At 39.4% G+C, this 72,089-nt stretch overlaps 3 protein-coding genes and 1 long non-coding RNA gene across 12 annotated transcripts; 1 reads left to right on the forward strand and 3 right to left on the reverse strand.

Moving 5' to 3' along the window:
- Positions 1–265: 265 nt before the first annotated feature.
- LOC104111914 (oxoglutarate-dependent flavonoid 7-O-demethylase 1-like) lies at positions 266–16,531 on the reverse strand. Of its 2 annotated transcripts, none has more exons than XM_009621738.4 (4): positions 16,248–16,529; positions 15,852–16,099; positions 12,864–13,191; positions 266–750 (listed from the first exon to the last, which is right to left on the reverse strand). In XM_009621738.4, the coding sequence occupies exons 1-4, from the start codon at positions 16,455–16,457 to the stop codon at positions 478–480; spliced, it is 1,059 nt and encodes a 352-aa protein (XP_009620033.1). In that variant the 5' UTR covers positions 16,458–16,529; the 3' UTR covers positions 266–477. The 2 variants fall into 2 exon arrangements, with proteins under 2 accessions (XP_009620033.1, XP_070053052.1); XM_070196951.1 differs by lacking the exon at positions 266–750 and adding an exon at positions 800–1,239 and having other exon boundaries at positions 16,248–16,531.
- On the reverse strand, positions 1,246–12,361 carry LOC117280479 (uncharacterized). The gene is made up of 3 exons (XR_004511014.2): positions 10,401–12,361; positions 10,194–10,289; positions 1,246–10,114 (listed from the first exon to the last, which is right to left on the reverse strand). It is a non-coding gene; the product is annotated as an uncharacterized lncRNA (long non-coding RNA).
- A 6,758-nt stretch (positions 16,532–23,289) lies between the features above and the next one.
- LOC104111912 (pentatricopeptide repeat-containing protein At1g52640, mitochondrial-like) lies at positions 23,290–29,448 on the reverse strand. Of its 8 annotated transcripts, XM_009621728.4 has the most exons (6): positions 28,992–29,448; positions 26,278–27,749; positions 25,998–26,113; positions 25,532–25,648; positions 24,844–25,016; positions 23,290–23,834 (listed from the first exon to the last, which is right to left on the reverse strand). In XM_009621728.4, exons 1-2 carry the CDS (start codon positions 29,323–29,325, stop codon positions 26,506–26,508), a joined length of 1,578 nt encoding a protein of 525 aa, XP_009620023.1. In that variant the 5' UTR covers positions 29,326–29,448; the 3' UTR covers positions 23,290–23,834; positions 24,844–25,016; positions 25,532–25,648; positions 25,998–26,113; positions 26,278–26,505. The 8 variants fall into 8 exon arrangements, with proteins under 8 accessions (XP_009620023.1, XP_009620032.1, XP_018631739.1 ...); XM_009621737.4 differs by lacking the exon at positions 23,290–23,834 and having other exon boundaries at positions 24,644–25,016; positions 26,019–26,113; XM_018776223.3 differs by lacking the exon at positions 23,290–23,834 and having other exon boundaries at positions 24,644–25,016; positions 26,014–26,113.
- A 17,831-nt stretch (positions 29,449–47,279) lies between these two features.
- LOC138907808 (uncharacterized) lies at positions 47,280–47,972 on the forward strand. The gene has a single exon (XM_070198424.1). It carries the CDS (start codon positions 47,280–47,282, stop codon positions 47,970–47,972), a length of 693 nt encoding a protein of 230 aa, XP_070054525.1.
- Positions 47,973–72,089: the final 24,117 nt, after the last annotated feature.

The following is a 72,089-nucleotide window of genomic DNA, read 5'->3' on the forward strand; positions in this document are numbered from 1 at the left end:
TCTAATAATTAAAATAATTCTTTAAATTACAATCTTTATCCGTTGATTTATTTCTTTCCACCTTGGTTTTAATTTTCTTTATAATATCTTCAAGCTGCAGAAATGCAGATGCGATTTCGTAAAGTGGTTTCTGCAAATCATGATTTCCTTTTTTTTAATTATATGAGGTTATTGTGGATCTTTTATTCTCTTTGAAATACCAGTATATTCAACACTTGCTTAGAATATTTACAACGATTAGTGCCAAAAGCTTAAACTTGCTTCCTATTAGGAATGGTGATCCTTCTTTTCATTTCGATTTTATTTTCAATCACGAAACAACAAACTAGAGGATTTACAAGACTGATATAGATATACAGCAAACCCTGTCTGCAATCACATGTTTACATTCAACGTTTGATATCACACGCTTATATTCAATTGTCTTGTAAATAATTTTACAATGTCAGTGTATATAAATCCTTGTTGAAAATATGATTATCGATTGTTCTCTTGGTCCTCAGTTACTATTCTCATAGTATCCAGATATGATCCCTGACCAAGTTGTCGACTGAAAAATCCCTTGGCGTAATCAGCAACAGTACCAATGTGCTTGAATTTTGCTGGATTTTGAGGAGTGATGAGGCTTTCTGCTGGACATAAATTACCGTCGCTTCTCGGTTCGAAAAATGTTGCAACAGAGAGTCTCTCATTATTTGGATTGAAAACTGGTCGATGTTTAACACTTTTGTAAATTCCATTCGTCACAATCTGTATTTACAACAGCACTGAGAAAATTAGTATACTTGACATGAATCAATTAAAAAGAACTTAACTTCTATGCACCGAAAGCGTACAACTATTTTACACGTCTATCAAGTTAAGTAACTTAAAATAGCAAGTATTATTTATAGTAAGTCTAATATGATAACCTGCTACAACAATAGATTAGAACACACATATAGTCTAAAGGTCTTGAACTATCTGTCTGTATACGGGTAAAACCGAGTCCACTAAGCATCCCGATTTTTCGGTGAGGCAGACCGAGCAGGAACATGACACTAAGAAATTGGAGTCAGAGCGAGGAGCCCCTCATATCGGGGCTCGAGCAAAACACCTGCCCTTGGGAGCATCGGAACCACGTCCTCCAGGTCCGGTATGAGCCTCAAGACTTCGAAGAGCGTTACCAAACCGCTGCACACGACTAACAAAGGGCCGTGATTTCCGTACCCAACCGATTATCACGGCGTGAATCTCGGCCTGTATCGGTAAAAAATCAGTGATTAGCTAAACGGAAGATTTTTACCTTTCTTAGAATTGTACTTAGGGTAAAACTCCCCTACTATATAAAGGGGAAGCTTATTATTCATAGAATATATTTGTAACACGCATATCAATGCAATTTACTTCTATTCTCTCTGTTATTCAAAGTTCTTATTTTTGTTCATAATTGCAAGCTCGGAATCGATGGCAGGTTCCTCATCGAGCTATTAACCGAGACCGGGATCACTCTTATCATTGGTTTGGCTATTTATTACGTTTTTTATTTGCTTAATTTAACATCATTATTTATTTGTATTGAATTAATCCATATATCCTTAAAATCGCGTATAAATTCAATTGTTATTCATTTTTAAGGGTAAACAGTTTAGCGCCCACCGTGGGGCTAGGGATAATAGTGGTAATTTGATACAAATTTCCTTCACGCACTCTGTTTTACGCTTCTTCTTTGAGATTATAATTTCAGGTCAAATTAAAAATATCGAACTTTCAATCTGCTCACTTGAACGTTGATGCTGAGTCTGGCAACCATGGCGAGAACAATAATGTAGTGCCCAGCAACGAGGTCCCCCTGTTGATCCCAACGGAGTTCCGATAGCGGACCCAATCGATGCCAACTCATATGTGGCCATCAATGCAAACTTGCCTACCGATCCCGAAAATAGAGTTTCTGGGGGAGCCCGATCGATAGCCCGGGGTACACACGATGGCGAAGGTGATGGGATAAATTTATGGGTGATCTTCGAAATGTTACAAGCTCAACAGTCGGCGATAGCCCAGTTGCAGAACCAAAGTCGCGCCCCCAGCAGAATTGAGCCCGAACCATCCCGTAAAAACACCTGCAGAAATGAACCAACCATAGAAAGGCCGGGTAAAGTTGAACCCGAGACCAACCCCCGAAATAATAAAGATGCTTGAGGAACTGACAAAATGGGTGGAATCGGGAGAAAAGATAATCGAAGCCAATGACAAAAAAGTAGAGACCTATAACTCCAGGGTTGATCAAATCCCAGGAGCACCCTCAATATTAAAAGGCCTAGATTCCAAGAAATTTGTCCAAAAGCCTTTCCCTCCAAGCGCAGATCCGAAACCAATCCCAAAGAAGTTCTGTATACCCGAAATTTCAAAGTATAACGGGAACACGAATCCAAATGAACACGTGTGCCATCAAGGAAAATGACTTAGAAGATGACGAAATCGATCAGGTTCTGCTGAAAAAGTTCGGAGAAACCCTGTCTAAAGGAGCAATGATATGGTATCACAAACTGCCCCCTAATTCTATTGATTCGTTTGTTATGCTTGCAGATGCCTTCGTAAAAGCTCATGCCAGGTCCATCAAAGTCGAGACTAGAAAATTGGACCTCTTTAAATTGAAACAAAGAGATAACGAAATGCTCAAGGAATTCGTATCGAGGTTTCAAATGGAAAAAATAGACCTACCTCCGGTTGCGGACAATTAGGCCGTTCAAGAATTCACTTAAAGACTCAACCCCCAAAGCTCATTGGCTTCACAGCAGCTGAAACAGAATTTGATAGAGTACCACGACCGTAACTTGGGCCGACATCCATAACAGGTACCAATCAAAAATCAGAGTCGAGGATGATCAGCTCGGGGGCCCCTCTAGGTCCGTGTATCCCATCAGAACTAATGACAGGTCAAAAAGAGTCATCGATCATGAACCAAGACTAAACAGAGATCGGTATCAACCGTATAGAGGAGATCGATAGGGCAGCGGATCCGGGCGTTACCCTGTGAGGAATGAAAAACTAAGCGATCGAGGTCATAATAAATGGGGACTCATGAGCAAAAACGGTTTAGATAGGCCACTCGGCGCCACGGAGGCGCTGAGGTTATCAGAATACAACTTCAGTGTCGATGTTGCCGGCATCGTATCTCCCCTTGGATGCATCAAAGATACCAAGTGTCCTCGGCCATTGCTGTCTGATCCTGTCCAAAGAGACCCCAACTTGATGTGTAAGTATCATGGCATTCACAGCCACAGGACCGAAGACTGCCAACAGCTAAGAGAAGAAATAGCCCGGCTATTCAATAACGGGCACCTTCGGAAATTTCTGAGTGATCAAGCCAAAAATCATTTCAGGAATAGGGACTCCAACAAATTGACCGAGCAAGAGGAACCTCAGCACATCATCAACATGATCATTGGTGGAGTCGACGTCCCCCAGGGACAATGCTGAAGCGCACTAAGGTGTCCATTACAAGGGAAAAGTGAACCCGAGATTACATGCCAGATGGGACCATCTCCTTCAACGATGAAGACGCTGAAGGCATCGTGCAACTGCATAACGATGCACTGGTAATTTCGGAACTCATAAATAAATCTCGAGTTAAGCGTGTGTTAATTGATCTAGGTAGCTCCGCCAATACCATCAGATTGAGGGTCGTAGAAAGGCTGGGTCTACAAGACCAAATAGTGCCTGCAGTTCGGGTCTTAAACGGATTCAACATGACATGTGAAACTACTAAATGGGAGATAACCCTGTCAGTAAACACCGCTAGAACCATTAAGGAAATGAAGTTCTACGTGATTGAAGGGGATATGATGTATAATGCTCTATTTGGGAGTCCGTGGATTCACAACATGAGGGCAATACCCTCGACACTACACCAGGCATTGAAGTTCCCCACACCGGGAGGGATCAAGACAGTTTACGGAGAGCACCCAACTGTAAAAGAAACATTCGCGGTCGATAAGGTGGTCCCGATGTCCGCACTCTCGACATCAAAGAACCTAGAGTCAGTTAGGAAGGAAGAAACTAAATAGCAATCACCGACACTGGCTCCGACCGAACCGGAGAAGCAAGAGGAAGGCGAGGATGATGATTACGGAGTTCCTAGGTCGTTCATCGCCCTTGACTATTCTGATGCCACCAAGTCGACGGTCGAGGAGCTGGTGCAAGTTATATTGATCGAACACTTGTCGATCGAAAGGAATACCTGGGCACGGGGTTGGCTCCCGAGCTCAGAAAAAAACTCATTAAATTACTTATAGCTAACGTGGATTGTTTTTCTTGGTCCCATCTAGACATGACAGGGATCCTGCCAGAAGTAACCACTCATAAGCTAAGCTTGGATCCGAAGTTCCACCCGGTTAAATAGAAAAGGAGGCCTCAGTCCGAAGTCAAGCATGCGTTCATCAAAGACAAGGTATCCAAACTCCTTAGAATAGGTTCCATTCGGGAAGTTAAGTACCCGGATTGGTTGGCTAACGTAGTAGTAGTGCCTAAAAAGGGAAATAAATTAAGAATGTGCGTAGATTACAAAGACTTGAACAAGGCGTGCCCCAAGGATTCTTTTCCTTTGCTTAACATCGATCGCATGATCGATGCAACGGCCGGGCACGAGATACTCAACTTTCTCAATGCATACTCCGGGTACGACCAAATTCGGATGGACCCGGGCGATCAAGAAAAAACTTCCTTCATCACTAAATTCGGCACCTATTGTTATAACGTAATGCCATTGAGACTAAAAAATGCCAGTGCCACTTATCAACGCCTAGTAAACTGGATGTTCGACGAACAAATAGGAAAATCAATGGAGGTTTACATTGACGACGTGTTAGTTAAGTCTTTGCGAGCAGAGGACCATTTGGAACATCTACAGGAAACGTTCAACATATTGAACAAATACAATATGAAGCTGAACCCGCATAAATGCGCATTCGATGTCGGGTCCGAGAAGTTCTTTGGATTCATGGTGTCCAACTGAGGGATCGAGATCAATCCCCACAAAATCAAAGCTATAGAAGACATCACTGTGGTGGACAATGTCAAGGCCATTTAGAGGCTAACTGGGTGCATAGCCGCCTTCGGCCGGTTCATATCAAGGTCTTCCGATAAGAGCCATCAGTTCTTCTCATTATTGAAGAAGAAGAAGAATTTTTCGTGGACCCTGGAGTGCCAGCAAGCTTTGGAAGAACTCAAACGGTACCTTTCGAGTCCACCCTTGCTTCATACTCTAAAGGCAGACGAGCAGTTGTACTTGTACTTAGCGGTATCCGAGATAGCGTTAAGTGGAGTCTTAGTCCGGGAAGAGGAAGGTACGCAATTTCCTATCTATTATGTTAGTAGGGCTCTAGGCGAGGCCGAAACAAGGTACCCTCACCTAGAAAAATTGGTACTCGCTTTGCTAAGCGCCTCCAGAAAGTTAAAGCCATATTTTCAATGCCATCCCATATGTGTCGTAACTTCTTACCCACTAAGGAACATAATGCACAAACCCGAGATCTCAGGCCGGTTAGCCAAATGGGCCATAGAAATTAGCGGGTACGATATCGAATATCGACCCCGGACTGCCATCAAATCTTAAATTTTGGCAAACTTCGTGGTCGACTTCACACCGACCTTAATACCCGAAGTCTAAAGGGAATTATTGTTAACCTCGGGGACTTCCTCGGGAATCTAGACCCTTTTTACGAACGGTGCCTCGAACGCAAAGGGATCCAGACTCGACATCGTGTTGAAGCCGCCTACGGGTAACGTAGTTAGGCAATCTATTAGAACTATGAAATTGACTAACAATGAGGCCGAGTATGAGGCCATGATTGCAGGTCTCGAATTGGCTAAAAGCGTGGGGGCTGAAGTGGTCGAAGCTAAGTGCGACTCCCTCCTTGTGGTAAATCAAGTCAACTGGACATTCGAAATAAAAGAGGAATGAATACGAAGATACTTGGACAAATTACATGTAACACTGCATCGATTCAAGGAATGGACCTTATAACTCGTACCCCGAGATCAAAATAGCGAAGCCGATGCTCTGACTAACTTGGGGTCATCGGTTGATGACGATGAATTCAGCTCGAGAACGGTGTCGTACAACTCATGAAATCAGTAGTGGAAGAAGACCATGCCGAGATAAACTTAACGAGTTTAACTTGGGACTGGAGAAACAAGTATATAGACTACTTGAAGACTGGGAAGTTTTCCTCGGATCCTAAAGAATCGAGAGCTCTGTGCACGAAGGCAACCAGGTTTAGCCTGTCCGAAGGTACTATGTTCAGAAGAACATTCGATGGACCACTCGCCATATGCTTAGGGCCGGGGGACACCGAATATGTTTTAAGGGAAGTTCACAAAGGCACCTGCGGAAACCATTCGAGGGCAGAATCTTTGGTTCGTAAGATAATCAGAGCCGGCTGTTACTAGATCGACATGGAGAAAGATGCGAAGGATTTTGTACAGAGATGTGACGGCTATCAGAGGCATGCATCAATGATCCATCAACTCGGGGAGCTACTACATTCGGTCCTGTCACCTTGGCCGTTCATGAAATGGGGAATGGACATTGTCGGTCCCCTTCCATGGGCACCCGGTAAGGCTCAATTTATACTATTTATGACTGACTATTTTTCTAAGTGGGTCAAAGCTCAAGCGTTCGAGAAGGTCCGGGAAAAATAAGTCATCGACATCATCTAGGACCACATAATATGTCGATTCAGTATACCAGCCAAGATAGTGTGTGATAACGGGAAGCAGTTCATCAGAAGCAAGGTAAGCAAATTTTTCGAGGACCATAAGATCAAAAAGATCTTGTCAACACCCTATCACCCTAGTGGGAATGGACAGGCGGAGTCTACGAACAAGACCATACTCCAAAACCTTAGGAAAAGGTTGACCGATGCCAAAGGGAAATGGAAGGAAATTTTGCCCGATGTCTTATGGGCATATCGTACGACCTCAAAATCTAGTACCGGGGCCACTCTGTTTTCGTTGGTCTACGGTGCCGAAGCGCTAATACCAGTCGAGGTGGGAGAATCGAGCCTCAGGTTCCGATATGCGACCGAAGAATCAAACAGTGAGGCCATGAGCACGAGCCTGGAACTATTGGATGAGAGGCGTGAGGCCGTCCTAGTCTGGTTGGCCGCCCAAAAACAGCCGATAGAAAGATACTACAACGAAGGGCCAACCTCCGACACTTCAATATCGGGGACTTGGTGTTAAGAAAAGTAATACTGCACACCCAGAACCCGAACGAAGTGAAGCTGGGACAGAATTAGGAAGGACCATATCGAGTCATCGGTATTACCGGTAAAGTTTCATACAAACTCGAAGCAGAAAATGGTGCACAACTACCGAACAACTGGAACGTGACGCACCTAAAATGGTACTACTGCTAAGGTACGATTTCATTCACCTTTTTTATGAATTGGACTAATACTTGCAGGTAACAACCAAAGGAGAATGTGGCTGTTAGGTCTGAAAGCACGTGTTGCACTCTTTTTCCTTTGAACCGATTTTGTCCCAAATGGGTTTTCCAGCAAGGTTTTTAACGAGGCAACGGTAAAATATGCTACCTTAGAATCGAAGACCGATTTTAAGTCGGAGTCAATGGTTTCATCAATAGTATCTAATCCCTCTCAAGATCTACCTCGAATACTGGGGGCCATCACCCTCGGGTCAAGCTTCTTAGCAAGGAAGGAAGGATACTTTGTGCTTGAACAGTCTAGGCTCGGTGGTTTGGATTTTTTGTAAGGGTCAAACGCTCAAGTGAACCGTGCCCACGTAGGCCACCTTAACCATAATACGAGCTTTTGCATGCTTACAATCTTGTACGTTACGCATAGGAATGAAAAAAAGTTTCTATCTTGCTAATATATATTTTTGCTTCTTAAAAGTATCGAGCCTAAGGGCTATTCCTACCCGGGGACTATCGAGCCCAAGAGCCACCCCTATCCGAGCCCAAGGGCTACCCCAACTCGAGGACTGTCGTCCGAAATAAGTCTGGGCGACTCGAGTTATCGAAACTCGGAGGCACAAAATCTATAAGGCAGTGCCTAAAAGACTACGGCCACCCTAAAAACGGTTCAGAAACATCCGAAGTCCGTAATCAAAACATAAGTCCTTCAACAAAATTCTAAACCTATTCAAAAGTTACCCTCGGCAAAGATATAGTCTAAAAACATTTAAGCAATCGTCTTTGAGAAATTTCCGGTCACTCTCCGAGTTTCCACAAGTTTCGAGCAAAAATTGCATCGAAGATAGGTTTTGTTCGGACCTCCGAAAAACAACTTATTACTTCGTTTGATTCTGTGCTAAGGCATTAGAAATGTTTGTGATTGTAAAAAGATACTAAGATAATAGACTTGAAAATTGCCAAAAGGGAAAAATTTTATACATTCCGGAATATCTTTACAAAGGCCTCAACAAAATATATGTACAGGATACAAAAACAAAAACATCCCAAGGCATCTATACATGGTCTTTATCGGAACCCGACTCGTCACCAGAACCGTCGGGGCCTTCGAATTCTTTAGAGCCCTCGGAGCCCTCTTCACCTCGGGGTTCGGTAAGTCTTTTTGCCTCCTCGATCTCGACAGATAGGTCGAAGCCTCGGGCATGAATTTCTTTGAGAGTCTCCATTCAGGATAGCCGCCTCACGTACTCGGTAGTGGTCTTCAGGCGGGCCTTGACTGCTTCAACATCGGCCTTGTATTGGGCCACCATCTCGTCAGCATCATCCAAGGTTATCTACAACCTGGACCTCGTTATTTAAAGCTCCTTACCAAGGGTGTCCCGTTCAGCGATGGCCGAGCCCAGTTGTACTTGGAGGTCCTCAATTTGCTGAGCCTGTGCATCAGCCTTCTCCTTCGCCACCCGAAGCTGAACTTTCACCGAAGACAACTTATTTTGGGCGGTCTCCTTCTCTGAGGCCAGCAGGTCCATCTTGTTTTTCTACCCGTCGACCATTATTTGGATCTCATCCATCTCATTGCGCAGTTGGTCGATATGGTCGATCTTCTGTTGGACCTTCGAAGTATTGTTGTTAGCCTCTGCGACCGGACCCTCATTTCTAACTTCAAAAACCTTTACCTTTTCTACCAAGACGGTGTACTCCTGCCTTAAGGCCAATGCTTCTTTCTGAGTTGCATCCAGCTCGGCCTGGAGGTTCTTGGCGACCCCTCTTGCTGCTCGCTAAGAAGCTTGTACATGTCCCTTTTTTAGGCAAGCTCCTTGATCTCGATCTCAAGTTGATTAACCTCAACCCGATACCGAAGGAAACTCTCGTGGTGAAGTACCGAGGCTTGCAAAAGGGCAAAAAACGTGAGAAACATCAAACACAGATAACCACAGATCGATGGAAAGGAACGATGCCTTACCCGGTTCAGCGCCTTTTGCACCTCATTGAAAAGGCATGGCATGTTCACCTCATTCATTTTCGCCTGATCCTCCTCGATCGCCAGGCATCGGAGGTAGCTAGCTATCAATTTCGGGCTCGAGCTTGGCCTGCCAACTTCTGAGGGTGTCCCTCTTCGAAACTTCCAGGTCGCCCATCCCGGAGAAGTCTTCCAAAGCAGACGAGTCCATACCGTCGAAAAAGGAGTGAATGAGATCTTTCGCACCATGGACCCCCTCGTTGGACTTCTCCTTTCTCGCTTGATCCTCCTCGAGCATGGACTCAGTGTAGAAAGGCGTCCCTGAGATCTCAATTACACCGGGTGCTTCCTTTGGAGCAGAGCCGACATCCTGGGGAGTTTCACCCTGGTATCCCCATCGGTCTTTTGAGTTTGAGGGGGGTCGATCTCACGAGTCACCCCCTCGAATGCATCCGAGTCCTCGGGATAAGTCGTCCCGTGGGTAACAAAGATAGATTCATCCTCCGGCTCGTCCCTAAGCCGGAGGAGGGAGTCGGAGTCCAGCACCCGGGAACTGGAGCCCCTCCTGGGCTTGCGGAGCACCCGTTTATTTGGTTTCTTCACCTTGGAGGCCGGGGAGATCGAGGGTTTTTTCTTCCTCTTCTTTTTTCCCTCTGTGGCAGCAACGGAGGGATCAACGGATGGAGGCACATCCTCATTCCCTTACGAAGGTCTAAGTTCGATGGTCATAGGCAAACCTGCAATAACAAAAGGGAAGAGGAGTTAGTATAATAAAAGGTAGAAACGTAATATTGGCTACCTATAAAGAGGCCTTACCATGAGAACGGCCTCCCATCGGCCCTTCGAGAGTCCGCGTCATGTGCGCTCGAAGTACGACATCTGAGTACATATGTCCTCGATCCATTCCTTTAACTGGCAAACCGCAGTCGGAACCCGGACGACATTTGTACAACCATAAGCATGAATGAGAAGATAGAAATTGAAGAAAAAGAATTTTGATGTTTAAAGAGAGGTTGCACTTACGAGACGCATTCCACTTCTCGGGGAATAGCATGTATTCAGGGGGATCAAATCCTCGATTTTCACTCGAACAAAGCATCTCTGCCAGCCATGGTCTCGGTCTTCGTCGATACTCGAAAAGGGGGCCTTGCTGGCCCGGTGAGTAAGCTTGATTAGTCCCCCTGGAAACATACGAGGACTGTATAATCAGAGCAGGTGGTCGATCATGAACCGACAAGATTCGGTCTTATTCACAAAGTAGCGGAGGAGGGTCACGATCCTCCACAACGATGGATGGATTTGCCCGAGGCACACCTCGTACCTCTTGCAAAAGTCTAGAACGATCGATTCCATCGGGCCCAGTATGAAGGGATAAGTGTAAATACTTAAGTACCCCTCCACGTGGGTAGTAACGGCATCCTCGGGCCCGAGGACTTTTACGTTCTTGCCTTCCCAATTGCAGTCCTTACGAACTATGGGAAGAACATCTTCAGTCACAGAACATATGTACCTCGAGAATCCTTCGCCTCCTGTTTGTGCGAAGGATTCTCGACTTTAGAGTCATCTGCAATTGAGCAGCCCCCGGGAATGAACGTTGTCAAGGGAGGCTCGGCGGCTGGTTCGTTAGAAACCACAACGGGGGAAGCCATTTCGAGGGTGACCACTTTATGGGAAACCGCTTCAGTACTAGCGGCCGGTTGAGAAGATGAAGAGGCAACTTATTGAGGAACGGTTTTCGATGTTTTGTCCATTGTCATCTAGGGAAGTGTTTGAAATTTTGAGGAAAGAATGCAAAGTTTTAGAAAAACAGGTTTTGAAGATGAAGAACAGAGTATGAAGATTTGAAAAAAATTTGGGCAATAGTCTGGAGATTACTACGGAAATTGAAGAAGGATGAAGATACGAAAATATGAAGATTTGAAGAGGGTTTGATGATGGTTGGAAAGCTCGAAGGTAGTAATTTAGTCAAAAAAGTAGAAAAAGAACAAAGGGAGGAAGCTTTTATAGGGAAACAGCCGACGCTTCACATTCGGTGTCGATTAGCGACACGTGTCCGAAGTCAGAACGATGCGACTTATGGGACATGTTAGCTCCCTCGTCGTAACGTACGAAGGAAGGAATCGGAGTCATCTGTCGTTTCTCATCGTTTCGGTAAGCCTACTCTCTGAGAAACGAGGGGACTATCTGTATACGGGTAAAACCGACCTCACTAAGCATCCTGATTTCCCGATGAGGCAGACGGAGCAGGAACGTGACCGTAAGGAATCAGAGTCAGAGCGATGAGCCCCTCATATCGGGGCTCGAGCAAAACACCCGCCCTTGGGAGCATCGGGACCACGTCCTCCGGGTCCAGTTCGAGCCTCAAGACTTTGGAGAGCGTTACCAAACGGCTGCACATGATTAACAAAGGACCGTGATTTTCGTGCCCAACCGGATATCACGGCATGAATCTCAGCCCATATCGGCATAAAATCAGTGATTAACGAAATGAAAGATTTTTACCTTTTTTTAGGATTGTACTTAGGGTAAAACTCCCCTACTATATAAAGGGGGAAGTTTATTATTCATAGAATACATTTGTAACACGCATACCAAAGCAATTTACTTCTATTCTCTCTGTTATTCAAAGTTCTTATTTTTGTTCATAAGTTCTTCATAGGTGCAAGCTCGGAATCGAGGGCAGGTTCCTCATCGAGCCATTAACCGAGACCGGGATTACTCTTATCATTGGTTTGGCTATTTATTACGTCTTTCATTTGCTTAATCAAACGTCATTATTCATTTGTATTGAATTAATCCACGTACTCTTAAAACTGTGTATAAATTCAATTGTTATCCGTTTTTAAGGGTAAACACTGTCTATAAAAGTTAAATCCAATTAAAAGGAGTTTTGACTTATCACTGACAGTGTACAGTTGTTGTACACTGTTAGGTTACTAAGTTAATAACAATAATGGGTTAAAATAATAAATAGCATTGTCACTCTAATATGATAATATATTAAATGGTTATAATATGTTAGAATACACTAATAATGTAAAAAATAATTGCATTGTCAACGTGTAAATACTAAATCCAATTGGAAAGTGTTTAGCTTTTGTGCACTAACACTGTACAATTAATTTACACTATCAAATTAAGTTACTTGTAACACATGTAATGTAAGTAATTATAGTAAAATCTTATATGATAATCTAGAAAATACATTGGTCATACAAAAAAATTCTGCTACTCTCAATGTATAAACGTTAAATCCAATTGAAAATAATGCTAAATTTTTCAAAAAGAATTAAACTAATTAAATAGTTGTCCACCCAACCGCTTAAACTAAAAATAGCCGATGAATGTATAATATATAGATAAATCATATATAATATATGTATAATTAATGTATAATCTATGTATACCTGTTAAAAAAAATAAACAATAACTTCGGACGGTTGTTTGCATAATGATCCCCATGTTAATATACTTTTGTAAAATTACCTCTAACATGTCTGCAATGTTGACAACAAAGGCATTAGGGAGAGGTGTAATTGGAATCCAAGCACCATCTTTCTTAATGTGGAGACCTTCCACTTCATTGAGTTGAAGAAGTATGGTCAAGCCAGCACCATCACTGTGGGGGTTTAGTCCCATAACAACACCTGGTTGGGGACATTTTGGATAGTAATTCATTCTCATTGATTGCTTTCCTCCATCAAAAAGAGCACTCAGATCTTCTTCTGCCTTCATTCCTAATGCTTTGCCCATTATGTTGAACATTTTCATGGCAAGTTCCTTCAGGTGTGTTGAATATTCTTCTAGGGCATCCCTTCATGAAATTAGAAGAGAATGAATAATGTCAATGGCACAGAAATTTTAGAAATATGGAGGATGTATGAACTTTCTTTGAACTAATTAAGAGGGTGTTGGTATTATTTATACTTGACTGAAAATATTGATATTGATGTTTTGAGTGATGAATTAGTGTCAATCTATTTAATAGAACAAGACCCTAAGACTTATAATGAAGCAATGAGATCAATAGATGCTAGTTTTTGGAAAAAGGCCACTAAAAGTGAATTAGACTCTATAGTTTCTAATTACACTTGGGACTTGTCTGATTTGCCTAAAGGTTGTAAACCCATAAATAGCAAGTGGATATTTAAGAAGAAATTGAGACCTGAGTACAATTGAGAAATATAAGGCTAGACTTATTATTAGGGGTTTTAACCAAAAGAAAGGCATTGATTACTTTAACACTTAATCTCTTGTGACTAAGATAGTGACTATTAGAACTCTTTTTGCTTTAGCCGCTATTCATAATTTAATGATATATCAAATGGATGTTAAAATGGCTTTCTTAAATGGTGATTTAGAGGAAGAGATATATATGTCTCAACCTGAGGGATTTGTGATCCAAGGACATGAGAATAAAGCATTCAAATTGAGAAAGTCTTTGTATGGTCTAAAGTAGGCACTAGGCAATGGTATGAAAAGTTTAATAGCACATTAGTGGGCAATAGTTTTGTTGTTAATGTATCTGATACTTGTGTTTATTTCAAGATGATAGGATCAGATTGTGTGATTATAAGTGTGTATGTGGATGACAAGTTAATCTTTTAGCCTAATGTGAATGTTGTTAATAAGACTAAGATTTTTTTGTTTTCTAAATTTGAAATGAAAAATCTTGGAGTAGCAGATGTGATTATAGGGATTAAAATCAAAAGAACTTCTAATGGTTTTTCATTTGAAAGGTTTAATTGTTTTGATGTAGCACCTGTGAGAACTCCTTATGATCCTAGCATACACTTGAGAAAGAATAAGGAATCCAGTATTTCTCAAACTGAATATGTTAAGATAATTGGTAGTGTAATATTTCTCACGAATTACACACGACCTGATATTTCTTATGTTGTTAGTAGATTGAGTAGATATACTCACAACCCCAATAGTGAATATTGGAATGCTCTTCATCGTTTGTTAAGGTATTTGAGAGGTACTATGGATTGGTGTTTGCATTTTAATGAATTTCCTACTGTTTTAGAAGGATTTTGTGATGCAAACTAGTTACTGACAATGATGAAGTTAGCTCCACTAGTGGCTATGTATTTACTTTGGATGCAGGTGTTATTTCATGGAAGTCTTCAAAACAAACTTGTATAGCACGATCTACTATAGAGTCTGAATTCATTGCTCTTGAGTTGGCAGGGAAAGAAGCCTAGTGGTTGAGAAACTTATTGGCAGACGTGCCTTTGTGGGGAAGACAAGCTTCACCAGTTTCTCTACATTGTGACTCACAGGCGGCAATTGGAATTGTCAAAAATAGTGTGTACAATGAAAAAAGAAGACATATCCGCATTAGACATGGTGCGGTAAAATAATTATTGAAATATGGTGTTATTTTCTTGGAATATGTAAGATCCGAAAGAAATTTGGCGGATCCTTTAACCAAGGGTTTGGATTGAGGAAGTACGGTGGATACCCGTTTATGGTCAAACGGAGCCATATGAGACCTCAATATACATTATATTTCATATCTCTATGGCGTGTGGTAGTGCTTTATAAGGTTGAACTTATTTTGCTCTTAATGATTCCATATCCTTAAGGTGGTCTATGTGTAGATAGACTTGATGGAAAGACTTGGGATGTCTTTCTAGAGCACTCATGAGACTCAGTAACAAATTCTATATTTTGTGCTACGAAAACTTTACCACAATTTAATTTTCAACGCAGTGGCTTGCCACGACACAATATTTTTCCTTATTGTTCTTGGTCAATATTATCTACTCATTTTTCTTACAGATGGCAAGGGTTAGTAGAAATATCATACTTCATATGTTTCATTCTAAAAAACGTGTTTGACTAGACATGATGTTTAAAAAGGAAAGAAAGATTGACTTTTGACAAATAAGCTAAATATGTATAACATGCTAAAAATGCTCCTAAAATTTTGTGGTTATAAGCATGTCATATATAACATCTACACATTAAGATGCTAGATTTATATAGTTTCAAAAATGTAGAAAGGTTCATACAATGAAATAAATGGAATATAACTCATAAGAGATATTTTCTAAGTTGGACATAATAAATAGAGAGAAGGGACTATTTTTGCAAAAACTTAGAGGTCCGATGTCAAAGTTCTCTAGAGAAAAAAAGGAAAAAGGGTAATTACACTAAACACCACCATAATTTATCTGAAACTAAGTTATAATATTGGGGTGTAATTAACCCCGAAAAAAAAAGAGGGAACCCCATGATTATAAAAGCTAACGTAAGATTGCAATCAGACAAGGACATTTTAGAAAAAAACCCAAGAAGCTTGGCCACATGGGTACATTATTAATCACAATTTCCAATAAACAAAGTTGTCACTGTTCAGACGTGATGAATTTGGATAATGAAGGGAGTATATGATTTAAAGATTGAAACATTGCATTGTCAAGTGTATATATAAAAGTAAAGAGAGAGATATGTGATATACTATACCTTAATGAGAGGGGAAACTTGGGAAGCAAATGAGGTTGTCTCAAATGGGTAGGATGAGTAATGAGGTAAAACATGCCAACCAAACTCTCTATTTTTTGCTCATATGAGACTAACATCTCCCCATATCCTTCCAGATTCCCTACTTGTCTCTCAAATTGCTTCTTCTCTTCAATCGATAGATTAAAAAATCCTTGAATTTCTGACCTCACTTTCTCCAATAGTGAACTACTCACTCCATGATTTATCATCTGAAAATAATATAATTAAGTAATTAAAAAATATATTTTCTGCTAGTGTGCTACAATTTTTGAAAGTTTAGCTAAATGCAAAGGGTACAAATATATAATAACATATGCTATAGACTTGGATGCACACTTTCTGATAATTATTGAATACCTGAAAGAATCCCCAATCTTTGCAAGCAAGATGCAGCTTCTTAAGCTCTGTATCATCATCTCCATAATTAGAAAGCAACTTTTCCATATCAATAACTGGGACTTGAGACAACAAGGATACATTGGAAACTATTGGTTTCTCTAGATCATTGCATACATATGATGCCACTACTACCTTCTCCTTTTCCTGCTCTTCAGCGTGTGGAGGCATTGTTTTCCTTTTTGTTTTAGAGAGCAAATTAAATGAGGTTAAGTTTTGATCTTGTTTTGAAGTAGTACGTGTTTTATTGGCTATACATACTTCTATATATGTATGTTAAAAGGTCAAAGAATCTTTTATTTATTGGAAAGTCATCATCATCATTCTGGTTACACCTAACATAATAATTACACAAACTTTTGCGTTTAGAATAGTTGCGCACAATAATTATATTGCTCGCACGCCATCGCGTGTAAATTAAAAGAAACTTAAAGAAGCACGAAAAAACAAAAAAAACAAAAAGATTAATTAGGAATCCTGTTTGGCCAAGATGGAGAAATCAGCTTATTTTGAAAAGTGCTTTTGAAAAAAGTATTTTTTTGGAGATAAGCAGTTTGTATTTGGCTAATCACTCTGAAAAGCATTTTTGAGCAATAATTTATGTTTGGCCAAGCTTTTCAGAAAGTGCTTTTAAATATCAAATTACGAATAAGGACATGAATAGATTTACTTAATAGTTAATATTATAAGTAAATAAATAATCTTAAAAATTTATTATTACAGACAATAATTAAATATTTTTATTTTATTTAAGTAAAACTTGAAAATAAAATTTAAAAGTACTTAATTCTTTTAATATAAGTTAAATATATTAAAAATCATTCAACAAATATAAAAGCATTCACCCCTAAAGTCACTATATATTAGAAAGATATCCTAAAAATAATAAGAAATATTTATACATTAATATCCTAAGTATTAGGTTTAACGTTTATTTTGGTATATACTATATTTTGTTAAGGGTATTTTTGGTAAGGAAAAAAGTCAAAACTGCTTCTGTTTCTGCTTTTGGGAAGAAGCTACTTTTTTCTGCTTCTGAAAAACTGCTTCTACTTCTTCCCAAAAGCAATTTTTCCCCCAAAAAAAACTTGGTCAAACATCTCAAGTTAGGAAAAAAAGTGCTTTTGAGAAGAAAAAAAAAACACTTTTGGCCTCTTGAGAAGCTTGGCCAAACAGGCTATTAATGTAGTATAATTTACTGTAACGATTCGGCCGGTGTTTTATGTATTTGAGCCACGTTCTTCTATTTGATACTTTTTGTATGTGTATTTGTGGTTTTGTAACTTGCGGGGTGGTTGGTTTGGCTTCGGGAATGTTTGAGAGTGACTAGGAACACTTAGTGTCATTTTTATAAGTTTAAGTTACAAGAGTTCACTAAAGTTTGACTATTGTGTAAACGACCTCAAATTGGTGTTTAGATGGTTAAAGTAGGTTTGTATAGTGATTTTGGACTTAGGCGTATATTTGGAACTGGATTTGGAGGTTCCTAGGATATTTTGGTGTTATTTGCCAAAAGTTGGCAAAGGGGCTTCTTCCCGATCGCAGAGAGAGGCTCGCGATCGCGGAATGGAGGATTTGGCAAGCGAAGATTTACCCATCGCGGGAGAAGGGTCGCGTTCGCGGAGGGCTAGGATCTGCTTCTTCGCGTTCGTGGAGGGCTGGGGTTTGATGTTTCGCATTCGCGTTCAGGAGACACGTTCGTGGTGGCTTGTGGTTGGGCAAGAGGTTTGCCTTCACGATCGCGGGTGTGGTGCCACGTTGGCGTAGGCTTAGCCGGTGCAGTGGTCGCATTCGCGGGGTGCCTTCGCGATCGCGGGTGTGGTGCCACGTTCTGTAGGCGTAGCCGGTGCAGTGGTCGCGTTCGCGAAGGAGAGTCTTTAGCTGGGCAACTTTTGGCCTTCGTGATCGCGATGCATAGGCCTCGGCAGACTACTTAAATGGAAATTTCGGGACTTTTACCCACTTTATCATACTTTGAGCCCTAGACTTCGAGATTGGGAGATTTTGAAAAGCAAATTCACTACATCTTTGGAGGTAAGCAATTTACATTTGGATTTGACTTTATATTATGATATTCCATGGATTTTTACACTTAAAAGCTTGGATTTTAAAGAAATTTGTTGGTTTTTGGCAAAACTTTTGCAAAGTGAATAATTGAGATTTGAACCCCGATTTGGGATCGATTTTAGATGAAACTTGTATATTTGAATTTCATGTATCAGAATGAGCGTTTGGAATTTATGAGTTTTGTCGGAATTTCGGAAGGCGAGCTCGTATTGACTTTGTCTATTTGATTAAAGATTTAAAATGTATTATTTGGGTTCGATTTATATGCCTTTCTTTGATGTTATTGGGTTGTATTTGACTATATTTGAGTCATTTGGAGTTGGATTTTTGAGGATTTGGCATTTTTGGTGATATTTAGGCTACCGGGTGGAGGTAAATCTCTTGGCTAATCTTTTTAAGAGGGATACCCCTAGAATTTGACTTGTTTTCTGTGTGTTTAAGCTATTGGGGTGGTGTATATATGTGGTAGCGAGCGTATATGCATTTACCGAGTTTATAACATGACCGAGGTAAAATTGAAATATTGTATGCCTCGTTTTGCATATGTACTCATTTGATTCATGATTTATTTGATTTATGTGACTACGTTTGCTTTCCTATTCATGTTAAAAATCATGCATAGGTTTATGATCAATTACGAAGGCATGATAAATTATCCTTGATATGTTGAATTGCTTATATTGTCCTTAGTCCCATAAAGATTTCATGAGCACATATCTGTATGGTTTTTATTAAGTCCTTGTGTACCTTTTATCTTTAATTCTTTAGCATATGCATACATGTTGAATAAGGATACTTGATTTGGACTGAGAATTTTTTCATGAAAGATAAACCGTGCGGATGAGATACCGTTATGGCACACAGGAAATGATGATTGGATATTGATTTACGAGTGTTGCTATTATGTTCCTCTTTGCGCTTGGATGTGGATCTATCTCTCCGGAGTCATGTGATTACCCATGTTACCTTGGGTCATGTGTGCATGGTCGGTACATGAATTTTTGTCACGACCCAAATTTTCCTCCGTAGGATGTCATGACGGCACCTAGTCTCTAAGACTAGGTGAGCCTAATACTTACTGAATTAATGGAAGAATGTGACCAACAACTAAAAAATTTAAAATAGCACCTTATTACACAACTTACAATTCCTAAAACCGGTAGTACAAGTCATAAGCTCTACTGAGTTTGCTACAAAAAACTCTAAATACAACTGTTTCGAAATAGAGATAAAACAGTGCAAGTACAATAACAGAAAGTGACTCTGAGGCCTGTGAACGCAGCAGTAGGTTTACCTTGAGTCTCCACAGCAAGATCCGTATAGCTAGCTAGTGATCGACTGACTCCGAATTACCTGGATATGCACAAAAATATGCAGAAGTGTAGTATGAGTGCACCACAACGGTACCCAGTAAGTATCAAGACTAACCTCAGTGAAGTAGTAATGAGGGACAGTCAAGACACCTACTGGACTAGATACCTGAACAAGTATAGGTATAGAACTAACAGAGTATGATATCTCTACAGAACTACGCATAATGACAAAAATGATACGGTGCTTGCAATAGGAAATAGAAGCAACAATTTACAGCGGGACACCGCCAATAATAACACAGTAGAGTAAGTTGGTCACAGTTTAGATCAGGTGAAAAACAAATAAAAGAAAGACAAGTAGCAACTTGATAAGAATAACCGCTTTCGCACCAGGTTTATTCAATAATCCCCACGAGGTACCAAACCTCAAAACTCACACAATTCACGGGTCCCAAATCATGAACCCTAATCACTTGACATCTTTTTCCCTCATTATAACGGATAACTGCACGGACGACTCACATGCCAATAAATCCAATCTCACATATAAGACAAGTAGACGGAGTTCGTACAAATGATCGGTAGTATCAGTGTTCATCTTCTTAAACCGATAGGGTGACAAAGTACGTGTATGTTTGTGCAAGTGTTCTATCACAGTTCGGACCAACGAATAAGAGTAGAGAAATATGAATGGAACATAAGGAACGATCCCCACAATTTGCACAAAGTAAAACTCACACAAGTTAGGCACGCCACTACACAAATATCAACAACAACAACAACAACAACAACAACAACAACAACAACAACAACAACAACAACAACAACAACAACAACAACAACAACAACAACAACAATGCCCCCAGGCCATATCAAGTCATCACAAATCAATCCCCGATATAACCCACTTTGTCTCGCCACATGCGCAATAATAAAGTAAATACCTGCCTTGTCTCGTCGCACGCACATAATAATATTCCCACCTTGTCTCGCCACATGCGCATACCCACATATATAGCCCGCCTTGTCATATCGCATATGCATATATCAATAGTAATGACTGCACGCCAGAAATCTCGTGCAAACACCCGAACAAAACCTTCCAACAATATCATGTGCCAAACACACAACATCACAATAGAATGACTTTCACAACATGTGCCCATATTCCACAATATTTCATCTAAATAGTGTCAATACCACAACCGCGCATAGCCCTCGGCTCAACAAACTGAGTACAAAAGCAACAACAACAACAATAGCACGAGAATACAACAAGTAAATCAACTCAAGAGCTTTGGATCACAAAGAAGCGGTAGAACGAGCTCACAAAGAATAAACACGATAGGCAATACTAGCTCATAATAATGGCTCAACAGGGGAGAAATAATATGTGATAAATTATTCTAAATAAGGATGAGGCAACTACGACAAATAATAACTAAACTTCATTTAGGGTTAATCATTTATGAAAAGATGCAACAAATTCAATTAAGGATAAGCAACGGAAAGGATAGCATGGCAATCGAAGAGGCAACAACTTTAGTTAAGGGACACAATAGTTAAATAGGCAATAAAGGTTGAACATGAAGCAATTAATTTCAAATAATACACGTAGAGTGAAACTAGTAAATGGGGAACTTAACATAATAAAACAACTTCATATCTAATGAACATAAGGACCTAAGAGCCCTAAAAGATCAACTTTCCACAAATAAGCCCGAGCACGTACTCGTCACCTCGCATACACAAACTTCACATGACACAATTAGCATCAAAGACTCAATACCTAAGGGGTAATTCTCCCATACAAAGTTAGGCAAGATACTTACCTCAAACCACACTCAATCAATCAATTAGTAGGCCTTTTCCCTCAATTTCCAACTCCGAACGACTTGAATCTAGCCAAAACAATTGCATACTATAATTATAGCTATAGGAAACTAATTTAAATAATGAAATAATGATCTTAGCTAAGAATTAAAAAATCGCTCCAAAAAGTCGACCAGACCCGCATCTCAAAACCCGACTAAAATTATAAAAACTGAATACTCATTCGACATTGATTTCAACCATACCAAAATTATCAATTTTCGACCTCAATTAGTCCTTCAAATTACCCTCCTAACCTCCAAATCCAAATTTGGACGCACGCCTAAGTCTGAAATCACCATACGAGACTATTGGAACTATAAAAATTCCATTCTGGAGTCATCTACCCAAAAGTCAAATTCCGGTCAACTTTTATCGCTTAAGCTTCTAAAACACGAATCCTTCTTCTACATCAATCCCGAATCATCCGAAGTCCGAACTCGACTACACACGCATGTCATAACACATAATACGGAGTTGCTCGAGACCTTAAGCCACTTAACGGAATGCTAATACTCAAAACGACCGGTCGGGTCGTTACAATTTTGTACCGGATTGATACATGAATTTTGTATCAGGTGATTACCCATGTTACCTTGGGCCATCTGTGCATGGTCGGTACATGAATTTTGTACCGGATTGATACATGAATTTTGTATTAGGTTATGTTGATACATGAATTGTGTATCGGGGTACATGGATCTTGTACTGGTTTGAGCATACATTCAAATTATTGACTTATTTAGAAGTATTCATTTAATTGTTAATTGTTACTTGACATCCTTATATGCTAGTTAGGAGTCCCGGCTCCATTAATTGAGCATGTTATCTTTAATTTCTATATCTGAGCAGCGTTAAGTTATTTTTATACTAGAAAAGAATGTTTATTAAACATATTGTATTTTTAAAATTATGCATTCATATTTATAATTTAGTGCAATTTTAATAAATTTTTATATATAAATTTATACTCCGCGTCAAAAATACTTATTCAAACGAACCCGTATCCGAGTTGCATCTACTTTGGTCTCAAGGACATTTAAGGAAAATTAAAAATGCATACATTGGTAATATGCTAACCTGCTACCTGAGCGTAGTAGGTTAGCGAAACTCTTTACTTAACTTTATGTTTAGTCATAGTTGTTGCATTGCATAGAGCAGTTAGTGGAATTTTAGAAGTGTTCAAGTAAATTAAAAAACAAAATATCTTAATTTAACACAGAACGTGTTAATTAGCGACCTCGACGTCCTAATTTCAGGGGATCCTAGAAAAGAACCTCAAAATTTGAAAATTAAGGAAATAAAAGAGAAAACACTCAAACTCAACCCCTAAATTTATAATAATGGCTCCTCCTACAAGGCAGACGGTGTAAACTTTGAATGTAATAGTGAAAGCCCTGCAATTTTTTAATGCATGAGCCTGAAATGCTGAATATTTTATGTTGCATATTAAACACTAAATGCAAAAGTCTTTAATTTCAAACAATAAACACCTACGCCCCAAATATAAACTTGGTTTCCCAAAGATTTAGGAGAAAAATGTAACAATCAAGATTTTAACCTTGACCTCACGAATATGGGGCATTTTGAGGCATTGTTTTTCTAGTTGTTCTGTAGTTTGTATGTTACTTTTTACTTTTCTATTTGGTAAGGAGCTAGACTTAAATTGAGGATTTTAAAAACTAAAAGGATTAAACAAATCTTGACATCTTATGTTTGGATCGAATGTCGTTTATTTTTAGGAAATTGAATAAAACAGAACACTCGAGAGATTGTATTATACTCCCATTATACACCAAAAAGCCAAAAGATAAAGACACCTATATTTCAGTCCATGTATATTGCTATTTTGCGCTTAAAAAAAAGAAAAAAAACTTGCTTCTTTTCTTTCCACAAAAAAAATCACCAAATGCCGGTCCTTAATTGTCTTGGGCAAAGTCCACCTCATATTAAAGATGAGGAAAACACAGTAATATCTGTGAGGCCAAAACACAAAGAAAGGAGAGGTGATAACAACATCTTGTGCACGTGACATCTCCTTTTATGTAAATCAATGTTAAGTGACAACTACTGAGCACTCTCCTACAGAAACATGCTACCTTATAAAAGAGGTTTCCTTTTCCAGATTTTCTTCCATGGCTTGAGACTAGCCATCCTTGCTTATGGCCAGAGTTCACAGGTAATTTCCCTTTTTTCAGCCGTGTCCAGATAGATTTAGCGAGTCTATCATTTAGTAGACTTCGAAAGCTTCCCAGATAATGTCACCAAGCATTATAACTACGTTCTGTAGTTAAGTCTGTGCGAAGTGAATAAACTTTTACTTGCAAAGCTCTTAATAAATAATGTCACAGCAAACATTTCAGCATGTTAATACTGGATACAATTCACCTCCATGGAAACAAACGGTTAAGACAACACAAAAGATCAGAATTCATAAGAATCGGCTGGAGAAGGACCCGCAGTAACCATTGACGCATAGGATGGGAAATCTGAAATTATATCTCAGCATAGACAATCTAAACACGTATTTTCCTTGCAAAAACATGCAATAAGCTAATTTTATAATCATGAACTTGAACTATGTTAGTACAAGTCCAAGCATGCCAAAATAATAAACCACAAATCACAATTCAAGTGCAGAATGATGACAACTTTTGCAAATACTACCCCATAAAAGGAACAGTATCATCACAGTTTGATCTACATATATTTATACCTTTCAGCTTCATTTCCAAAAAAGTAGAGGAAATGAGGTGATAACAGCTGAGAGATACAAGGGAAATATCCCACACACAGATCGCCTGGTATAGAAAAGGAATAAGGTAAAAGGATTCAATAAGACACGCCGGTGTAATTAATTGAGGGAGCCATAAAGATTATGAACATGGGTTTCAGTAGTGCACCAAAGAAAAGAAAGGAGAGACCTACTCATTCAATCAATACTACTAGTAATGAACATATATAATTCAACACAACGGTTAGATTCCATAGAGGTATTGATTATCTCAACATATTATACAATTACACCATACAGTTTTCTAGGCCATCAAATAAAATTATGCTAGTAAATAAAGTACAACTAGAAATGCATGAAAGTTGAAACACTCAAGAGAATGATTTAACTCTTATAATGAGAGCATTGGAGAATCAATGTTGCCTATTTTAATTTGATTATTCATCCACTTAACAATTTACAACAGCAGACGCTACTTGCAAGAAGACAAAGCCACAATATGAACAAGGATTTGAATTATATATCCTTACATAGAGTTAGAGGAATAAGCCTACAACAGGACTGTCTTTACCTTTTGCTTTCCAGAAATAACAGTGTGGCACAGGGAGGCGAACAGAATCTTCAGGTGAACCTCCATTTTCTGTGGAGGTGCAACCTCTACTTCTTGAATTAACCATGGGTTCCTGGCTCCCATGCAACCACAGCTGCAGCATGTAATTCAAGTTCACCCAAGATTTACTCAACCTAGTAAATGAAAATGGAAAACAATGAAACCAAGTGTCAATGTAAAACTGATTCAGAAAAAGAGAGTCAAACCCATGTGCTCAAAATCATTTTCCAAAAGCCAAGCATGCAAATATCATAGATTTCTACCATGTAGAATGACAATGACCAACTCCCTCCATTCAAAAAAGAGTTATGATTTGGTCAACAACATACTCAATGTAGTCCCATAAGTGGGGTCTGGATAGGGTAGTGTGTATGCAAACCTTACCCCTACCTTGTGAAGGTAGAGAGGCTATTTCCGATAGATCCTCGCCTCAAGAAAAGCATAATCATAGCAGTTTAGAAAAGGAAATATAGCAGAGAAGAATCCATGTAAAGAGAAGCAGTAACCATAGCCAGAAAATAAGACAACCAAAGCAAAAAAATAGCACGTAGTATTAGAAATCTAAGAATAGGAAATCTGAGAATACACTAGTACTTCAAGTATAGAAAAGCAATACAAGTATGAAAAGGAATTACGCACGACTGCTTACTTCCTCACTACCCTAATCATCGACCTCCACCCCCTCCTATCAAGGGTCACGTCCTCGGCAAGCTGAAGATATGCCATACCCTGCCTAATCACCTCTCCCCAATAACTAATCCACCTTCTGAGAATGAAAATTAAAGAAAAGACATTAAAGAGTTAAGTATTTCTTTTAATAAGCTACATTAAAGAATTATAAAAATTACACCTCTTAATATAAGTTATAAACCGCACAATTTAAGAATCAAGCTTGCCAAAAACAATAAAGAAATCGAGATAAGAGAAAAGTATTCCATGTCGGAAATAGTTGCAAATGACCAGTCAAACTTAACCAATTTCTTACATACGATCATGATCAGGATAATTTAAGAAAATACAGAAAAATGAGAATAAAGAATTCGTATAATAATAAGCTAACCAAGAAGAGGCAGAACATAGATCAATTTTACAAAAGTCTAGGACAAAGAATTCACTTTTGCAAGAAATGACCTGACCAGCAGTATTGCTAAACATGAGGCATTCCTCTTTCCTCTGTATTTGTATGTGATTGATTGGCTTTTTGGCTTTAGATGATCATCGATGCACGTATCTGCATATACCCAGTGAGTAAGAGAGTGGAATGTGGAAACCACACAGCCATGAAGGTGAAGAAAAATACTTTAGTAACACAGATTGCACAATGTAGATAGTAAAGTGAAAATAACAAAAATAAAGACCAGGGACCTGAAGCAGAGGATAAACAGAAAATCAAACCTTGGGAGGTGTAACATAGGTGCCGTTTGTGGAGGCTGAGGAGAGGCGAGGCAATGTCAGCAGCAACTGCAATGGAAGTTGAAGGTGACAGCAAACTGGAAGGCTGAGAGGATCTAAGTTGAAAGCTGAGACAACTGAAAATTTTCTTTGACAGTTTTTTTTGGTTAAAACCGTATAATGCACACTCCTACCCTTTCTTCCATAGACAAAACAGCTAGAGAGATGCATTCAACCTTGGCATGGGACAAAAGAATTAGATAAAGAATTGCTAGCTTTTTGTATGTCACTACAATAGAAAACTAAGTATTTGGTCCTAAGATCTCGAGATAAAGATTTCCTGTCCGTCTTCTGGAGCTGCTTTACAACTTCAATGAAAACTCCAAAGTCCGGCTTGAGACCCTTGTCAATCATTTCATTAAGAATGTTTTGAGCAGTCATAAGGTCTCCTTTCTTCTGATGAAGCCTCACCAGCAAGCTGTATAGTACATTGCCACAGTGGTTATATTTGGCGCTCATGCCAATCACATACTTATATGCTTTCTCACGCTCACCCGCCTCAAGCAAAACCTTAAGATAGGCAGCATGAGTAGTAGAACGAGGTTCCACATTCTCATTTACCATCAACTTCAAAAATTCGGAGGCAATGTCAACCTGACCACGGCTAGATGAATGATATACTAGAGTTTCATAAGTTATTGCATCTGGATTGAGACCCTTATTTCTCATTTCTTCGAGCACAATAGACACATCTTCCATCTTATCATTCTTACACAATGTGCCAAGCAGGTAGTTATATGAATTGGTGTTAGGAGAACAACCAAGTTCAAACATCTCGTTGATAATAGCTCGCGCTTCTTCAATGTGGCCTGCCTTACACCTTTTACGGATCAAAATATTGTAGTGAGAAGCTGTTCTTTCAGTGATCTCTATTACAAATGTTGCCATTTCGAACATGTCCAAGCAACAGAACATCTCGATTAATCCATAAACACCAGAACCACGACAGGATCCTCCAACCTCATTTAGCATATCAACCACTTTCCTTGTAGAATTCATCAATGAATCCTTACTCGATCCACATAGAGTTAAGAACCCAAAAGCCTTGTCAGTTAAACAAATTTCTTCTGTCTTAAACTCTACCAACAAAGAGAACATTGTTTTATAGTCATCTAACCATCCACAATTACATATAATCAGACTATTGACATAAGCACTGCGATAAAATTCAGGATACGAGTCTCGAAGCCAATTAAAGAACTTTAATCCAGATATTCTTTGTTCTTTCAAAAGCTCAAAAATCTCAATGATGAGCTTTAATGATAGTTTTGGAGCCACCAATCTTAACCTGTGCATCAAGTCTTCCCTACCACCCTTGAGAATCTCAATTATTTCCAAAGTTTCTTCTGAATACACACTTACCGAAGGCTTACTAAGTCTACTCTTTTCAATTGTCAATTCATCAGTACAAGAACCTGCCACATTCTCAAACTTTTCATTATCACGAAAAACATAGTTGAGTCGGAAGGTTGTACACGAACACCTCTAATGAGGGATCCACAATTATGGCCTAAACAAATGAAAAAACAACAAGAAGCTAAGCACCTTCATCTCGAATACTGCATACATATGTGCACTGATCTCAAAGATTCATTTCTACAAATTGGGTATTAATTAACTTGGCAACTTGGATAATATCCATGTGGGATACTATAAAAGAAGGTTTTTTGAATAAGGGCTGGATCAAGATTCCATTTAGAAGGAGATCCAGTGGAATTAGAAAAAGAAAACCGTTAGGTGGTTCTAAAAGAAACAGCACTCTTCTACTACTAAACAAAATTGGAAGCGACTGAGAAGGGATAATGAGAATTGAATGTGACTGGAGAATACACCTTGAACGAAAGAGGTTATGAGAAGAGTTTAGACTTATAGCTAATGAGAAGCTGAGGCAGAAAAGTTTGGGACTTGAGTAATCTCAGGAAGGTTAGAACCTTTTACTCAAAAATCTTTCTTTTATTCCTTCATCCTACTGCTGCTAGGAGAAGCTTGAATAGCCACAGTGGAGATAAACACGGGGTTAGTCACACAAAAACTGCAGAACGTATTATTTTCAGTTAGACAATAAGGTTTGAGCCAATAGCATTACTCTTTGAAATTTAGCCCTCTTTGCAGCTACAATTTGACTTCACATGTACTGTTGTTTCGACTATGAAAGGCCAGATCATGCAGAATGATATCTTTTTTTCTGTTTTGTTTTAGCTAATGGTTTAGAAGATCATGCCGAATGATATCGAGTTTAACTTACCCATAAATATGCTTTCTCAAACTCTTTAACTTAGGGACAAGAAATCTTCTTGGTTAAGCTAAACAGAATACATAATAATAGCGTGTTAAGAACGTAATAGGCCAGCAGCCTACTTTGGTAACACTTTCCAGCCTTCTCTTTTTTTTTATCAAGAACACATTTAAGCATTCAAAATAACCAGACAGCAAATTTGCAGCTACAGATAACAGTGTTTATTTCCCCACTATCTTTACACTCCGAACTTATTTTCAGAAAGCATGACAATGTAGTTCTAATAATACGCTACTCAATAGATAAGAAGAGTGTAAGACCTTAAGCAAAATAAACATAAGCCCTACAAACAACACATAAAGCATGCATTTTTACAGTGTTTTGAGATGAAATCTAGAGTTCTCACTGAAAAAGTCTGTACCTTTTCCCTCTTGACCGCCACCAAGTTTTATAGACCAAAACCCACCATCAAGAAACTGTCTTTCTGTTCCCTCAACACTTGCTGAATCTTCATTGAACACTGATTCATCCGTTTCAGAAGAGAGCTTCCAAGTATATAAAGGGTCTGAAACTTTGCCATTGTTGTTGTTGTTACCTGTGGAGAAGAAAAAGGAGTTCCTAGGAAAGAAATTAGGCTTGGGAATGGAAAATGAGGATTTAGGGGGAAAGGGTTTAGGGTTTAAGAAGTGGGTTTTGGAGGAAACTAGGGTTAGCAATAGGAGGTGTGAAGATTTTGAGATGAAGCGATAGAGCATTGCAGACTACAGAGGAAAGAGAAAGAGGAATAGAGGGAGGGGTAAAAGTGGATTAAGAAGAACAAGCTCTCCCCTTTTTTTCCCAGGTCACGAAAAGATCACTTGTCTCAACGATTTTAGGAACATTCGCTAAGCACAAGTGATAGTTTAATATCATGAAGATTGAAGAGCTTAGAATTACACGGTTTGACATATTTATCTGGTCAAATAATTATTTGGTCAGTATAAAATTGGGTGTAATTTAATGGTGCTTATTGGACGGATCGAACGAATAATTACGCTTAACGGTTCGGCTTATCGGTTATCGGATTATAAATGTAGTAATCCGCTAGCCATCCAATAACAACGATGCGGATTGGTATCGGATTAACGACTATCGGGCGGTTTATCGGCTAAATCAAATAAAAAAAATTTTGAAGAATCATAAATCAATGCTAAACAGTTTCAAATCAATACCAAATTTTTAATATCATATAAGATATAACAGTATTTTTAAATTTTGAAGAGTCTTCTTCCAAGTTCCAATCTAGTTCATATACTCATACATGTATGAAATCAAACTTTGAGTAACATTCGTTCTTCACAAGAAATTCAGATGGTAAAACCAAAAATCCAGAAAATCACACTTTAATTTGTTAGATGCATGCAAAAAAGACATAAAACCAGACACTCCAGCTATTACGGATAACGGACAATTCAACAAATTACTTTCAATAGTACTTTATATACATAGGGGTAAAAGTGTAGATATAAAAATTCTTAACGGGTTAACGATTTACCCGATAAGAAAATTATGTAATCCGCCCCCAAACCGTTAAGCCGTTAATTATAAAATCTCAATCCGTTCACCATCTATTACCCCGATAATCCGATATCAATAAGCCAATAAGCCATCGATTCGGTTCGGTTAACAGTTTCGGTTCGGTTTTGAATAGTCCTAGTCTCAAGGGGAGGTAAGAATTTGTGATAATTGCACTGTGTAATTACAATGTTGCTTTTAAATTACTTTCCTTTTTGTTTTTATTTTAATTTATTTTCTTTATAACTTTTTATTTTTATTATTATAATTTTTTTACTTTTTAATTTCTTTTGAAATTTTAAAATATTTTTTTTGTACATTATTTATCTTTTATTTCTCTACCTTTACTTCTTGTGATTCCATGTCATTGATTATATTTTATTTCTTATTTATTTTATTATTCTAGTTTTTGAAACTACACCTACTAATATTAGAAATAATGAGTCATTAATAAACTTGGCACATAATGAGTTATGCAATTAAAGTAGAATTTCACTGTTGAATGTGGTTATAAACTTATTATATTTCCTAATCTTAAGTTATGTTGGAATTTGTCATATTTAAACTTTTGGGGGGGGGGGGAGTGGAATTGTATTATATTATATTCTTGGTTCCAATTTACTTGTTTTAGTTGCATTGGCTCACATTGCATGTTGTTCATTTTTAGTTAGAATTGATAGATTAGTTTTGTCACATATTTAAATAATGTTATGACATTATATTTAGCTTTTATAAGTAACTAAACCAACTATTATTAATTTGATATATACATACATATATATATATATATATATATATATATATATATATATATATATATATATATATATATATATATATATGATTACTAATTAATGTATATTCACGAAAAAATATACATCGTAAATACCAAATCTAATATCATTTATACTTACAAAAAATTATTTATATGCATATATTTATTATATTAACTTTTAAGTTTTGATAATTACCTCATTTAAAATTTAATTTAACTGTGTAATTACACTTGTGCAATCAAACAGTAAACTTGTAATTACACTATGACAAACAAACAGGTCATCGTAATTATAATATTATGTAATTACTAGGCTGTATAATTTCTACCCTAGTGATTACACCAATTCCAATTACCTGGTGGCTTTTCAAACAGACTCGAATTCCTAATCAATAAATTAGGTTGTAGAAAGAAAAAAAGCGTACTCCATACGGTAGTCAATATTTTAAAAAAAGTATCGAATATCAATACTCAATGATTATAGGCCAAATACCTAAGCGACCCCTTAAAGTTGGCTCCAGTTTCTATTTTGATACTTTAACTAAGCTCAATACATATTGAACACTTTAGCTTCAATAAAAATGTACCTATTGAGCGCATATGCTGACATGACATAGTGTCTATAATTACACGCTCTTTTGAGAGCGTGGAAAAAAAAAGTAAAGGAAATACTCCTTAATTTTAATTTTTTTTTTCTCTTCTCTCCTTAATCTTATTTTTTTTGCCACCATCATCTCTAGCACAACTCCACCATAGCCATGGCCTTTGACACAAAATTTCATCCCTACCGGTCCATCACTGCCAAACCGCCTAAACTCAGAAGCCTCTCCATTTTTGAAAAATCTTACTCCAATGTAGTAATATTCCAATCTAAGTTTAATCACAGTTTTGAACTCTAACTTCGTGGGGTCAACCATAGACTATTACTGTCTATCTCAATTTTGAGATTTAGGGAATAAATTTGGAGTTCTAATTTCATTTGAGTTAGAATTTGTTGGTTGAGACCGTTTGCTGCATGAGAATTAATTTGAGGAGAAAATTTGACCTCCATGAAAGGAGTTTCAAGCTTGAATTAAAAGAAAAAGGATATGAAAACTTTGACTAAAAATCAATTGGGTGTTATAGATTCTTGTTGGAAATATTTTTGAAAATCCGAATCTAATGTTTGAGTGCATTTTAAGCTGGTTTGAATTGGGTTTTGGTTCAAATTTTTCGGAGCCTTCATTGCGAGAAAGACGACTTGGCTTCCTTGAATTCATACCTATTTTTTGAATTTAATTACTTATTTATATTCGAATTTACAAATATGCTTATTTCAATTGGTTGTTGTTTGCTCAGATTAGTGATTGTGTGTGGTTCTACTTGTTATTTGGAGAAGACGAGGAAGGGGTTCAGCGAGGAACTGCAGTAGCTAGGGAATCAGGTCGGTGAGGAATTGGGGATGATGGTAGGTAGGGGGCAACGAAGGGGTTGTGGTGGGCCTTTTTTCTTCTTTTTTTTTTCTCTCTTCAAATTTGATTTTTTTGTCTTGCTGACATGTCATTTTCTCATTGGTCTTGTTTGCCAAGTAGATATCAAGTGATATTCACACTCTAAACACAATGTAGAATTATTAAATTTGTATTTAATCGGTACATTTTTATTGAAGTTGAAGTGTTCAATAGGTATTGAGCTTGGTTGAGGTGTCAAAATAGAATTTGGAGTCAACTTTAAGGGGTCGTCTAGGTATTTGACCATGATTATATGTATATATCTATACTATATTAAAAGCACAAAGGCTTTTAGCGAAATATCGTTCGCCTTTTTTACCCTTAAAATGTTATTTTCGCACAAGACAAAATAGTCATTTAAATTATTTATCTAATATATAGGAATATGCATTTAATTATTTTTCAAATATTTATGATTTCAAAATCAATTAGGTTTTGTGTATTATATCCTTCCTTATTTGAACTACTAATATAACTTATTTAATTTGTACTATTTCTTATAGGAGACTTTAAAGAACACGGAATGTAGTGAGAAGTATTGCTTCTTCTTAAGTTTTTGTTTATTTCCTTTATTTATTTTGTTAGTAATTTAATCATTTCAGAATATATTATATTAGGAATAAATTTTGTTAGTTAAAAAATAACACAATAATGAACAACAAATATATGAATTTTACTACATACTAAATATCAATTATTGTTATTCGTCCTAAGCATTTGACTTTCAGTCTCCTTTTCCTGATATAAACATGCAAAAACAATGATAATTATACTTGAGTCACAAAAGCACATCTATAAAAGGAAGTTTCTTGTATGTATATTTACCTTTATTTACCTTTGTCTACCTTCTTCATTAATAAAAGAATAATGTTAAAAATATTCTAAGAGCTCTTAGTATTTAATTTTTACTATTAGTTTATAAGGTAAAATCTTAACTAGCTTTTATATTTGACAAAATAGTAATTTAAGTTATTTAGTTTCTTGTATGTATATTCACCTTTGTCAACTTTATTCATTAATAAAAGAATAATGTTAAAAATATTCTAAGAGCTCTTAGTATTTAAATTTTACTATTAATTTATAATTTAAATTCTTTACTAGCTTTTATATTTGATAAAATAATAATTTAAGTCATTTTTCTAAACTGTAGGAAGAGTCATTTAATTATTTTTTTAATATTTAGAAATAATCACTTAATTATTTTTCTAATACTTAAGACTTTGATCTAGAAAATTATGTTATTTAATTGGAGTCCTTCATATAAACTACATTTAGATTTACAGTATCGAATTCTAATCACTTGAGGAGTATTTTTTTTTTAATATTAGGTTTACGAGTATCCTTTTTGTTATAAAAGTTTAGTAGTATTGGTTTTAATATTAGGTTTACAAGTATCTTTTTTGTTATAAAATTTCCTTACTTTCCTTTTCATGATTTGGAGTCCTTATTTTTTTTTTCAGGTTTAAGAGTCTTTTTAAAGGTTTACGTGTATTTTTTTTAAATAATAAAATAGTCATTCAATTATTATTTTTTTATATTTAAATTTTGATATTAATTAAATTTTATGTTATTAAATCATGCTTGGGAGTAAAAATAAATATCTAGCAATCACAGACATAGTAATCTCAAAAGTTTATCATTTTTTTTTTTATAATTTGAGTATCAAGCTTAACTAAAAAAATATTTTAATTTTAAGAATATAAAAGAAAGAGAAGTGTTGGTAAGATTCAGTAACACTAATGGTTATAATAATACAAAAATCTAAAAGTGGTATGTCATAGCGATTTTTTTATTACTCTTAACATAGAGTTCTTATTGGATAAAAATTATAATTACATTTAACTATGTAAAACTTAGGATGAGCTAATATTAGGATTTGAATCAACAAAAATAAAGTATTATCTTCAATGTTAAGAAGAAATAATTAAGTCCTTAAATTAATTAACCAAAGAAAGTCTTTAAATTAACTAATTTGCAAAAACTTCAAGTCATTCTTTTCAAAATTCATCATATAAATCAGTTGTAGTATAGTATTAAGAATCAAATTGTTAAAAGTACAAACATTAAACAACAAGGATGAAATATTAGAAGATAAAATATATTCTAAGTGAGTTGTCATTATGTCACGACCCAAAATCTAACTAGTCGTGATGGCACCCAACTCAACCCGCTAGGTAAGCCAGTTAACCACTAACCAATTTCAATAACGATTAATAAAGTAATTAAGTAAAGAAATTATCTCAATCTGAATCCGATACATTCCCCAAGAATTGGTAGTACAAATCATGAGTTTCTAAGAATAGAATTTACAAAGCGAAAATGAAATAAATACATCGTCTGTTTGAAAAGTACATAAACAGAGTTTTATAGATCTAAGGCTACCACGAACAAGAGGCAACTACAACCGGGACGCAGGTACATCTTCAAATCCAGCTCCCATCGAACACAGCAATATCAACAACCAACATCTACACGTAAGGTGCAGAAGTGTAGTATGAGTACAACCGACCCCATATACTCAATAAGTAACAAACTTAACCTTAGATAAAAGTAGTGACGAGCTTGTACCAAGGTCGGGTCCACCACCAACTACCAACAACAGTTCATAACAACGTAAAGCAAATAATACAAGAAGTAACTCAGAGATAAGATGCTCAGCAAAATCATGATTTCCGAAAATAGTTTTGCCTTTCAAGTACATCAGTGAAAAACCAAATCATTTACCGAAGTTGCCAAAAATATGAATAAGTTTGAAAACAATAATTTTCCTAAAAATCCTTTCAATAATAATAAATAAGATGTTTCATTTTCTTTCCAGATAATCAGTGTAAAAGTAATGCATCACTATGCCTATCTGTCAACATGTGTGAGAAATCATGAATGATGTAATACCGTACAATATGGACAAAATACATTTTGATGCATGTATGCCATATGTGCATGTCAATGCAATATATCTCAGAGATGAACTCATGTACTCACACTCTCAGAATACTCAATCTCACTTTCTCACACATTCCACTCATCATGCTCAATCACTCGGTACTGTATATGGCCAATCCGGCCTAGGGAAGATCCATCCCGGAATATACATATCAACTGATGATTAGTCACTCAGTACCGAGTAGGGCCAATCTAGCCCGCGGAGAAGATCCATCTCCAGGTATATAATGCTTCGGATAAGATCCATGTCCAGGGAAGATCCATCCCTCAATAATAACAACCGCGCTCACTGGGGGTGTGCAGACTCCGTAGGGGCTCCTTCATCCCAAGCACTATAAATCGCACGGACAACTCACATGCTGTAATATCAACATCTGGAATCGCACGGACAACTCACGTGCTATAGTGACAACATCCTCACAAACAGGCCCCCGGCCTCACTCAATCATCAATCTCTCCAGTCTCACTTACGGGCTCACAATATCATGAAATTAGCCCGACAATAATGATATGATATATCAATAAATAACTGAGACAGAGATATGATATGAATGCATGAATATGACTGAGTACGAAATATCAATGAAATTAGTGAGATAGCAATAAGAAACGACCACTATGGGTCCAAACAATATCGGCATAATGCCTAAACATGATATTTAGCATGATTGACAGCTTAACTACTTTATCACATGGTGAAAGCACGAATATCAATAAAGTAGGACCACTATACAGTGCCATGAAATCAATAGAGTCCCAATTCACATGGTGCACGCTCACACGCTCGTCACCTAGCATGTGCGTCACCTCAATACCAATCACATAATACGTATTTCAAGGTTTTATACCCTCAGCACTAAGATTAGAAAAGTTACTTACCTCGAACAAGCCAATTCCAACACCGAGCAAGCCAAGCGATGCTCCAAAATACCATCTCACGCATTCCGACATCCGAAAGGCTCAAAAAACTAACCAAAAATAACTCAAATACATCAAACAATGCAGAAGGACCCAATCCCGATTGAAAGGATCAAATCTTAGAATCAAAAGCCCAAAATCAGCCAAAAGCCCATCCCAGGCCCGCGCCTTAAAACCCGACAAAATTTACAAAATCCAACAACCCATTCAATTACGAGCCCAACCATATTAGTTTCACTCAAATCTGACTCCAATTCGATGTTCAAAACTCAAAAATTTATATTATGAAACTTTAGGCCAAAAACCCCAATTTCCTCTATAAAATTCACAATTTAATTACCAAAAACGAAGGTAGATTTGTGATATAAGATCAAAAATGAGTAGAGAACACTTACCCCAGTCCACAAGATGAAAATTGCTCCAAGAATCGCCTCAATCCTAGCTTGGAAATGTAAAAATGAAGCCAAAATTGCGAACCCTTGTATTTATCATTCTGCCCAGCACTTTTGCACCTGCAGTACATTAGCCGCTTCTGCGGTGTCGCATTTGCGACCAAAAACACGCTTCTGCGGAGAAGCACTAGAGGACTGCCTTCGCACCTACGGTAAACCCGCATCTGCACACTCGCAGGTGCGCGCCTACTTGTCGCTTCTGCGCTTCGAATCCGCTTCTGCGCTCAACTCACCGCATTTGCGCCTTCGCAGATGCGAAGCAATCTCTGCTTCTACGGAACCCTGCTCCCAGAAATATTTCCGCTCCTGTGACCCCTTCGTCACTTCTGCGACTCTCGTACCTACGCAAACCAGCTGCAGGTGCGGTCACACCAGAACCAGCAATAGCAACATTGAAGAAAATAATCTGAAATACACCTGAACCTCTCGGGACCCCGTCTAAATATACCAACAAGTTCCATGACAATACAGACCTACTCGAGGCCTCAAAACACACATAACACTATCAAATCGATGAACCACATCTCAAATCGAAATCTATGAACTTTGAACTTTCAAATTCAATAACTCGTGCCGAAACATAGCAAATCAATCCGGAATGACTTCAAATTTTGCGCACAAGTCCCAAATAACATAACGAAGCTATTCCAATTCCCGGTATCACAACCCGAATCCGATATCAAAAAGTCCACTCCCGGCCAAACTTTTCAAAATTTTAACTTTCTCCATTTCGAGCCAAATTCAACTACGGACCTCCGAATCACAATTCGGATGCGCTTCAATGTCTGAAATCACTCAACGGAGCTAATGGAACAATCAGAACTCCGTTCCGAGTTCAAATTCACGAAAAGTCAAACTTGGTCGACTCTTTCAAATTTAAAGCTTCTAGCTGAGAATCATTCTTTTAAATCAATTCTGAATAACCTGAAAATCAAAATCGACAATTCACATAAGTCATATTACATCATACAGAGCTACTCATGACCTCAAACAACCGAGCGAAGTATAAATGCTCAAAACGACCGGTCGGGTCATTACATCCTCCCCCACTTAAACATGCGTTTGTCATCGAACGTGTCCAGAGTTGTTCTCAAAGCCATCAAACTGCCGTATAACCTTACCATGCACATACCTGGGGGTGATCCCACATCACCCTATCCCATACAGGTCCGATAACACAACATAACTGATATTTCTCAATTTAACCTAGCCCACAAGCCTTAGAATCTAACTTCTAACATCCGAAATTTCTTATAAGATATGAATCTCGCAACCTACACCCTGTATAAGTCTGAACAAGTTGTACCAAGCTGCAATTATAACCCAAGATACAATCGCATGATATATCATATAATACAGATACTCGAAGCAATGATTTCTAATCACAGTAGCTGCTCAAAATAACCCAATGTCGGTAAGAAACCTCATATCAAACAAGCTCCATTTTGAAACCTTCGTACACTACCGATGATGAAAGGAACACGCAGAAACTCATAACCATTCATCAGATCAACCAGTCATGGAACTCCCTCTCCTTCGACAAGAACTATAGCAAATTTCTAAGCCGACTTTCGATATTATCCTTCCAACCATGCTATAATCTATTCCGATAGTATCCATTCTAGGTACAATGACCTCACCTTATCAAATACCAGCTACTCTATTGACATGCCACACCAATACTATCTAAAGCCATAACCCGTGCAATCCGTGCACTAATAAGCAACATTCCAGATGTACTCAATCGCGAAAATGACTCAAACAAGAGAACCGTCCCGCAAGCTCGACGGGTACCACCCCGATGCAATGCTAAGAACCCATCACACACCGTAGAACCATAACACACAAATCTAATACCAAGGATCATATCTCAATATAACTCAGCCGCAATGCGCAACCCCATCCAAATACTTGTCCATATGAAATACCTCAGCCACCATGCTCAAAATCAATAACCACGCGCAATCCGACATCAAGTACTCAAAGTGCATTACCATAACCACAGAGAAGCAGATGACACAATGCCACGCAAAACCCGAAAGAACATAAGCCATACGCGATCAATCATGCAATACCCAATACTCTTCTCGCTCAAATTACGCTATAAAGCCCCAATAGAACCGCACCATATGTGCATATAACCAACGAATCACAACTCCTCGTAGCATATATGAGTAACTCACAGATCATCTCAGAACATGAATAAGCTCAACAACAACCGAATGGCACATCCCTCAACAATAGCAGTATGGAGCCAACCAATCCGGCTCGGTGTAGAATACACATCCTAATTAGGCCTACCAATGGACCCCCAAATCGACTCTAGTCACCCACAAATAGATAAATAACCCTCCGAAAATCCACAATGATTGAATCATAACACATACTACTATCTGGCTAGCTTTGGCCACAACCTCATAGTCTACAACCATGAAACAATCTGCTCCTGAGAACTCCCAGCCTCCAAATCCATAAAATACACAAATCACCATATCCGATTCCGTCTCCACCGCCAGAATGTCTAACACATCTCCCATACATGATCACCTCACGAGAAATACTTCTAAAATTCTTCCGTGCCATATAGCAAAATTTGAATATCAGCAGTCGATCAACCAAGAGAGTGTCGCAATACCAACGAAGTATCCATAAATCAAAACACATTGCCCCTTTTGAAATACAGACCCTTCTCAGGAAATACCGAGTAGTAATATCATTCACCTAGTCATCTGAATCCGTCTATGTTGCCTACGAATTTATGTCCTTCCCTTCAAAACTGAACTGTGACCTTGCACAAGCAAATCTCAATCCCACACAACACCGTATCTACCATGCCATCCTATGAAGAGTATAAGAATCTCATAATCAACTCTGAGTCCCAAGCAGAATACATACCCGATCAGTCAGAAACCTTCTATTTGATCTCATCCCGGAGAAAATCCCAATACGCAATATATTCCTCACACTGGTAGGAAATATACTCCTCGAACCGTGGTAAAAACCATTGAGAACTCTTTGAAATCTATTTGCACATAACCAAGCTATCAGAACCGAATCTCTCTAACTCAACTCAGTCACGCAGGTCGCCAAAACCCAAGAGCATTGCCACGAAACACATGTGGAGACTAGCCATATTAGGTACCTAAAGAACCGATTATATCCATTACTGTGCTGATCCAACCTACTACCACGCTGTCCTATTTCTCCAAGTCCCTTCCAAATTGCCTTCAAATTGATAGTTCTCCTTACTAACCACGATCCTTAACCAAAATTCACTACACAAGAGACCCTAGTATAAAACCACAATGCCCTAAGGCCCATAAGCCACTGACTTCCCTCTTAAGCACCCCAAAGCACCCCAACAGCGACACCCACCCTAAGGAGACCTTATGTGAACCTAAAATTGTTTCCTTCACCTTCTTGATGCTGAAATGCATAATCCACAATGGTATAAAAATGTCACAAGTCTCGACATCATCCAATATAACTCTCAGTTTCTAGCCATATACAAATCTTGAAAATTCCAAATCGCTACATATAAATCTTGAATCCATCAGAACCATTCTCGAGAGTCATCCACTCTACTCAAATCTCAATTAAACCGACCAAACGGACCGAACGACCTGTGCCCCATTAGCACACCAACACCCAAGGGAGTAACCCACACTCCTAAGCAACTGAGCAGATTCCTACTCCATGTACACTACACCCTTCATGAATAACCACTCAATTATTTTATGTTTCCCATATACCTATAGAGTGTAATACAACCTGTATCCCGAATTTTCTTTACCTGAGTCATCCTCGATCTCGACCTCTGTAAGTCATAACTGATTCACCAGTATACCCCGAACCGAAACCAATACAACACATAACCGTGCAATCAATTCGTCGATAGCAGACTCCCCTACTTGGATCAAAGCCACAAAACAAAACACTCGATAACATCACGATACCCATATTCTATTACTGCCAGAATCATGCACTGAAATTCAACTAAATCCTTCGTAAGCTCATGTAACACAAACCATATAATACCTCAAATCATCTGCAAATCTCGCATTCATCCTCGTGATAGTCAGGTCAACTATTACAACCGATCCAAACTCAAATCGCACAAATATACCCTACTGGTAGAAAAGAAAGCCCCCACACAATGTTATAAAAAAACCACACATCCGTAGATTACCTCGCAGGTTATAACCTACCTGCTTAGCCTCAAACTGACATCTATTTATACCCTTTCACAGCCACAACTACTAAGCAATCACTTAATCTCCCTGAGTCTGATCTCGACAATAAGACATGAGAACCTATTTCGTTCCGGCATTAAGCAACAGAAAGGATCCTCCAATGCACTCATACTCGAGACTGTACGTCACATCAAAATGAAAATCAAGCACCCAAAGGCCCCTCATTTACATTTCAAGGAAACACTTCTCATCGCATTCAAATCGTCTTAACACATTCCGTAATCACATCATACTCATCACAAAGCCATTCCACTGCTTATCAAGCCACAAATTCCACTCGTAGGGACATTACCAGACATATGAATCCAAATATAAAAGTTACAACTGAAGCTACCGAGCTTAAGTTGCAGTCTAACCATGGCCTCAAGTCCTCCAGACTGGCCAATCACCAAAACACAGAATACACATCTCGAACCTCGTTCATAGAATCACAAGCCGGCGATACACAGCAGATACAGAGCGCTCATGTGTGCATACGAATGTGTGGAAGGAATTCAAAGAGTTACGCTTCGAGCTGAATCAATGCCGCACGATAAAGAAAGAAAGATAGGAAGTATATCCTAAATGTCTTGTAGCTCTCGAAGATAGGTATGGACGTCATCATACCGATCCGCAAAACTCTACTAGACACTTGCTCATGACTTGTAGAACCAATGAACCTAGAGCTCTGATACCACCTTGTCACGACCCAAAATATAACTAGTCATGATGACACCTAACCCAACCTGCTAGGTAAGCCAGTTAACCACTAACCAATTCCAATAATAATTAATAAAGCAATTAAGTAAAGAAATTATCTGAATCTAATACATTCCCCAAGAACTGGTAGTACAAATCATGAGCTTCTAAGAATAGAGTTTACAAAGCGGAAATGAAATAAATACATCATCTATTTGAAAAGTACATAAATATAGTTTTATAGATCTAAGGCTACCACGAACAAGAGGCAGCTACAACGGGGATGCAGGTACATCTTCAAATCCAGCTCCTATCGAACACAGCAACATCAACAGCCAACATCTGCATGTAAGGTGCAGAAGTATAGTATGAGTACTACCACCCCATGTACTTAATAAGTAACAAACCTAACCTTAGGTTGAAAGTAGTGACGAGCTTGTACCAAGGTCGGGTCCACCACCAATTACCAATAACAGTTCATAACAACGTAAAGCAAATAATACAAGAAGTAACTCAGAGATAAGATGCTCAGCAAAATCATGATTTTCGAAAATAGTTCTGCCTTTCAAGTACATAAGTGAAAACCCAAATCGTTTACCGAAGTTGCCAACAATATGAATAAGTTTGAAAACAATAATTTTCCCAAAAATCCTTTCAATAATAATAAATAAGATGTTTCATTTTCTTTCCGGATAACCAGTGTAAAAAAAATGCATCACTATGCCTATTTGTCAACATGTGTGAGAAATCATGAATGATGTAATACCATACAACATGAGGAAAATGCATCTCGATGCATGTATGTCATGTGTGCATGTCAATACAATGTATCTCATAGATGAACTCATGTACTCACTCTCTTAGAGTACTCAATCTTACTTTCTCACACATTCCACTCATCATGCTCAATCATTCGGTATTGTATATGGCCAATACGGCCCAGGGAAGATCCATCCCGGAATATACATATCAACTGATCATTAATCACTCAGTACCGATTAGGGCCAATCCAGACCGTATAGAAGATCCATCTCCAGGTATATAATGCTTCGGACAAGATCCACGTCTAGGGAAGATCCATCCCTCAATAATAACAACCGCGCTCACTGGGGGTGTGTAGACTCCGGAGGGGCTCCTTCAGCCCAAGCGCTATAAACCGCACGGACAACTCACATGCTGTAATATCAACATCTGGAATCGCACGGAAAACTCACGTGCTGCACGAATAACTTACGTGCTATAGTGACAACATCCACACAAATAGGCCCCGGACCTCACTTAGTCATCAATCTCTCCAATCTCACTCACGGGCTCATAATGTCATGAAATTAGCCCGACAATAATGATATGATGTATCAATAAATAATTAAGACTGAGATATGATATGAATGCATGAATATGACTAAGTACGAAATATCAATAAAATCAGTGAGATGGCAGTAAGAAATGACCACTATGGGTCCAAACAATATTGGCATAATACCTAAACATGATATTTGGCATGATTGACACCTTAACTACTTTGTCACATGATGAAAACATGGATATCAATGAAGTAGGACCACTATACAGTGCCATGGAAACAACAGAGTCCCAATTCGCATGGTGCACGCCCACACGCCCGTCACTTAGCATCTGCATCACCTAAATACCAATCACATAACACGTATTTCAGGGTTTCATACCCTCAGCACTAAGATTAGAAGAGTCACTTACCTCGAACAAGCCAATTCCAATAACGAGCAAGCCAAGCGATGCTCCAAAATGCCATCCCTCGTGTTCCGACCTCCGAACGGCTCAAAAAACTAACCAAAAATAACTCAAATACATCAAACAATGCAGAAGGAACCAATCCTGATCGAAAGGATCAAATCTTGAATCAATTGCCCAAAATCGGCCAAAAGCTCATCCCGGGCCCGCACCTCAAAACCCGACAAAATTGACAAAATCCAACAACTCATTCAATTACGAGTTCAACCATACTAGTTTCACTCAAATCCAACTCCAAATCGATGTTCAAAACTCAAAAATTCATATTATGAAATTTTAGGCCAAAACCCCCAATTTCCTCTATAAAATTCACAATCCAATTACCAAAAACGAAGGTAGATTCGTGATATAAGATCAAAAATGAGTAGAGAACACTTACCATAGTCCACAAGATGAAAATTGCTCCAAGAATCACCTCAATCCGAGCTTGGAAATGTTAAAATGAAGCCAAAATCGCGAGCCCTTATATTTATCATTCTGCCCAGCACTTTCGCACCTGCGGCACATTAGCCGCTTCTGCGGCGTCGCATTTCGACCAAAAACATGCTTTTGCGGAGAAGCACTGGAGGTCTGCCTTCGCACCTGCGGTAAAATACCCGCATTTGCGCACTCGCAGGTGCGCGCCCACTTGTCACTTCTGCGCTTCCAATCCGCTTCTACGCTCAACTCACCGCATCTGCACTTTTGCAGATGCGAAGCAATATCCGCTTCTGCGAAACCCTGCTCCCAGTAATATTTCCGCTCTTGCGACCCTCGCACTTGCGCAAACCAGCCGCAGGTGCGGTCACACCAGAACCAGCAATAGCAACATTGAAGAAAATGATTTGAAATCAATCTGAAACACACTTGAGCCTCTCGGGACCCCGTCTGAATATACCAACAAGTTCCATAATACAATACAGACCTACTCAAGGCCTCAAAACACACATAACAGCATCAAATCGATGAACCACACCTCAAATCAAAATCTATGAACTTTGAACTTTCAAATTCAATAACTCATATCGAAACATAGCAAATTAATCCGGAATGACTTTAAATTTTGCGCACAAGTCCCAAATAACATAACGAAGCTAGTCCAATTCCCGGAATCACAATCCGAATCCGATATCAAAAAGTCCACTCCCGATCAAACTTTCCAAAATTTTAACTTTCGCCATTTCGAGCCAAATTCAACTACGGACCTCCGAATCATAATCCGGATGCGCTTCTAAGTCCGAAATCACCCAACGGAGCTAATGAAACAATCAGAACTCCATTCCGAGTTCAAATTCACAAAAAGTCAAACTTGGTGGGCTCTTTCAAATTTAAAGTTTCTAGCTGAGAATCATTCTTTCAAATCAATTCTGAATAACCTGAAAAACCAAAACTGACAATTCACATAAGTCATATTACATCATACGGAGCTACTCATGCCCTCAAACAACCGAGCAAAGTGTAAATTCTCAAAACAATCGGTCGGGTCGTTACACGTTAATTATTTTTATTTCTTTTGGTATTCATTTAAACAAAAGACAAAACCCTATTCATTGATGCTAGGCACACGTGCAACGCACGTATATTAAAACTAGTTATTATAAAATATACAAACTAAATTATATTTTATATTATAATATAAAAAGGTTTTGACATATTCATTACAAATTCCGTTCGTCTTCTCCGGCAAAGTTGATACTACTTGCTGCCCCTTTTTCATCGGCGGTTTTTCTCCAGCGTAATTGAGTTCTGCCACACCACATGTTTTTTCGACAAATTGTGAAATATCTCAAACGCTAAATCATAATTAAGCTTCTTGATCTTGGAAATTATGATAATTTTGAACCAGAAATAGAGTCGCTAATTCGGCTTTTCTTTGACGGCGAAAGGCGTGATCTTGCTTCTTTCCTTCTCTTTCTCCGGTGAACCAATCGCCATCCATTCCTTTCTCCGGCGAAATCCAGTTGTTCCATTGTCAGTGGTAAAGTTGCAAGTATTGCCAAATCGTATCAACGTCTTTGGTCTAATTATAACAAATACTTTCCCGTCGGCGCTGCTACCGGTATAGAAGGTACAATACAACAAAGCACTGCAACTCGCTCAGAATCGAAGACGTGGGGTTCCTCTGATTCATAGAAATCGGTTTCAATACGTCTCAGTAACTTTTTCAATCACATTGGGAAAAGATTTCTTGGTTGGTCTAAATTCTAGAGAAAGCACCAAAATATTCGAAGTTTCTCCTTCCTATTTGAACAAGGAATACATAGAGTATTGCTCCAGCTCGTCGCAACCCATCACCACTGGCCAGAGTTCCGTTAACTTCAAGGGCTGCAATCCAGGTTCTATTGTTCCGCTCTTGTCTCGATATTTTAATAGTTTGATATTTTAGCGTAATTGTATATCCTTGCCTGCCTATTTTTTTCTTGAATCTTTAGTTAGTATTTTCTCTAACATTGTCAAAATTAATTGCATTAGTGATAGCTTTGCCTACTTGTTTATATTGTTATCTATCTGTTTACATATTTATTTTGAATCTTTATTTCAAATATCCCTTAGTAGTTATGTTCTAGTTCTGCACATTTTCTTTGTGACCTTTAGTTGTAGATTATAGCCACCTTTAGTTCTTGTATTGTATATCTTCACCTATTTTTCTATCCTTTAGTGTAGATTATAGTTCCTTTATTTTATTTCATCATCTGTCTTTCTATCCCTTAGTTGGAGATTATAGTTCCTCTAGTGCCTTTGTTTTATTTTTTTACCTGCTTTTCTGACCTTTAGTTGTAGATTATAGTTTCCTTTAGTTCCTTTATTTTATTTCTTCACCTGTTTTGCGACCTTTAGTGGTAGATTATATTTTAATAGTTTATTTTATTTTTTTCTCTTGATTTCGAGATAGTGCTTGCGTAATGACTCCTAGATTATAGTGGCTTTAGTGAACGATGGTAGGGTAAGGTCTTGTCCTCGGGGTGGTCAGCGTAGGAGAGGAGGTGCGGGGGTAAGGAGGGTAAGAGGGCTAAGGGAGCTAATAGGCTGAGAGTGGGGTCTTGGAACATAGGAACTTTGACTGAAAAATCTGTAAAGTTAGCGAAGATTCTCAAGAAAAGGAAGATTAATATAGATTGTGTACAAGAGACTAGGTGGGTAGGAGATAAGGCGCGGGATGTGGGCAGTTTCAAACTTTGATATTCTGGGAGGGTGGGGGACAGGAACAGGGTAGGTATCTTGGTTGATAAAGACCTCCGTGAACTAGTGGTGGAGGTTAGGAGGGTGAATGACAGGATGATGACTATTAAGCTAGTTGTTAGAGGTTTTACATTGAACATAATCAGTGTGTACGCACCCTAAGCAGGCTTGGATGAGGAAGTCAAGAGGCGGTAATGGGAGGGTTTGGATGAGATGGCGCGTGGTATCCCGCATACCGAGAAGCTTTTTATAGGAGGAGATTTCAATGGCCACATTGAAGCGACGTCTGGGGGGTATAATGATGTGCATGGTGGCTTTGGTTTTGGAGATAGAAACGGAGGAGGAACGTCTCTGCTGGACTTTGCTAGAGCATTTGATTTGGTGATAGCAAACTCGAGTTTTCCGAAAAAGAGGGAGCACTTGGTCACCTTTCGGAGTTCAGTGGCCGAGACTCAGATTGATTATTTACTCTACAAGAAGTCTGATAGAGGACTTTGCATGTATTGCAAGGTTATCCCAAGTTAGAATCTCTCGACCCTTCATAGGCTCTTGGTCATGGACCTTGAGATCACGAGGAAGAGAAGGAAGAGGGCAATATATAGTCAACATAGGATCAAGTGGGGAGCCTTGGCGGAAGCTAAAGCGCAGGAATTAGGGGTCAAGCTGGTGACTATGGGGGCTTGGAGGAGTAGTGGGGATGCAAGCACTATGTAGACCATGACTGCGCAATGCATTAGGGAAGCTGCGAGCGAGGTATTAGGTGTCTCAAAGGGTTACTCTGGTGGTCACAAAGGAGACTGGTGGTGGAATGAAGAGGTTCAAGAAAAAGTAAAAACCAAAAAATCAGCATATCTGAAGCTAGTGGAAAGTGTAGACGGGGAGGAGAAGAGAACGAATAGGGAGCATTATAAGTTGGCTAAGAAAGAGGCAAAGCTAGCAGTTACGGCGGCCAAAACTGTAGCTTTTAGTCATTTGTATGAGGAACTCGAGGGCCAAGGTGGGGATAAGAGGTTGTTCAGGTTAGCCAAGGCACGAAAAATGAAGGCGCGTGACTTGGACCAAGTAAAGTGCATCAAGGACGAAGAAGGTAGAGTTTTGTTGGACGAGGGGCTTATCCGTCGGAGATGGCAGACCAACTTCCATAGTCTCTTGAACGAGGAGGGGTACAAGAGCATTGTACTGGGTGATTTGGAACTATTCGGGAGTCGTTGTGACTTTGGGTATTGTAGGCGGATTAGAGTTGATGAAGTTGAGGGGGCTATGCGTAAGATGAGCAAGGGCAAAGCGACCAGGCCAAATGAAATCCCGATGGAGTTTTTGAAGAGTGCGGGTAAGGCAGGCTTGGAGTGGCTCACCAGGATATTTAATGTCATTTTTAGAATAAAGAAGATGCCCGAAGAGTGGAGGTAGAGCACGATGATTCCTGTATACAAGGACAAGGGTGATATCCAAAATTGCAATAACTATCGGGGTATCAAGTTGCTTAGCCATACTATGAAAGTCTGGGAGAGAGTGGTAGAGCTAATGATGAGGAGGGGTGTGTCTATTTTTGAGAACTAGTTTGGGTTTATGCTAGGGCGTTCGACTGCAGAAGCCATCCACCTTGTTAGGAGATTGATGGAGCAGTATAGGGAGAGAAAGAAGGACTTGCATATGGTGTTCATCGACTTAGAAAAGGCATACGATAAAGTTCCGAGGGAGGTTTTGTGGAGATGTCTGGAAGCTAGAGGTGTACCTGTTGCCTACGTTAGGTTGATTAAGTACATGTATGATGGAGTAAAGACCCGAGTGAGGATGGTGGGTGGGGACTCAGACCATTTTTCGGTTATGATGGGGTTGCATCAGGGGTCAGCACTTAGCCCTTTTTTGTTTGCTCTGGTGATGGATGTACTGACGCGCCACATCCAAGGGAAAGTATTATGGTGCATGTTATTTGCCGATGATATTGTATTGATTGACGAGATGCGAGACGGTGTGAACGCGAAATTAGAGGTATGGAGTTAGACCTTGGAATCTAAAGGTTTCAAGTTGAGCAAGACTAAGACAGAATACTTGGAGTGTAAGTTCAGTGGTGAGACTCAAGGAGGGGAAGGAGAGGTGAGGCTGGACTCGCAAGTCATCCCTAGGAGAGGGAGTTTTAAGTACCTTGGGTCTATTATTCAGGGGGATGGGTAGATTGATGAAGATTTCACACATCGTATTGGGGCGAGATGGATGAAATGGAGACTCGCTTCCGGTGTTTTGTGTGACAAGAAGGTGCCATCAAAACTTAAGGGTAAGTTCTACAGAGTGGTGGTCAGACCAACGATGTTATATGGGGCTGAGTGTTGGCCAGTCAAGATCGCTCATATCCAGAAGATGAAGGTAGCAGAGATGAGGATGTTGAGATGAATGCGCGGGCACACCAGGTTAGATATGATCAGAAATGAGGTTATTCGCGACAAAGTGGGTGTGGCCCCTATTGAGGACAAGATGCAGGAAGCGCGGCTTAGGTGGTTTGGTCATGTGAGGTGGAGAAGCACAGACGCCCCAGTGAGGATTGACTGGGATTTTGTTGTGTGACTTTCCCAAAAAGGATGGTAGTGTTGGTTTTGTTACAACACTTACGAATGAGGAGATAACGCAAATCAATCTCGAGTCGTCAATCGAAAAGACACACGTTGACTGGCTTTTCTGTTCTGATGGGACTTGAAATTCTGGGGTTTGGTTGCATAAGAGTTTTGGATCTGATGGTGATACTGGTATACGCACAGTACCACTGTAGCAGTGCTGAATTCTGGGAAAAAGATGAAGTTGCCGGAAAATTTTACGGTGAAAAGATCTTTCTTCCTGGATGTCGTTTGAATGATACACAATGATAATTTTCTCCCTGAAGCTCTGATACCATATGAGAATATATGGGAGAAAAGTCTATTTTAAAAAAATGATACAATGAGCCCTATATATAATATATATTCTACTCCTACTACATATGAGACTAGGACATATTCTACTCCTACTACATATGGGACTAGGATTATTTACACATAACTATATAACAGCTTTATTAGAGACTCAAGGTAGACATTCTTGTCAATTTATCGTTCCTTGGACTCACCTTCCATTATCTATAGGTTGACATTGGAGGGCCTACGGAGAGGTAGAGGTAGGCCAAAGAAGAGGTGGGGAGAAGTGATTAGGCAAGACATGGAGCAACTTCAGCTGGCCGAGGACATGACCCTTGATAGGAAGGTATGGAGGTCGAAGTTTAGGGTAGTAGAGTAGGTAGTCTAGAGTGTTCATAACAATAGTATGGGCACGCAGTCTCGCTTTTTGTTGGTAGTAGGTTTCTGTTATTTTCTTTCATTGTTGACCACCTTACTATCTTGTTGTTTTATCCTGCTTTTATATGGCTTTTTGGTACTGTCCCTTCTTGCCTATATTTTTATTAATATGGTTCTTATACTTTTGGGAGTCGAGGGTCTATTGGAAACAATATGTCTATCCTCACAAGGTAGAGGTAAGGTCTGTGTACACACTACCTTCCCAAACCCGACGGTGTGGGATAATACTGGGTATCTTCTTCTTGTTGTTGTTATATATTATAATATAGAAGGTCTAAAATTTTGTTGTCTTTATTTGCAAGGTTTTTCTTTTACTTTCTCACCTTTAAAAATTGTTCCATTCGCTCAGTCGTCCTTCGTATGCTTGATTTTGTATTCTATCTAATTTGATTACGTTCATAGTTCATACAATCGTACTAAAGAGCCAATTTCACAACAAATTTTAAAAATGAGGGATTGTGGTGATTTCTATGTTCATGGCTCAAATTACACATCGAAGTGTACTTTATTGACAAATAATTTTTCTATTTATATTTTTTGCTTTATATTATAAATTTAATTAGATTTGATATTGGTATAATATTTTAATAACAACGACATTTTAAAAAAAAGAAAAGACCGAGTCATATGGTAGGGCATTGGAAGGGAAAACCCGAGTCATACCAATGAAGATTAGCTAGTGTGAAAAGGTAAAGCTAATCTCCTTTTTTTTTCCCTGTTAAATCTTGCTATAAAACCTTATTAAGTACTCTGAATCAATCCACTTCTGGAATTCGAAAGACCTTACCAAAGTTATGTGTTTTATTTGGCTTGTCATCAACGAAGCATGTCTAACCCATGAAAACTTGCAAAAAAAAAGAAGGCATATGGCTTTATGAACTGAATGATTAAGGAGAAATACACTTAAACTATTTTTTGTCCTAATTACTCTTCTGAACTTGACATCTTCATAACTTCGACCCTCTAAACAATCTCAATGTGACACATGTGCTGCCATGTGAATTTTCCGCTCGTGTGGTATTTCTAAGAATTAAAAAAAAAGAAGTTACTACTACCTTTTTAAAATTCACAAATTATTTGATCATCTTTTTGGGCTACATTTGTTAAAAATGGTTGGATAAACGTCATATGACTAAGGTTTTTTATTTGACTAAAAATAAAAAAACTCTAATCAATTTATATTATAGATTTGACCAAAAAAGAAAAGAAAGATACAATTAGAACAAATAATTATTGTATCTAAAGAAATGCACAGTTGGAACTCTATTATTTTGCTAAAACTTTTTTATTCGACTAATAGGAATTTAAACATATTATTTTTTTAAAATTACCCGAAAAAGATGAGACACACCTTTTTGGAACAAATAATTATTTTTTCTGGTAAATAAATATTTTTATTACCAGACTTAAGAAATCATAGCTTAATAAGAAAAAAAAAAAAAAAAAAGGCAACCTGGACAACCCCATAATGGCACAGCATTACATTCCAGCTCCCCTACTTAGGTTTCCTAATTATTGTATCTAAAGAGTAAATACAAATAGAGACATAGTTAAATTTTCACTATTTTAGCTATAAAAAAATCTTATTTGGCTAAATAAAATTCCAACTAAGTTTTTAAAATAAATTTGACCCGAAAAAAGAAGAAATGTGCAATTAGAAAAAATAGCCAATGTATCTAAAGAAAGAAAATACTCCATTTAAACTCCATAATTTTTGGTTAAAAATTTTTCTATTTGTCAAAAATGATAAAGTTTCAACTAAATATTTTTAATTATAAATTTGGTATGGAAAAGAGGAAATACACAATTGAAACAAATACTCATTAACTATATATCCCTCTATGGATTAATTAAGTTTGTGAAGATTCCTCCTAATTGTTGCGGCACAAAATCACAGAGCAGAATCGGTAATAAATTAGGATTACCGCTATATGCAAATAATTGTACCACACGACTAGAGAGAATTTCTTATGCTAGGGTTCTGATGGAGATGAATGTATGTGAACTATCAACAGGGACGGAACCATATAGGTTCATGAGAGTTATATGAACCCGCTTCGTTGAAATTTTTTAGTATTTCCTATAAGTTAAATTTTGTGAAAACGAATATATGCTTTTGATTGAACCCACTAAACCAAATAAAATCCTGTGGAAAGATGGTCCAGCGGCTTCAATGTTTCATAGAGGTCATGAGTTTGGAACCACACCACTGCAATTGCTGACAACCTTGTTAAATAGGGGTGGGCATAATACCGGTCGAACCGATAATTTCGGTTTTTTCGGTTCGATTTTTTCGGTTTTTCGATCGGTTTGCGGTTTATATTTTTAAAAAGTTCAGTGATCGGTTCGGTTTTCGGTTTTGGTGCTCCAATTTTCGGTTAAACCGAAAAACCAAAATTTTAGTGTATAGGTTTTGGTGTACTCTTCTTCAGCTATTAATCTCTAGCCCAATTTGCTTACCCACACTCTAAAAATTGAAGTTCAAAAACCCATTTTTCAAAACCAAGCCCTTTTGTTAATATATACGTATAGTTTAAACTATGATTTCAATTTACCAAATCCCTTTTCTATTAGTATTTAACTAGTTAACAGGAGAAAATGTCCAATTAACTTTTAGAAAAAGTTAATTAAAAAAAATTGAATTTAAAGGCCTTTTATTGGTAGAAAAAGCTCAAACAAAAATCCCTCAAACCGACTGAACTAAACCGAATATCGACCGAACTGAACTAAGAAAAACCGATAAAACCAAACTAGTATTGGTTCGGTTATTGGTGCACCAAATGAAAAATTGAAAACTGATTAAATCGAACCGAACTTTTGAATAACCGAAGTGAACCGATCGATGCCACCCCTATTGTTAAATTTCTTATAGTTTAACAAATTTCTACATTGGTTAAATAGATTTTTTTATTAAAGTTTTAAAAATAGTTATATTTGTCGGAAGAAAATTTGTTAAATTAAAGAGATAAGTTATTAGCATTTTTAGTTAAACATATTTAATACTTTAAATTTCTTGCCCAACTATTTGGAAAGCAAAAGGAGCGGACCTAACTTTTTAAATTGTTCATTTTATAATAGCGTAATCAACCTAAAAAAAGAGTAAAGAAATTCCACTTGGTGTGTTGAGTGTCTTTCGTTCATTTTTATTGTTTACCCTAAAAAATGGATAACAATTAAATTTGTAAGTGTTTTAAGGATACGTGGATTAATTCAATACAAACGATAAATTGCGTTAGATTAAATAGATAGAGAACGTAATAAATTGTCAAACCGCTTAGGGGAGGGGGATTCCGGACTCAACAACAACCTTAATGGAATATTTGCCCTCGATCCCTGACTCACAACAACTAAGCACTCATGAACAAAAGTGAGAACTTTGAATAAGAGAGAAAATAATAGTATATTACCTTGATATGCGTGTTACAGTGTCATTAATGAATAATCAGACCCTCTTTATATAGTAGGGGAGTCCTAGTCTAAATACCATTCCATAAAAGGTAAAAATCTTCCGTTTAACCAATCACCGGATTCCTGCCGATATGTGCCGAGATCCACGCCGTGATATTCGGCTGGTCACAGCTATCACAGCCTATTGTTGGTCGTGCTCGATTGCCTGGTAGTGCTCTCCGAGGCCTTTGGGATTCGAATCGAACCCAGGGTCATAGCCTCGATACTCCCGAATCCGGGCGCTTTGCCCGAATCTCGGTTCGAGGGGATCCTTGCCTCGATTTCGGTCCTTTGTCATCATGCCTCTTGCTTTGTTTACCTTGTTGGAAAACGAGGCGTCCCATGAGCCCGGTTTCACCCGTATATAGATAGTCCCCGCGTTTCTTAGAGGGTAAGTTTACGGAAACGACGGGAAACGACATGAGCCCTTCGATTCCTTCTTCAATACGCCGTGACAGAAATAACAAAGAACCCGAAACGTCCCGTCAATCGCGCCATAATGACTTCAAACTAAAGGTGTTAAACGGGCCAGTTTGACCCGGTTCCGGACCGGTCCAGACCGGTTATGGACCGAACCGGACTGACCCGGTAGTAAGGGGCTGGGCAGGGACGGGGACCGGACCGGACCGACCAGGTAGTAAGGGGCTGGGCAGGGACGGGGACCGAACTTTGCCGGGTAAATATTTGGTACCGGTTAACCGGACAGGTACGACCCGTTATGGTTTAGTCATATGAATATCGGTTAACCGGACTGGTCCAGACCGGCCCATATCGATTTGGCTGTTTAATTATTTTAACCATTTAAGCATCGACCACGCCATAATTACTATATTGTATTATATTATTATATTTTTGTAAAATAATTTAAAACTCAATAGTCCTGTCCAAGAAGTAGTGTCTATATTACTAAAATAATGTTCAAACTTTAGTAAGCTTAGCTTTTTTAAAGGTGCATGTCCCCATCAAGTCATAAAGATATGTCCAATCCAAGACAGAGCACGCTTATCTTTGTATTTTAAGCTATTTGTTTCCTTGAAAGTGCAAAAACTCTTTAATGAGAATTTAGAATTATGGCTACTGAATTAGAATCTCCCTAATTACAAGAGAATTTAGAAAAAAGTTTTCTAACACAGTAAGGAATCGCAGATTTCTTTAATCATGTTGGAGTTGGAGTTGGTGGCAGGGTGGTGATAGGATTGTTTTTTTTTGTTTTATATTTTTTCTTTAGTTATACAAAATCTATATATAAAAAAATTATCAACAAAACCGGCCCGGCCCGGACCAGTAGGCCCGGAACCGTTCCGGTTCCATTTTTGACCGGATAGGGCCGGACCCGTTAAGCCTGGTTTGTCGAACACGAAACCCAGCCCGGATTGGTAACCGGCCGGTCGCTTTTTTTCTCGACCTGGCCCGACCCGGCCCACCAGTTTGTCACCTTTACTTCAAACGCGTGTGTGCCATCGGCAGGTCGTCCCTAGATGCGAAATGGCGCAAAGCCTCTATAAATACTCCCTCATTCATTCATTTTTCACTTTTGACCAAGCTTCTACCTTCGAACCTTCAGGATACCACTGCCTTTCTTCATATCCCAACATTTTTACCTTCGTTCTTCAAAAGTTTTCAACAAGTTGCAAGATTTTATTTATCTTCTACCAGAGCCATTGTGCTTGATTTTCCTAGCAATTTTTACCCTTCATCTCCCAATCTTCCTTCACACTTTCAAACTTTTTTCGACATATCAATGATGAAGACTTCCTAGATTGTTCCCCAAAAAGGTGCTTCTTCTTCTTCTTCTTCTTCTTCTTCTTCTTCTTCTTCTTCTTCTTCTTCTTCTTCTTTACGACCGACCACCGAAGTCGAGGAGACCACTTCCGACGTAGTTGTTCCCGAGAGACCCGCTCCGGGCAGGGCTGCCGATTAACCGATAGCCGAGCCTTCCTTGAAAATATTCATCCCCTGGGGGTGTTCGGTCGCGGATGACTTTAAGGTTGAAAAGCCCTCGTCGATACAAGGCCGATGCGAGGCGGTATCGAGGTACATTTACTCGATCACCGAGTCCTTCCTTCATGTGATTCGAAAGGACTGCGGCTGGGCGTGTAAGGACATAGTAATCCCCGGGCCCGACGATGAAATTACTACCCATGTGGAGGGCTATTTGAGTGTTTACACTTACTCCTTCACACTGGACCCGGTGGACCCAGTCATACTGGAGTACTACAGAAGGTATGACGTATGCCTAGGTTAGATCAATCCATCACTGCGGAGGATCGTAATACTCCTATGATTCTTTGTGAATAAAGTCGACTCCTGTTTGTTCACCATCGATCATCTACTCCACATGTACAGTCCCCGAATCTTCCGGGGGGCTGATAAAGCTCATACACCAGGCAAGCAAAGCCCTATTTTCGAGCATCAATGAGGACCGAGATCGGGGCTGGCAGGGACGCTTTGTCCGGGTGACGACTGCAGACCTGATCCCTGCCAAAGTTAGGCCATTCCCCGAGAAGTGGAATCGATCACGTAAGTATACTTTCCTTTAAATGTCGTTTTTACATTTTGTCTCCCTTTTCCTCATCAGTATTTATAGTGATGCAGCCCTTGCTCGAGTCCCAAATGCCATTCCTCGGCTCAAGGAGTGGATCGAGGGCATTTGCTCGCATGTTCCTTATTCTTAGAGCTCGTGGTACGAACTCTCGAAGGGCCGTTGGGAGGCCCGTTCCCAAGGTAAGATTTCTTTCCCGAACAAGTAACACTAGGCTCCCCTTTCCAGCATCATGTTCTCATTCCCTCTCTTTCCTTTTTGCAGGCTTGCCTAAGACCGTTGAGCTTAGGCCTTAAGTAGGGGGCGAAGACCTGTTCGTAGATCCCTCGGCTCTGGGATAGCCCGGGGCTACATCAGGAGAGAAGAATAGAAGGAGGGCTCCGAGTTCCCCGAGCTCAGAGAAGAAAAAAGCGAGGAGACGGTTGGTCCACAAGTCAAAGGAGAGCTCAAGCTCCCAAGCACCCGACTCTAACTCGCTTTTTCGGCTCAAGAGGCTGGTGCAGAGGCGAGGGCCAAGACCTCTCGAGATGCCGGTTCCGCTCCGCCCGATGTCATAGAAATTTCGGGGTCGCCTTCATTCATAGAGTCTATGTTCGACGATGCCCAAGCGGCGAAGGAGCGATCAAACGAAGGGTGATTTAGAGGTGCCGAGGAAATACTCATCCTTGGAGGTCGGCGGACCGAACTTGAGCACCAAAATTAATCAACTAGTTCCCCGCTCCGAGCATGGACCCCGACCAAAAGCGGTCAGTTATCATCACCGTCCCAAAGGATGCCCGGGTTTTTTTCACCCTCGTCGGAGTAGCTAGCTACCTCCGGTGCCTGGTAAATGAAGAAGACCTGGCAAAAATGAACGAGGTGGATGTGCCGTGCTTGTTCAACGAAGCGCAACAGTCGCTAAACCGGGTAAGGTGTCATTACACTTTTCCATCTCCAGACTTAGTTTTTTATATCTCTCATGCCTCTTCTCTTTTATATTTTTGCAAGCCTCGGTACTTCATCATGAGGATTTTCTCCGGTACCGGGCTGAGGTTAACCAGCTCGAGGCCGAGGTCAAGGAGCTTGCTAAGAAGAGGGACATTTATAAGCTTCTCAGTGAGCAATGGGAAGAATCAGTCAAGAGTCTCCGGGCTGAGTTGGAACCGACTCAAAAGGAACATGCCGACCTGGTGGAACATTTAAAGATCTTTGAAGTTAGTGATGACGAGTTAAACGTGGCGACTAATGGCCAAAACTTGCAAGTCTAGCAGAAGGTTGACAAGATCGACCAACTTTGAGCCGAGATGAATGAGGTCGAGGCCATGGCTGAAGGGTGGAAAGGAAAAATGAACCGATTGGCCTTGGAGAAGGAGACTGCACAGGAGCAGCTGACGGCGGCGGAGTTCCAACTCCGAGTGGCGAGAGAAAAGGCCGAAGCATGAGCTCAACAAATCGAAGACCTCCAATCTCAGCTGAGCTCGACCGCTGCTAAACGGGATACTCTTGGCAAGGAGCTCGAGATAGCGAGGTCCGTGTCGAAAATAACCAGGGCTGATGCCGAGGAGATGGTGGCCCAGTATAGGGCTGACGCCGAGGAAGCATGATGAGTGGTGATTTTACCACTCATCTTAGTCTTTTTTCCTTAGTTTTTGTGACCTTTAATTATAAAAAGAGTTGATTTATGGTGTGCATTGCTAGATTTTCAAGTAAATAAAGTCTCGAAGATAATTGAAATTAAATGAAGTGGATTCGAAAGAAGTGCAAAAATCTCCAGTGCAATCGCATCTGTGTAGCCACATCCGCATCTGCGAGAAATTGTCCGCATCTGCAGAATACGACTTGCAAGATAGAAATCGCTTATGTGACCACTAATCCGCTTTTACGGAACCGCTTCTGCGGTTGAGGTCCGCATTTGTAAAGCCGCTTCTGCGGTAACATGTCCGCTTCTGTGGAATAACTATTTTCACCAAATATTGCATCTGCGCTGGGCCATCCGCATTTGCGGAGGCATTTCTGCGGAATAAGTTCGCTCCTGCGTATGCGCTTTTGTGATTCATGGACCGTTTCTGCGGAGATTCAACCTTCTACTCAATTTCACATCTGCGGAGCCGCATCTGCGTTGAATCTTCCGCAATGCGGCCAACTTGCTTTAGACCTGGGCAGACTTAGAAATTCACATTCTCTCCATTCCAAAACCCACAAATACACTACCTAGCGTAGGAAAAATGTATCTTTGGCTTATTTTAGTCTCTTGACTAGAGAACACAAGTTTTGGAGCTAGGGTTCTTGCACACACACTTGGTTCTTGAAGATTTGGAGGTTTTGGTTGAGAATTTCTTACCCATTTATGTTTATTTCTTCATTTCCTTGCTTTGCATTGAATATCTAAGTGTGTAGTATTTTTTCCAGCACTTAAATATTGTTTATGGAAATATTCATATTTAAAGTGTGGATTAAATATCTTGTTGTGCTTATGTATTGAACGATTTTTATTTATTAATGAAGTGAGTTATTATTTCTTTAATTATTCTTATTATTTAATATTTTCAAAGGGATTAGCCAACCCTAGGACTCGCCCATTCACTTCGAATTAATTTAGAGAAAAATAATTTGGGGTTGGGAAAGATTAATTAACAAGAACTTGAGGCGTTAACCCTCACTTTATAGATTCTACCCAGGGATATGATTGAACTACTTGTAGCCATATTCAGGTATGCGTAATCTCTTAATTGTTTTAGGGATAATCTAATTAGGAAGTCTTGTTAGTCTTCAGAAGAAGCTAATATAGAATTATTACCCGAGGCTAATTAACATAAACTCGCTTATATTTGTAAAATCGTGAAATAGATTGGATCGTTACTTGAGTGTAATTCCCAATGCATCCATGTTTGTAGCCATTGATCATTTTACTTGCTTTTTTGGTTAGTTTATAATTTTTTGCATTTAGACATAAATATTTTCTCAAAACCCTTTTTAGTGTTTGGCTTTGCATAATAAGTGATAATTCTCTTACACGCCTAATCGCCTACATATTGTTCTCTGTGGGATTCGACCCTGACTTATAATTGGGTAAATTATATTGCATGCAGCCGTGTCCATTTACCTTTTAGTAGTGGATTTGGACGTCATCAAAATTGGCGCCACTGCCGGGCCGTGTCCATATACAAAATTATATTGCATGCGGCGGTTGTTTGAGAAGTAAGCGTGCGTGCTTTGATCCAAACTTGTGAATGTTTGTGTAATTAGTTTTCCCATCTTTGTCTATTTTTCTTGTTGTTTTCTTGATTGTTTCTTATTTATTTTCTTAGTTTTGAAAATGCGAAAAGGCTCGAGTTTGAGGCCAAGAAGCTGGCTGACCCCGATGATGATGACGGCTCTGAGTGCTCCGATGAACCCGAGGATGGAGAAGACCCTAATGGCCTCGGTGACGAGGCGGGTTCCCGTGAAGAACAGACTTAGGCGCCTTAGGAATTTTTCTTTATTTTTGTATTTTGTTCATTTTGTTGAGGTCGTTATCGTTGGCCTTTGTAAAGTCTTTTATTGGAATTTATATAAGGGTTTTTTCCCTTTGGCAATTTTCGAATTCGTTTCTTTTGTTTTCCTTTTTATGATTGCAAAGATCTCAAATGCCTTAGCACGGAATAAATCATAGTACTAAGGTCTTGTTTGGAGGTTCTAACAAGACTCGTGGGGTCTCGGTATGACCGGAAGCTTTCCCCGAAGTGCTTGTTTCGATGTTTTTAGATTATAATTTTTCCTAGGGTAGCCTTTAAACTAGTTTGGAATTTTTGAAGGCCTTATGTTTTGATTACGGGTTTCGGACGTTTTCAAGCCGTTTCTAGGGTGGTCGTAGCCTTTTAAGTTTAGGCACTGCCTAATAGGCTTCTGTGCCCCCGGGCTTCGATAGCCCGAGCCGTTCGAGTTTGTCTTGGATGACAATCTCCGAGTGGGGGTGATCTCTTGGATCCGGATAGAGGTGACTCTTGGGCACAATATTCTTTAAGGAACAAAATGTAATAGTTTTAAGGGACAAAATATGTATCTGCAAGGTGAAAACTTTCTTTCATTTCTCTGCGCAATATAGAAAATTATAAATGTGTACAAGCTTCGTGTTATGGCTTAAGTGGTCTATGTGGCTACAGTTCATTTGACCATTTGGCCCTTATAATAAATCCTATCCACCGAGCCTAGAGTGTTTAAGCATAAATTTTCCTTTCTTGCTAAAATCGTTATCCGAGGGTGATGGCCCCCAGTATTCGAGGTCGAGAGGGCTCGGATACTATTGATGTAACCCTCGATTTCGGTTCATAACCGGTCTTCAATTCTAAGTTAGCACAATCTATTGTTGCCTCGTTAAAAACCTTACCAAAAAACCCATTTGGGACAAAACCGGTTCAAGGAAAAAAGAGTGCAACACGTGCTTTCATGCCTAATAGCTGCATCATTCTTTGGTTGTTGCCTGCAAGTGTTAGTCCAATTGGCAACATATGTAAAGAAAATAATGAATGGGGTCGTATCTTAGTAGTAATATTATTTTAAGTGAGTTACGTTTCAGTTGTTCGGTAGTCGCTCACTATTCCCTGCTTTGAATTTGTATGATCCTTTGTCGATAATTTAGATAATTCGATATGGACCTTCCCAATTTGATCCCAGCTTTCCTTCGTTCGGATTTAGAGTGTTTAGTGTCACCTTTCTTAACACCAAGTATCCGATATTGAAGTGTCAGAGGTTGGCCCTCCAATTGTAATACCTTTCGATCCGTTGTTTTTGGGCGGCCAACCGGACGAGGGTGGCCTTGGGCCTCTCGTCCAATAATTCCAAGCTCGTGCTCATGGCCTCACCATTTGACTCTTGGGACGTATATCGGAACCTGAAACTCAGTTCTCCTACTTCGACCGGTAATAACACTTCGGCACCGTAGACCAACGAGAACGGGGTGGCTACAGTACTAGATTTTGAGGTCGTACGATATGCCCACAAGACTTCGGGCAAATTTCCTTCCATTTTTCTTTGGCGTCGGTCAATCTCTTCTTAAGGTTTTGGAGTATGGTCTTGTTTGTAGACTCCGCTTGACCGTTCCCACTAGGGTGATAGGGTGTTGATAGGATCATATTGATCTTATGGTCCTTAAAAAAATTGCTTACCTTACTGCCCGATGAACTGCTTTATGTTGTCACATACGATCTCGACCAACATTCCGAACCGGCATATTATGTGGTACCAAATAAAATTAATAACTTCTTGCTCCCTGACTTTCTCAAATGCTAGGGCTTCAACCTATTTAGAAAAATAGTCAGTCATAAATAATATAAATTGAGCCTTACTGAGTGCCCATGGTAGGGGACCAACGATGTCCATCCCCCATTTCATGAATGGCCAAGGTGACAAGACTGAATGCACTAGCTCCCCGGGCTGGTGGATCATCGATGCATGCCTCTGACATCCGTCGCATTTTCGTACGAACTCCTTCGCATCTTTCTCCATGTCGATCCAGTAGTAGCCGACTCTGATTATCTTATGAACCAGTGATTCGGCACCCAAATGGTTCCCGCAGGTGCCTTCATAAACTTCCCTCAAGACATATTTGGTATCTCTCTGTCCCAGACATATGGCGAGTGGGCCATCGAACGTTCTCTTGAATAAGCTGTTATCTTCAGACAAGTTGAACCTGCCGCCTTCTGCGCAGAGCTCTCGAATCTTTAGGGTCCGAGGGTAGCTTCCCGGTCTTCAGGTAATCTATATACTTATTTCTCTAGTCCTAGGTTAAGCTTGTCAATATTATCTCGGTGTGGCCTTCTTCCACTACCAATTTCATGAGTTGTACGACCATTCCTAAGCTGAATTCGTTGTCATCAACTGATGATCCCAAGTTAGCTAGAGCATCGGCTTCGCTGTTTTGATCCCGGGGTACATGTTTCAGGGTCCATTCCTTGAATCGATGTAGTGTTGCCTATAGTTTATCTAGGTATCTTCACATTCGTTCCTCTTTTACTTCGAACGTCCCATTGACTTGATTTACCACGATGAGAGAATCGCACTTAGCTTCGATCACCTCGGCCCTCAGGCTTTTAGCCAGTTCGAGACCTGCAATCATGGCCTCATACTCGGCCTCATTGTTAGTCATTTGTACAGTTCTAATAGATTGCCTAACTGCATTACCTATTGGTGCCTTTAATATGATGCCAAGTCAGGACCCTTTTGCGTTCGAGGTACTGTCCATAAAGAGGGTCCAAATCCCTGAGAAAGTCCCCGAGTTCAATAACAATTCCTTTTCGACCTCGGGTATTAGGGCCAGCGTGAAGTCGGCCACAAAGTCTGCCAAAGTTTGGGATTTGATGGCGGTTCGGGGTCGATATTCTATATCGTACCCGCTAATTTCCACGGCCCATTTGTCCAATTGTCCCGAGAGCTCAGGTTTATGCATTTTGTTTTTCAACAGGTAAGTAGTCACGACACAGATGGGATGGCATTAAAAATACGGTTTTAACTTCCTAGAGGCGCTTAGCAAAGCGAGAGTCAATTTTTTCAGGTGAGGATACCTAGTTTCGACCTCGCCTAGTGTCTTGCTAACATAATAGATAGGAAATTGTGTACTTTCCTTTTCCCGGACCAGGATTCCACTTACCTCTATCTCAGATATCGCTAAGTACAGGTACAATAGCTCGTCTGCCTTCGGAGTATGAAGCAAAGGCGGGCTCGAAAGGTATCGCTTGAGTTCTTCCAAGGCTTGTTGGCACTCCAGAGTCCATGAGAAGTTATTCTTCTTCTTCAATAATGAGAAGAACCGATGGCTCTTGTCAAGGGACCTCGATATGAATCGGCCCAAGGTGGTTATGCGCCCAGTGATGTCCTCTATGGCCTTGATCTTATCGGGATTAATCTCGATTCCCCGGTTGGACACCATGAGTCCGAGAAATTTCCCCGAACTCAACTTCGAATGCACATTTCTCCGGGTTCAGCTTCATATTGTATTTGTTCAATATGTTGAAGGTTTCCTGCAAATGTTTCAAATGGTCCTCTGCTTGCAAGGACTTAACTAACATGTCGTTATTGTAAACCTCCATTTATTTTCCTATTTGCTCTTCGAACATCCAATTTATTAGGTGTTGGTAAGTGGCACCGGCGTTTTTTAGTCCGAATGGCATTACGTTATAACAATAGGTGCTGTATTTAGTGATGAAAAAAGTTTTCTCTTGGTCGCCCGGGTACAACCAAATCCATATTTGGTTTTACCCTGAATAGGCATTGAGAAAGCTGAGGATCTCGTGGCCAGCCGTCGCATCGATCATGCGATCGATCTTAGGCAGAGATGCCTTGTTCAAGTCTTTGTAATATACACGCATTCTTAATTTACTTCCTTTTTTAGGGATTACTACTATGTTTGCTAACCAATCCGGGTACTTAACTTCCCGAATGGAGCCTATTTTAAGTAGTTTAGATACCTCGTCTTTGATGAATGCATGCTTGACTTCGGACTGATGCCTCTTTTTCTGTTTGACCTGGTGAAACTTCGGATCCAGGCTCAGCTTCTGAGTAGTTATTTCCGGCGGGATCCCTATCATGTCAAGGTGGGACCAGGCTAAACAATCTATGTTACTTATAAGAAATCTGGTGAGCTTTGTCCTTAGCTCGAGACTTAACCCCGTGCCCAGGTATACCTTCCGATCAGGCAGGTGCTCAATCAATATGACTTGCTCCAGCTCCTCGACCGTTGACTTGGTGGCATCGGAATTGTCAGGGGTTATGAAAGACCTGGGAACTCCGTAGTCGTCATCCTCGCCCGTCCCCTGCTTTTCTGGCTCGGTCGGGACTAGTATCGGTGATTGCTACTTGGTTTCTTCCTTGGTGACTAAACTCGGGTTCTTTGATGTTGAGAGTGCGGATATCAGGACCACTTCATCGACCGCGAACATCTCTTTTGCGGCCGATTGCTTTCCATAAACTGTTTTAATCCCTCCCGGTGTTGGGAATTGCAACACCTGGTGAAGTGTCGAGGGTACGGTCCTCATGTTGTGAATCCACGGCCTCCCGAACAGAGAATTGTATCTCATATCTCCTTTGATCACGTAGAAATTTATTTCCTGAACGGTTCTGGCGGTGTTCACCGGTAGGGTTATCTCTCTTTTAGTTGTCTCACATGCGATATTGAATCCTTTTAGAATTCGGACTGCATGCACAATTTGGTCTTGTAGACCCAGCTGCTCTACGGCCCTTGATATGATGATATTGGCCGAGCTACCTAGATCAATTAACACACGCTTAACTCGAGATTTATTTATAAGTATAGATATTACCAGTGCATCATTGTGTGGTTGCACGATGCCTTCAGCATCCTCGTCGTTGAAAGATACGGTTCTTTTTGACACGTAATCTTGAGTCCATTTTCCCCTTGTGATGGACACTTTGGTGAGCTTTAACATCGGCCCCTGGGGGACGTCAACCCCACCAATGATCATGTTAATGACGTACTGAGGTTCCTTTAGCTCGATCTGCTTATAGGAGTCCCTATTCCTGAAGTGATTTTTGGCTCAATCGCTTAGGAACTCTCGAAGGTGTCCGTTGTTGAATAACCGGGCTACTTCCTCTCTCAGTTGTTGGCAGTCTTCAGTTCTATGGCTGTGAGTGCCATGATATTTACACATTAGGTTGGGTTCCCTTTGGGCAGGGTCAGACTGTAAAGATTAAGGCCACTTTGTGTCTTTGATGCATCCGATGACAGATAGGATGGCAGCAATGTCGATGTTGAAGTTGTACTCCGATAACCTCGGTGCTTCCTTAAGCTCGATGGGTCGGTCAAAGCCGTTTTTGCTCATGAGCCCCCAGTTATTTTGACCTCGTTCTCTTCTTCTTTCACTTCTCACAGGGTTTCTTCCAGACCTATTACCCCTTCGATCTCCATTGTATGGTTGATATCGGTCTCTATTCGATCTTGGTTCACGATCAACGTCTCTTTTGGACCTGTCACTAACTCTGACGGGATAAATGGACCCTGAAGGGGCCCCGAGCTGATCATCTTCGACCCTGATCTTTGATTGGTACAGGTAATGGACGTCGACCCAAGTTACCGCCGAGTATTCTAACATATTTTGCTTTAACTACTATGAAGTCAATGAGCTTCGAGTATTGAGTCCTTGGGTGAAGGCCTGAATGGCCCAATCGTCCGAGATATGAGGCAGGTCCATTCATTACATTTGAAACCGGGACACGAATTCCCTGATCATCTCGTTATCTCTTTGCTTCACTTTGAAAAGGTATGACTTCCTGGTCTCGACCTTGATGGCCCCGGCGTGTGCTTTCACGAAGGCATCTGCAAGCGTAGCAAATGAGTCAATAGAATTAGGGGGTAAGTTGTGATACCATATCATAACTCCTTTTGATAAGGTCTCTTCGAACTTTTTCAGCAGGACAGACTCGATCTCATCATCTTCCAAATCGTTCCCCTCGATGGCACACGTGTAGGAGGTCACATATTCATTTGGATCAATTTTTCCGTTGTACTAAGGAATTTCGGGCATGCGTAACTTCTTTGGAATCAGTTTCAGAGCTGCGCTCGGAGGGAAAGGTTTTTGAATAAACTTCTTGGAATCCAGGCCCTTCAATATCGGTGGTGCTCCTGGGATTTGGTCGACCCTGGAGTTGTAGGCTTTTACTTTTTTGTCATTGGCTTCGATTTTGTTTTCTCCCGATTCCACCCGTTTTGTCAGTTTCTCAAGCATCTTTATGATCTCGGGGTTAGTCCTGGGTTCAGCTTCACTCAGCCTTTCTATGATTGGTTTATTTCTGCGAGCGCTTTCCCGGGATGGTTCAGGCTCGACTCTACTGGGGGCGCGACTTTGGTTCTGCAACTAGGCTATCGTTGCTTGCTGAACCTGCAACATTTCAAAGATTACTTGCAAGTTGATCACATCACCTTCGTCGTCGTGTGTATTTTGGGCCACCGATCGGACTCCCCCATGGATGTTGTTATCAGGATCGGTAGGCAAGTTTTCATTGATGGTCATATATGAATTAGCGACGATCGAGTCCGCGGCCGTAAATCCATTGGGGTCGATAAGAGGCACTTCGTTACTGGGTACCACATTGTTGTTCTCACTATGGTGGCCAGACTCAGCATCCACGTTCAAAGGGCAAGATTGGGAGTTCGACATTCTAAATTTTGAGCTGAAATTAAAAGCTCAAAAAACAAGTGTAAAATAGGGTGTGTTATGAAAATTTGTATCAAATTGCTACTATTATCCTTAGCCCCACGGTAGGCGCCAAACTATTTACCCTAAAAATAGATAGCAATTAAATTTGTAAGTAGTTTTAAGGATACGTGGATTAATTCAATAAGAACAATAAATTGCGTTAGATTAAACAGATAGAGGACGTAATAAATTGTCAAACCGCTTAGGGGAGGGGGGAGGGGGATTCCGGACTCAACAAAAACCTTAATGGAATATCTGCCCTCGATCCCGGACTCACAACAACTAAGCACTGATGAATAAAAGTGAGAACTTTGAATAACAGAAAAAATAATGGTATATTGCCTTGATATGCATGTTACAGTATCATTAATGAATAATCTGACCCTCTTTATATAGTAGGGGAGTCCTAGTCTAATTACAATTCCATAAAAGGTAAAAATCTTCCGTTTAACCAATCACCAGATTCCTGCCGATATGTGCCGAGATCCACGCCGTGATATTCGGCTGGTCACAGCTATCACAGCCTATTGTTGGTTATGCTCCATTGTATAGTAGTGCTCTCCGAGGCCTTTGGGATTCGAATCAAACCCGGGGTCATGGCCCCGATACTCCTGAATCCGGGCGCTTTGCCCGAATCTCGATTCGAGGGGATCCTTGCCCCGATTCCAGTCCCTTGTCATCACGCCTCTTGCTCTGTTTACCTTGTTAGAAACCGAGGCATCCCATGAGCCCGGTTTCACCCCTATACACTTATATAGTGTCGCCTAATGTTGTGACTCAAGCCGCTTGTATAATATTCTAGGTTTGTCAATGACTAGTGTTCTGGTTTAGGATCCTAATGAAATAGAATTGTAGTTGAATATGAATGGAGGCCTATGTATTGCAATATGTGTTTGCAGATGGGACATTCCTGTCAAAAACCATACTTAACTAAAGCAAATAATAAAACAATAAGCTCGACAACAAGAACCAAGGTATAAGCAAGAGTAGAAATCCAGCGAACCTATTCGGCCAACATGGAATGAATACATGAGTCCCAGAGGTTTACCCAGGTAACTGGAAAGGATGGGTAGGCTAGGGGCCCTACTCAGAAAACACTAAATGTTGGACAACTAGTACAAGGCCAGGCTCAAGCACAACACAGTCTACCACAACTACAGGGGATACAATAGCTAAGAGAGATAGAATTAAAAATTGTGAAAGAAAATTCTGCATGAAAGACTATGGGAAGAATAATGTAACGAAGAGGATAAACACTATACATGGATTTAAGCCATTGGTTGGTGATGGTGAGGCACAAAAATTTAGGTTTCTTGAGGGTAAAGATATGACACTTAATTAGGCCTAACTCAATCCCAAAAGTTAGCTCATGAGATGATGATTGTCCAAGTCCATATAAGAAGATCACCAGCCCATTCCCCAACCAATGTGGGACCTCTAATCCATTCTAACACCCCCTCGCATGCCCATAACTAGAGCGTGGACAATATATCATAGGGATCTACACGGGAACGGATTTGGCTATGATACTATGTAAAGTTATGATACTTTGACCTAACTCAACCCCAAAAGCTAGCTCATGAGGGGAGGATTGCTTAAGTGCATATAAGGAGACCACCAACCCATTTCCCAACCAATTTGGGACTCTAACTCACTATAACAGCGAGCGTGAAGAGGGTTAATGTAGTAGGGGTGCTAAAGATCCTCCTAATCCTATCGTATCCTGATGAATATGATAAATTGGAATTTAAGGGGCTTAAATAAACTCTATAAGCAAAAGTTATTGAGGGATTTTATTAGGAAAAATAAAGTTGTTTTAATTGCAGTAGTAGAGCATATAATGAATGAAAAAGTGCTTGACAGATTAGTAACGTTGCTCCTAGATAGAGGTGGTGCAGGAACTATGATAGTAATGGAAGAGGAAGAATTTGGATAATATGGGATCCAAATAATATAAAATTTAGGCCAAGAGTCACTCATTCTCAGTTTATCTATGGGAGTGTATGTGTGGAGTTCAAATTTACTGTAATTTATTAAAAGCATGCTATATATGGAAGATATAATTAATAAAAATCTAGTGCAGGAAACTAAAGTTAGAGACTTGGAGATTTCAGGGGGCCATTGTCTAACACGGGCATGACTGAGAATAAGAATATAGAAAGATTGTATACATGGATTATATATATATATATATATATTATATATATATATATACACACACACACACATATATGGCAGTGGTGATTGCCGAATGGATGATGAAGTTCCCATATTTGGATGTGCTAGTTATGGATCCTTGTTTTTAATTATTCCCATTTATGCTTAAATGTGAAAGAGAATCAAGAGATATTTGAAAAAGGTCCTTAACCCTTCAGATTCTTTAACTACTTAGCTGATCATTCGGAGTTTTTGACAGTGGCAAAAACTTGGTGAAAAATACCAGTGACCGAACACACTTCGACAGAATATATGCCAAAATGAAGAAGGTTTAATAGAAGATAGAGAAAACCAACTTAGATCAAGTAAATAATGTAGAAATCAGAGTGAAATCACTAAGACATCAGCTAAAGGAAATTCAGGAGATGATGATAACCATTAACCAACACCAGGAATTATTTAACAAGGAGAAAGATTTAAAGATTGAACTAGAAAGGTGGTCACTTATTGAGAAAAGTATTGCGAAACAGAAGTCAAGAAATCAATGGCTCAAGTAAAATGACTCAAACATATTGCTTATTGTCACGACCCAAAATCTCACCCGTCGTGATGGCACCTATCTCAATACTAGGCAAGCCGAAAATCTCAATAAACCACAATTTCTCTTAAGTTTGAAAATATAATATTTCAATAAAATCCACGAATCTTACAATTACTGATACAACCATTCCCAAAAATCGGTGTCACTGAGTACATGAGCATCTAATTATGAATACAAGTCTAAAAAATATGGTCTGTAAAATTCTGAGAACAAATACAGTAAATAATGAGATAGGGAAGGAGAGGCAAGGTCTGCGAAACACGGCAGCTACCTCAGAATCTCCGGAAGATCAGTTGAATGACAGAATCAACACCCGCTATGTCCGAAAATACCTGGATCTGCATACGAAGTGCATGGTGTAGTATGAGTACAACCAACTCAGCAAGTAACAATAATAAATAAGGAACTGAAGATAGAAACGAGCTACACAGTTATGGTTCATTCCCAGTAATTCCAGCAAAGAATAGACCTGCTATCAAATCTGGCAGTTTAATGTCAAATCAATTTTTATACAGTTCCTGTTCATGTAATCCATATATAAAAAAATCTTTCAGAGATTTCGCAACAATGACAGATAACAACTAAGTGCAACAACAAATGGAAATCAAGTATAACCTCTCAGGACAACGATCACTCACTGGGCTCCCAACCCTCATCACTCACTGGGCTCCTAGCCCTCATCACTCACTCTCAATGGGTACCCGCGCTCACTAGGGGTGTACAGACTCCGGAGGGGATCCTACAGCCCAAGCGTTATAATCTGCATGGACAACTCACGTGCCATAATATAAATATCTGGATCCACACGGCCAACTCACGTATTGTATGGCCAACTCACGTGCTATAGTATAATATAAGGATCTGCACGGCCAACTCACGTGTTACACGGCCAACTCACGTGTTACACGGCCAACTCACGTGCTATAGTATAATATAAGGATCTGCACGGCCAACTCACGTGCTGCACGGACAACTCACGTGCTATAGTATCAATATCTCACAATCAGGCCCTCGGTCTCACTCAGTCATAAATCTCTCCAGTCTCTCAGGCTTTCAATAATCATGAAATCAGCCCAAACAACAATGATATGATGTATCAATAATAATAACAGAGACTGAGATAAAATATGCAAGTAAAAACTGAGACTGGGTACATATAGCATTTAGCAGGCAATTCAATAAGTACGCGACCTCTGTGGGTCCCAACAGTATTATCACATAGCCTAAGCATGATTTCTAACATGATTTACAGTCAAATTTTATCAACCCATAGAGAGCATATAGCTAACAACAAATTATTCAACTTTACAATTTCCCGGGACGGACCAAATCACAATCCCCTCGGTGCACGCCCACACGCCCGTCACCTAGCATGTGCGTCACCTTCAAAATAATCACATGATACAATAATCCGGGGTTTCATACCCTCAGGACCAGATTTAAAATTGTTACTTACCTCAACCCGTGTAATTCTTTATTCCGCTATGCCCTTGCCACGAGAATTGGTGTCTGAAAGTCTCGTATCTAGCCACAATTAATTCGATTCAGTCAATACGAATTATTGTAATTAATTCCATAAGGAAATATTAATTTCCAATAAAATCCAAAATTAACTCAAAAATCATCTGTGGGACCCACGTATCGGAACCCGACAAAAGTTACAGAATATGGATGCCCATCCAACCACGAGTCCAACCATATAAATTTTACCAAAATCCGACACCAACTTGACCCTCAAATCTTCAATTAAAGTCTATGAAGATTTCTACCATTTTTAACCCAATCCTTACCCATTTGAACTTAACAATCTTTTCACAACCTTATTGGTATGTATACATAATACTCTTACACCCAAGAATCATACGATTAATCACCCATTTTTACTCCAAACCCGAAATTGAAGAATTGAGGAAAGAAATTCTTACCTCTTTGAAGCCCTAACAAGATCCTTGTGAAATCTTCAAACCTTGAACAAGAATTGATGGATAAATGACTGAGTCTTCACTTTATCTCTCTAAAATGCTCTCACCTCTCTCTAAAATATCAGATGAAACCCTTCAAAATGACCCCAATAGTGTTTTATAAGAATGGGGTTGGGTTTATAAAATCAAAAAACTGAAGCCCCGGCACAGGTTCTGCGGTCACATATGCGACTGCATAATGGTTATGCGGACCGCATATCGGTCGCATAATCGGTGTCTAATACAAATATAAAGCATAAATTGAGTAGTAAATGGGGGAACGGGGATGTAATACTCAAAACAATCGGTCAGGTCGTTACACTTATATTTATGTATATGTTAAGAGTAGGTTAGCACAAATTAGCATAAGGAGTTTGGTCACTAATATTGGGGAAGTGGCCCAAATCGATAAGTCAATCATTGTTAAGGTAACAAATTTTTACAAAAACATTATTTAGGAGTACAATTTAGCAATTGCCTGCTATCCATCCTGGAAACATGAATGATGGTCGAAGGTGAGTAGGAGCTCCAACTTCAGATGATAGCACTTGTGCACTGCCCCGCCGTCACACCTATTAATTTTCCGCAATTCCAGCGACAACGAGGCTTACCCGAACTCAAATCTCGGATAGCCATCAGTGGGAAAACACTTGGAACCTCACAGAAATCATGAGATGCCATCAAAAGGCACCTTTGGCAGAAAGTCAGCATACCAAGGGACAAGCAGCCGAAAGTGAGAGAGCATCTTTGATATTCTGGGCCATGGTTGACAGCAGGATCCCTCTAGGCTGCCTTTCCAGCTTTGCCATGCTGGAATGCACCATGCAACTTGCCAGCTTTGCGAGGCTGGAATGTACCAGGCTACTGGACAACCCTGCCAATCACCCCCTTTGTATAGCCATTTTGATTTCTATAAATAGTCATTAGGCTCATTCTTTGTAATAAACAAATAATTGATAATACAATAGAAAAGGGCACTTGCCTCCCAAATCTTGTGCTCTTTCTTTCATAGCTTTCTTGCTTGTTTCGTGTGATTGCCATCACTTCAGCATAATTTGTGTTGTTCATTATTTAGGACTGAAGCTAAGTAGCAATCAAGCTAACTTCGCTGCCCTTACGGAACCCTCAGAAAAATAGTCATGTGACAATTAGTATCAGATCCTAGGTTCTCGCATGGCTAAGAACTCACATCGCACCGTAGAATAAATCGACGTTGAAGAGAATCCGGAATTACAAAGAGGCATGGGTCAAAAGTGCGACAAAGGTAGGGCCAGAAATGCATCTCCACTGCCTAATAGCAAGTTGTTACCCTACGAGGAACTTGAAACTT

The sequence above is a fragment of the Nicotiana tomentosiformis genome, chromosome 3 (assembly GCF_000390325.3).
Source record: "Nicotiana tomentosiformis chromosome 3, ASM39032v3, whole genome shotgun sequence".
Taxonomy (NCBI): Eukaryota; Viridiplantae; Streptophyta; class Magnoliopsida; order Solanales; family Solanaceae; genus Nicotiana; species Nicotiana tomentosiformis.

Bases quoted from the DNA above. Each gene is read 5' to 3' on its own strand.
- LOC104111914 (XM_009621738.4), bottom strand. From the start codon at position 16,457: ATGCCTCCACACGCTGAAGAGCAGGAAAAGGAGAAGGTAGTAGTGGCA. The intron at 16,100-16,247 runs GTATTCAATAAT...TATTATTTTCAG, and splicing joins AAGATTGGGGATTCTTTCAG to ATGATAAATCATGGAGTGAG. The intron at 751-12,863 runs GTAATTTTACAA...TTGTAAATACAG, and splicing joins ACATTGCAGACATGTTAGAG to ATTGTGACGAATGGAATTTA.
- LOC104111912 (XM_009621728.4), bottom strand. From the start codon at position 29,325: ATGCTCTATCGCTTCATCTCAAAATCTTCACACCTCCTATTGCTAACC. The intron at 27,750-28,991 runs GTACAGACTTTT...AGAATGTGGCAG, and splicing joins TGGCGGTCAAGAGGGAAAAG to GTTCTTGTACTGATGAATTG.
- LOC138907808 (XM_070198424.1), top strand. From the start codon at position 47,280: ATGACTGCGCAATGCATTAGGGAAGCTGCGAGCGAGGTATTAGGTGTC.